Raw genomic sequence first — 71,897 nt, 5'->3', positions numbered from 1 at the left:
ACAATGGTAACAACCTAGTGTTTTTACAATGTTACTTTCGCCCCATTGCCCCCATTTAAAGAAAAAAAGTGAATAATGATCATCTAAAAGTCACAATCATTGCAAGATAATGAAGCATGAAATTCTGTTCTGAGACAAAATCCATCTCTAAGAAGTGCTTTGATGGCCATGAAATAACTATTTAAGTTAAAAGATAAAATGTAAGAACTATTTCTGCTAACAACATAGCGCTACAAAAACACTATCATCATTCGGTTTCTCTTGCGTGCCCACCATTGGAGACCCTCTGGGAGAGCTGGCAGCACTTCAATCCTTAGCCATCTGAGAAAGGCTGACACGCTGCTCAGAACCCAGGAAGAGGCTGGTTGGTTGTGCGCTGGAGTCTGGCCAGTGAGCGTGGAGGCTGGGCTGACGTCTCACGTGCACAGCCCTCTCCAGAGACCCATGGCAGGCTACAGGCTGGGTTTTAGGAGGTGGTTCCCCATAGCCACCCGCCATCCCTCCACCAAGGCCGCCTCACGCTGGTGGGCAGGACATCTCAAAATGGATGCTGCCCCACGAGCAGAGTCCCGTTCTGCTGGTGGAGAGGACGTGGGAGGCTCAGCCAGACCACCGCATTGCTCTCCCGTAGCCAGCTTGCTGAGCCAGAAACGTGGATGCTTCTGGAGGGTTAGTCTTTCCAGGATGACAGCCAGCGGGTAGGGACAGACCCACAGGCAGAGTAAAACATTTCCACAGTAAAGAGTAGTTTCATGTAGGAATACAGCCCTCACCCCTCACCCCTGGGACTCCCCTGCTGAGTGAAGCTGGAGGCGCCCGGCAGCGGTCACCAAATCTTACTCATCTTTGTGTCCCCATTGCAAGGAGCCAAGAACTTCCCGCAGGGGCAGCTCCACCAACCACTGTCGAGCCGGATGTGTAAGTCGACTTGTGCCCAGACGTACCTGGGAAGAGAAACTTCACGGTTTCTCAGCACAGCAGGGCTGCTGGGTGCAGGGTCTTCTGCACCGTGTCCTACTCTAGAACGTTCCGCGACTCTAGAATGTTCACGGTGCAGTTGTTTAATGGTATTCTGGACTCACTAGTATCATGTGCTTAAAAATGAGCCAAAGCCCCGATTGTGCCCAGATAATCGTTTGCTTTAAGTCCCACGGCCCCACTGCTATCAGGGGAGACGGGTTAGACTGGCTCTCGGGGCCTGGCCCGGCATGTTGTGTTTGATTAAGCCCTTACGTCTGCTCTTCCTTGGGAATTATGTGTCCCCTCCTGCCGCCATCGGATCCTCATGTGTCACTTTTCCCAGTGGCAGTCTGCCAGTCCCCAGCTCACCTCTCCTTTTGGGTCCTGATCACATGGAGCCTTTGCAGAGCGGCTCAGGGGGAGGGTTTGCACACTGGCTGCACGCGGCAGCCATGGTTTCCAGCCCCGCGGGTGGGAATGCTGACCTGATTTTTTCTTTTCAGGAGTAGCTGATTCCGATTAATCAGATAGCAGCTGGCACTTTATGCTGACTCTGGGAAGAGATGCATGTAGTCAGGTTTAAATTGGAGAGGGGGAAGAGAAAAGGGAAGAAAGGGAGAAAAGATAAGTGACAGAGGGAAAGGTTATTTTCATTATCGTTGTGTGTCCCGGGGAGGCGTGGATTGTGTGTTAAAATCTCTGACCGTGCTCGTGCTGGGTCCTGAAGATTTTCCTGGGACGTGTCCACAACTGAACGTGACATCCTCCACTGTGGGGGCAGCCTCTCCCTGGTGCTCCCGCCTGCAGTGTGGGCAGGACCTGGGGACTCCTCTCTAGCGCACAGGAGACAGCAATGGCTATGGGATGTCACTTCCAAGATAAGGTTACTGAGAGATTTTGGCCCCTCCTTGCTCACCATCTCGCTCTCTCCGACTCCCTCTGTGTCTCTTTCTCTCCGGGTTCTGTCTCTCACAATCAGCCGCCATGTCTAGAGGGCCCTCAGGCAGCTTATGGAGGTGCCACATGGTGAGGACGTGTGACGGTGATCTCGGAGATGCCCCTGTCCCGAGGCCCACCCCCAGACATGTGAGTGGGCCTACAAATGGGTTCTTCAGCCCAGATGGTTTAGGGGTGACCACAGGCTTTGCTGACAAAGTAACTGTCCACCAGGAAGTGCCCTGATCAAGGTGACTATGAAAATTGTGTGCGGATACCAGAAGCACAGGAACCGGAGCCGGTCACGTTTGTTGGGAGTCTCGCTGCTGGGACCCCTTGTCACGCATCTTAATAAGCCGTGAGCTCCCCAGGCTGCCCAGCAAGGGGTTCTGCTCTCCGCTCCAGCAGCACCCCTTGTCCAGGCCACGGCTCTGGTGTTCCCACTCCTGCTCACACCTGCCCATACAGCGCTGTAATCATTTTTGAGAAAATTATATAAACTGAATCATCTAGTATTTGACCTTTCAAGATTGGCACTTTTTAAAAATTTTTCGGCACAGTGCCCTTGCAACCCACCCAAGTTGTTGCAAGGATTCAATTGTGTGTGGGTTCTTGTCGCTGTGTGGGACTCTGGGATACGGGTGCCACAGTCACTTGGCCACTCATCTATCGAGGGACCCATCTCGCACCCAGGCACCTGGCAGTCGCCTCGGCTGGTGGACTCCATTCCTTGCCGTTTCGCTGACCTGCCCTGGGTCTCAGTCTCGGCTGCCGGACTGAGCGTGGCATCGCCAGTGACCCCCTGCAGCACTGAAGCGGTGTCCTCACTGTCTGCGGCCAGGGCTTCTACATGTGCAGATTGTAAATGGATGGTACCACATTTTTCTAGAAAGCAAACTGAGAGAAACAACAACAACACACAACACATTTTGTTTTCTAGATAAATGAGTATTTTAAAGAATTAAAATTCAATCAAAGCCGTGTGGTTCAAAGAGACATAATATGATGCAGTGTCCACTACGCGACCTGTGTTTTCCTGCCCTCAGTCCTGCATCCCCCACCCCATCAGCCCTCCCACCCCTGCCATGCAGTACCTGATGCATAGCAGCTACTCGATGCATATTTGTGACATGAAAATGTAAGTGTCCTACTCTATTAGAAGTAGTAGTGAAAACACCATCGCGTCAGCTGCCTAGACCAGAAGTATGAGGAGGCTGAGCCGATACAGGACGAATCACTCCACTAGAGTTTGTCCAGGCTGCTAATGTCAGGGTGGAGACCAGTGTGAGGACCTTCCCCTTGATCCCTCCACTGTAAGAAAGAGCTGAAAGCATCGGCGCTGCGAAGGGCGTGGCTGACTCGCCAGGAAGCATCCCTGCACTACGCTGTCTGGGATTTGGTCCCGTGCCCACATCTGGACCACCCAGCGTGTGATGCTCCACTGGTGACCCCCAGCCACCACCATGTGTGGAGTTTGGAGCCAGGCGGTGCAGGAAACCCCGTCAGCGCGGGTGAAGGGCCCTGGGAGTCGCTCCCAGCACTAACTTAGGTGCCTCCCAGAAGAGGGAGACGGGGGGTAGGGGTGGCCAGCACTGCGTGAGCCGACGGAATGGGAGACGAAGTAGCTCGGTCTCATTTCCGCTAAGCACTGTCACTCCTTTAGAAGATAACGGCCGTTTCATTCGGCCTCTTTCTGAACAGAATTAGCTGTGTCAGTGAGATGTGTCAAGGAGTCAATTAGTGTCGTACCTGGGTCAGCGAAGACACGCTCGTGTAACAGAAGAATTGATAAACAGCCAGCTCCGCACCCTGACTTAGAAATAAATTCTCAGAGCTGTCAAATCAGAGAACCCATTATTCTATGAAAACAGAACTCCCAGCAGACACAGTGGACACTAAGCCCATTTTATAAATACTGTTCTGTGTCGTGTGTGGATCCCTTAGCATTTCGGGGGGTGCGTGCTGCCTCGCGGCCCTGATCACGCACTGAACTGCCCAACTGCACACTAACTGCTCCACGAGCATCTTCTTCTGTCTTCTTGGATTTGCTTTTTTTCAGCTTTATTGAGATGCAGTTGTCAAAACTGTATATTTCAAGTGTGTAACGTGATGATTTCACATCCGTATACACTGTGAAATATTTACCACAATCAACTTAGTTACCACATCCATTGTCTCACATAGCTGACTCCTCTGTAATGAGAGCACTTCCGAGCTACTGTTAGCAGATTTCGAGTGTACGACACAGAATTGTTAACTACAGTCACCGCGCTGCACATTTGTTCCCAGAACTTACTCGTCTTATAACTTTGTTCCCTCCGACCAACCTCTTCCCATCTCGTCACCCCTGGCCCCTGGCAACTACCAATCTCCTGTGTTTCTATGACATTATCCACTAGAGCTAAGCTATAGAAACAACCCAAGTGTCCGTCAGTGGATGAATGGATAAAGAATATGCGGTATAGATATAATATTTACACACACACACACACACACACACACACAATATATATACGTGCACAATGCGGTATTACTCAGCCATAAAAAAGAAGGCAATCCTGCCATTTGCAACAGTTTAAGTGAAATAAGCCAGACAAAGACAAACACTGCATGATCTCACATGTGAAATTACAAAAAATATTCCATAATCATCAGTGACTCAGAAACATCCCCAAATCCGACACCAACGCAGGACAGTGAGGCTCTTTCACTTGGGTGGACAGCAGTGGTGAGCAAAGGGGCGGCCAGTGCCGTGCGTGGCCGCCGCTCACGACAGCCTGTGCCGTGGGCCTGGCAGAGCGAGAGGACCCTGCCAGAGACCCCATCTCTGTGCCACCCGCGTGCCCTTGCCTTGGCGGAGACTTTCTCCAGGGTGTAGAAACCCTGAGTTGGCACCAGGACCACATGGGTGGGAAGAAGCGCTGGGGGCCACTTCACTGCATGTTTTTAGATACTCAGTGTGATGGCTTCATGGCCCACATCCGCCCTGTGGGGTATGAACTCGCTTGACACAGGGACAAAGCATGCATTGTTCACACCAGAGAGGCCCCAATGGCAGGAAAACTGCCCTGACAAGGGATACAAACCAGAGGTCCCACATCGAGAGCGAAGGTCACTCCTTTTGTCCAAACCAGGTGTGTAAAAGCCTTCCAGGTAAACGAAACACATGGAAGCTTTCTGTGTGGCTGGATGCTATTATTGTGGCAAATTTGCCTAAGTATTGCCAAATTCTGAGAGTTATTCCCAGGGTTGGGGTGGATCATATGCTTCGGCTGTTCCTGTGTTCCATGCAGCCTTCATTTGGTGATTAAAAAATATGCTTCTTTTCTAAATGGTGTGAAATGGATAAAGAAGTGGTGTTCTGATTGAAACTGAATTTGGCTTAATTAAGATGAATCTCTGCGCAGCTCTGCAGCCCCCAGACAGTCAGAACCGCTTTCCCTGGTGACCTGCAGAGGCTCAGGCTACGTGGGAAGCCGGGGTGGAAGCTGCGCTCGGAGCCAGCAGCCCCTCAGGTGCTGTTCTTCATTAGCGTCGTGGATGGACTTCCTGGCACCTTGTGAAGTGGTTTGGGGGAACCTCTGTTACACGGCACCCCTGGGAAATGCTACTGTCCGCCTTTTGCCTTCTGGTTTGTTAATACTGCAGTGGCCAGAATAGCCCCCAAGCAAGGGCTGTGTGTGTGTGTGTGTGTGTGTGTGTGTGTGTGTGTGTAGGTGAGAGAGAGAGAGAGAGAGAGGCTATACTATGTATATGTCTGGTTACATATTTGTACAGTTTGTGTATCATAATCAGATATATGTTGCATAACAACAACTCACGTCAGTTGAGTGTTTACTTGGAACCAGGCATTGTTCTTAGAACTCTGGTATTCTATTATCGTCAGTAACAGCTTCATGCGTGAGGCATAATTATCACTCCCATTTGCGTGAGAGGAAGTGGAAGTAGAGTTTTGTCACCTTGCCTAATGTCTTGTAGCCCCAGGGTCTGCAGTCAGGTGTGTGTGTGTGTGTGTGTGTGTGTGTGTGTGTGTGTGTGCGCGCTGCTTATAGAAACATCGTGCACCTGTAGAAAAGCACAGGAGCCTTAAGTGCACAACTCAAACTGCACACAAGTGAGCACGTCTAGCCAGGAGAAAAGGGGGGCCCGGAATGACCCGTTGGGCCCCAGTCTCTACACTCGCTCACGTGGCCCCTTTCCTTACCCAGTTCACGGTCCCAGGACTGTCCTAGATACACATGCTGGGCGGCTGGCGCTGCAGACGTTTGTTTCTCACAGTTCCAGAAACTGCAAGTCTGCGATCAGGGTGCTGGTGAGGGCGCCCTCTGGGTGTGAAGGGGGCTGCCAGCTTGCTGTGTCACGTGGCGGAGGTGTGGTTCACCTGTCTGTGAAGGCGCACGCGGCCGGTGTCTGCCTGCTGTGCTCAGCATGGTGTGAGGCTCCGCGTGTGACAGCGGCTCCCCCAGCACCACACAGCACTGCTGGTGGAAGCTCTGCTCTTGACGGCCTGGGGTTGTTTCCAGGAACAGGGCTGCTATGAGGCCTCTGTTATCCACACTTTGGCAAATGCAGCCTGGCCTCTGTTGGGAATACACGCGGTGTGGACTCCTGTGTCATAGGTGAATGCTTTGGAAATCCTGCCAGGCGGCCTGCAGAGGGGCTGCACCAATGTCATGTCCAGTCCAGCCCACAGCAGCTGAGAATTTCAAAAGCCCCCGCCCCCCAGCAGTGCTCAGAATCCTTAGTCTTTTCCATTTCAGCTCTTGGATGGGTGTGGGGGGCATTGCATTGCTTAAATATGCATTTGCAGGATGACCGAGGAAGTCAAGCTCCTTCTCATAATATTTCCTGGCTGTTTGCATTCCCGTCAGGCACCCACCCAGGTTTTCCCACTGGGTGTCGCCTTTCGCTTTGGCCCAGTCCTGTTCCCCCTGTGCTCTGTTTACACGGTCTTTGATCACTCCATTGTTGTGAAGTGTTCTCCTGTATTCTGAGAGCTTGATGGTTTGCATTCACAGCTGAGTGCATACTCCACTGGAGATTTCTGTGTATCGTGTGAAGTAGGGGGACGGTACAGCTTCTCCCCCTGTGGATATCCTCCTGAGCTAGCTCATCCCCACCGCACTGTCACATGGGCCTTGTCATAAACTGGGTTTCTGTCTCAGTGTGGGTCTGTTTCCAGACAGCGACCACACTCTTCCCCACTGCAAACCTGCCTGTCTTACATCGTGTAGAGAGGGTCAGCTCGGGTTTAGCACCATGGACAGTGACTGCGGACCCGCCTTCCTCCTGCAGGGTCTCCAGGTCCCAGTGGCAGCAAGGCGCCCCCCACCCACCCCATGTGGGATAAGCTCCGCAGTGGGCGGTGCTGCCTGGGAGACTCACTCAGAGATGGAGCGTTCTCGGTGGCCTGGAGAGAGTTAAACTACAGCCAGGGCGAGCACGGTTCTAGCCCTGCTTGTCAGGGACTCGCTGCGCCTATTGGACTGTGTTTCTCCTCTGTAATCACGGTCTGCACAATGGCATTTGGATGGGTTACTCCGGCAGGCGATTCTGGAGCCCACATAGAGACATCTAAGATTTATAGAAGAATTGGACAGTCCTATCTGGCAACACTCTTCTCCAAACAGATTTGCCGTTTTATTTTATTTCTTTTAGTCATAGCACTGGGTCTGCATTTCCCCAAAGGTATTTTTGGGGACCCTAGTGACTCGAGATAGTATAAAGTTCTATATAAAGGAGAAGGGGACATTATAATCAAATAAGTTTGGGAAACACTGTCTTCAATTACACAGACTTTCATCTTTTTCTTGTTGGCTCCCTTGGGGCCATGCATGTGTCAGCCGTGTGTTGTGATCCCCGCAGGGTCATACGGTATGATGTTCCCACAGCCCAGGAGGGCCTGTGAACGCACTTGGGGAACGTTCCTTGCGCCGCTGACTGCCTGCCCAGTTCCCCAGCTGTCCCCTGAGGACGAGGGGGTCTTCCTGTGGCGTGGCATGCATGCTCTCACTCCACATGGGAAGCGCCTTAGTAAGTCCCTTAACCGAGGGTCACCAGGCGATGGTGTCATACTTTGATGGTGGAGAGGCCACTCAAGACTCTTCGTTTCTTTTGTACATGAAGTCTCTTTACAATTTGAGTCCCTAGGTTTGGGGTCTTTCTTAAGAGGCTGGGGGAACAAAATAAATCTATCTTCCCTACAATCTCTAAAAATAATCACTGGGCTCCCTAGTCTTTCCTCAGCCACCCTAATGATTTTGGGGAATTCCTAAACCAGCGTCAACCTAATCTTCTGCAAGACGCCAAGAGTTTTCTGATTTTCCTCTGCGATAGTTTCACCATTTACTTTTTTGCAAGCACATTCATTCATATACACGTTATACACACACAAACACATACACACAAGCACACACACACACAGTCTCCTCTAATATTTGTACTGTTCCATATTCAGCAGTGTAATCCCTTCTTAGAATATTCAGCAAATTATTCATCCTAAAAACCCTGCAGCTTTTTAAAAGATGTATTTTTTCCATGTGTCAGACAGAATTAATCAAGGGTTTAATGATTGTTCTGCAGGTGTTATTTCAGAAATAACCAGTGTCCCCCCACCCCCGAATCATTAAATGTACAGGGAGACTTCTGATTACAGAAGGAGCTGATGACTATTATTTCTAAAATAGAAGAGACGAAGGTGACAAAAATCAATGACGGGGCCAAATTTACCCAGTTTTGAATGTGTGAGTTTCTCACCCCACATGCTCTGCAAATACTCACTATATAGTGACGTATGATTATATATATACTTAGATATTTACAGCTGTCAGCCTGGTGATTCAGGGAGGAATCTGAAAGGACTGCGGCACAAAGGTTTATTCAGCAATATCATCGAGGAGCTAACAAGTGTGAGGCAGCAGGCTTGAGCCTGGGCTGCAAAGATGGATCTGACACATGACTCTGCCCAGTGGGGCTTCTGTTTTACAGAAGACACAGGCATTGAGCCTGCTCGTACCTGCATGCGTGTGTGATCTCAGGATTGAGGAGAGAAGCACATGAGAACAGGTATGGGAACCACATTCTGGGAAGAGGCCCCAAGGCGCAGGTGGGGGACGGGGGCCTGTTTCCCTGAATTTTTAAAGCACAGAGACTCCCCTAGGAATTTTGTCCCAAATAGAGAAAAATCATCTCCCCCTCACCTTTTTTTTTTAAATCTCGCTCTTTACCCGAAATCATGTGACATCATCTCATCTCCAGAATGTGCTGGAAAGCTCCCACGTTGGAGTTGTTAAAATTTGCACTGTCACACGTTGCAGCCAGGAGAGTAAGACGGGTTTACCTTTGTGGAATACTCCAGAAGTCTGTCTGTTCTCAGCAAACTCATGTGTCCCCCACCTCAGGGGCTCTCACCTGGGGTGGTTCTGCCCCCATCTCCTGCCCCAGGAGGTGACTGACGGTGTCTGGGGACATTTTGGGTGTCGTAACTAGAGGGTAGGTGGTCCTGGCATCGAGTGGGTAGAGACCGGGGTGCTACTGAACACCCCGCAGTGCCCAGGACGGCGGCAGTCCCCCCAGGACACAGACCTGTCAGGTGCGAGATGTCGGTAACCTGGCCTCGTCCTGTGTCCCTCCCGGGACCGCACGATCCATGGGTGACACGGGGTGGCAGCTGATCATGCCGGTGGCCAAGCGCTGTCCTGTAGCGGCTGGGCCGTGACTTCCTGTCCCTCATCTCACCTGCTGTGCACCTGGGAAGCTTCCCAAATCCCCTAAGCCTCAGTTTCCTCCTCTGGAAAGCAGCAATGGCTGTCTTACCACGGTGACCTGAAATGAACTCCTGGCACATAGTAAGTGCTCAGTAAACATTAGCTGTTATTAACTCTGGAGGAAGTTCACAGCTTCCAAAGTTACATCCTAATTTGTGTCATGTTCCCTTTGACAAGTCAAACAGAAGGAACACTTTCCCCCAAATTGGAGTTTAAGTGAGAATGTAGGTTTATTGGCCTTAGAAATAACCCTGGGATGGAACAAGCCTTGGGTTAGAGATTAAATATTTCTTCATCTTCCGCCTGAGATGGGTGACACGCCTCCCTGACACCTCTGCAGCCTGCACCCCACGTCTTAATGCTTGGCAAATCGGCCTTAGATACTTTCATGAGCATAGCTGTAAGATCACACCATTTGATTCGTGACGAGGCTCTCTGCTGTCACGCTCTGTCCTCAGAGCCCAGGTCCCCAGTGACTCCAGGTCCATATGACCAAAGCTCCTGCAGGCGCATGGGTTCCCCAGGGCCCTGAGGCCCCCACGACATTCCAGAATACGTTATCGTGTACCTGCCTTGTCCCCAGCCCATTCTGGACCCAGGACCCAACTGTGACCTAGACAGACCCAGTTCTCACCCTTGTGGAGCTTACAGTCCATCAGGGGGAGGGGAAAGCATTGATTTTGAGAAAAATCAGAAAAATACATGTAAACAGTACAACTGTGCAAAGTGCTACGGAGAAGGGCAGGGGCTAATGCAAGGACTAGGGGTGCGGTGCAGCCAGGTCAGGAGGGGGTTTGCCAGGAGAAGTGGAGGAGGGGTGGGAGGGGTCCGGCGTGTGGGCAGGACCAAGGAGGCGGCTGGAGGCGGGTACTGGGCAGACCGCCTCCCACAGTTGCAGCCTTAGGCTCCGGAGTCATTCCAACTCCCAAAGTCTCCTTCCTCACTTTGAAACAGACTTTCAGGTTTCTGGACCTGATGGGGAAGGAAGGGAGAGTGGTAGGAGGGAGGGGCGCAGGGAGGGAGGGCAGTGCAGTGGTTAGGGGCGGCCCCCCGCCAGGCTGATCACGGCTCTGCCACTTACCTGTGAGTGGACCTCTCTGTGCCTCGGTGTCCACCTCCGAGAAATGCAGACAACAGCGCCCGTCTCCTAGGACTGTTAGCATCTGAGCTAATATGTGTGTGTCCTTTGCGTCCACACCTGGTAGGTGCCCTTCACGTGCCAGCTGTCATTTTGCTGTGGGCACTGGCTGGAGAAGGAAAACGAATCTAGGATTTCTAAAGATTCACCCAGACAACCCCCGGGGGAAATCACGGGGAAATCACGGCTCTTTGTTACACTTCTTCTGCTTATTTTACGGTTTATTGCAGGCGGGGTGTTTTGACTTATGAATGGGGGAGGGGACACCATAATCTATTCAGTACTTAGAGTGTCGTAAATCCTAAGGAAGAGGGGACTGGAGAGAGGACGGGGCAGGGGTACATGCAGGCAGGACCTTCTTCTTGGGGAGAGGCAGCCGCTGGTCCCGCCCTCCCTGCCTCTGGTTCCTTTCTGCACGCCAGGCTTCAGCCCAGCTTGGCTGCACCAAGGGAACCATTCTGCCTCTGGCTCGCTCTGCCTGCACCCTCGGATTTGTCCGCAGGGGGCCCGGCCACCTGCACAGCAGGGCACCACTCTTGAACGCAGCTCCTGGCACACATCCAGTGCTCTGGGCACTCGATTCTGTTCCCTTGGCCCCACTTCTTTGCTAAGAAACAGAACTCCAGTCTGGACTCAGTTCTGTGTGGAAGAAACCCCTTCATCATGTGCTGTGAGCCATGGCTCCACTGCTTCTCTGGGCCGCGAATCCATCCAGCAAACATGCAGCAAACATGGGGGGGCAAACACTGGGGTGGAGAGCAAGGCAGCCCCAGCTCTGGCCTCTGGCACTGGTCAGCCAAACCCAAGCCATCAGGCAGATGAAACAGCTGCCATTGGCTTGAGTGCCTTGCCGCTCGTAGACGGCTGTTGGCAGGGACGGCAGGGACATTCGGGTGTCTCAGCGTCACCTGGACTCAGTCTCCTCCCTCTAACATGGATGCGATGCTGACTGCATCGTAGGGTCGTCGCGGGGTGAAGAGAAATCATTTCTATTATTTTGTTTACATCCTAACAGCTGACCCAGAGTCTTGCACAGAGTAAGTGCTCAAAAAAGGAGGGTTCTTCCTCCAGAAGGAGGATTTCAAGAGTGTATCCATTTCCTCTCGCTGTGGAACAAATTGCTAGAAGCCTCAGTGGCTGTTAAGAGCCAACACTTACTGTGTGACAGTTACTGTGGGGGAAGAATTTGGAAGTGGCCCCGCAGGTGGTTCCGGTTCAGGATCTCTGTACAGATTGAGGTCTGGGTCAGAATGGGGCTGCGTCACGTGACGGCCACTCCGGGGGGCTGTGGGCAGGGCCCGCGCTCCCCCACAGTGAGCCGCCCCACCGGGCTGCTTCAGTGTTCTTGCAGTACGGCAGCTGGCAGCTTTCCAGAGAGGGGAGGAAGCGGGGAGGGGCCGGGACAGAGTAAGGAGGCAGCCGTGAAGCTGCTTATGGCCCGGTCTGGGGCATCACGCACGGTCCCTTCTGCCACGTTCTACCATGTTCTATTGTTAAAAGCAAGCCACGGAGTACACCCCATGCTCAAGGGCACAGGAGTTAGCCTCCCCCTTTTACAGTGAGGGTCACCCAAGAAGAGCTTGTGGACACCACACAGGGAACAGGACTGAACGCGAGCAGACGCCTGGTAGGTGGATCCCTGTGTCTCGGTCACCCATGCCCTCCGGACTCCGAGCTCTCACAGAATCAGCACTAAATCCTCTCATCTTCCCAGGTGCGCGCTATGGACATTGAGTCCCCTCCCTCCACCAAAGTCAGCCCCAGCGGACCTGAGCTGGGAGCTCTCCCTCCACTGACCGTTTACCTTGTGGGCCGTGCCATCTGCCGGCCGGCCTGCACACACAGCACTCACCACGGAGCTTAGCGGCTGGAATTTAGACAGCGTGCCCGGGACTTCCTCCCGGAATTAGTGTGTGTGCGTGAGCCTTTCCAGAGGGGAGCAGGAGGCTTTCTCCACCGAGGAAGAGGTCAGCCCCCAAAGCAGCTTGAATTGTGCTGGTCTGTATAGCCCAGGCACACACCATCTCCTGGGTCCCACCAGGGAACAGCATTCCTGGAGCCTGCGGTAGGAACTCCCGGGCCCTCCGCCTCCCACACAAACACACGCATGTCAGAAAACTGACAGCCCACGGCCTGTACTCTCCAAACAGAGGCATGCTTTCCCCTGATGACCTGGGACACTGGCGTGTCTGGCGGGTGGGACAGGGCCGCTGCTGGACCGGTGTGTCATCCTAGCTGCATCCACCCCGACCCCTGCGTTAAACTGTGAGCTTGGAGATGGAAGGAGCGTGTCTCTTCTCCTGTCAGCGGCACCTCCCTCACGAATGGCTGCCAGCCGAGTTTCCCTGTGCTTCCTGGAGCTGGACTGTAAGGAGCCCATTCTGGGCAATAGTTTGCTGCCATATGCTGGTCTTGCCCAAAATAGAACGGAGTATTAGCTAAATGGCTATCAGTTTGTCATGTGCAAAATAAGCCAGATAAACCAGCAGGCGGGTCAACACAGAATCCAGAGGATGAATGCGATTCTGCCCGCTGCCCCTTTCTGACTCCATGGAAACCTCGCCTCCCCTCCTTTCTCCTCCTTCCTCCCCTGCTGCCCTCCTCCCTCTTTCTTCCTCCCTCCTCTCCTCCACCCTCCTCCCCTGCTCCCTCCTCCCTTAGGATTCACCACCCCTGAGGCCAGGACTCCGAGGTTCATGGCGCTCTCTTGGGCTGCTCAATTAACTAACTATGTCCACGGGAAGAGGGTGACATAGTTAATAAGCAGACACCCTTTGGACCCCAAGGGCACCATGGAGGCAGGAACAAGGTGCTTCCCTAACTCACCCCTGCAGTCTGTTCTCAGTACAGACAGCTCAGACCAGGTCACTGCTCAGAAACCCTCCACGCACTGTCCGTTGCACTCAGAGCAAAACCAAGTTATCCCTCCAGCCTGCAAGGTGCCACACTGTCACCCGCCACACCTCTCTTCCTCTGTCCGTCCTCTGCCTTCCTGCCTCGAGACCTTCCCTCACCCCTGCCCAGACACACGTGCCTTGGCTCAGTTGCTGGGACACAAAGTTGCAGGGTTTCTTGGCTCAGGGCCTTTGCACTTGCTGTTCTCTCCTGGGATACTTTTCTCAGATGGTTCTTTTCTCTCTAGTTCTGGTCCCACCTCAACAGTCACCCCTCAAGGAAGCCTCCCTATGTACTGTGTTGGAGTGGCCCTCCACACGCCGTCACTCTCTGAGCCTGTTAACCTTTTGCTGTATCTGTCCTTGCAGACATCCACCCTTTATCGCTTTTGTGTGTGTCAACTACTAGACTGCCATGCAGGGGGATGGTCCCGTTTGCTTCTTCACCTGTGGGTCCTCTGCATCCAATGAGGGCCTGGCAGTGAGCTGCTGCTGGCCAGTAGCTGAGGTGTGAGGGAGGGGAACCCGGGCCTTTCTCAGTCCGAATCCCGGTGTTTCCCTCTACCGCGCTCTGCCTGCCAGGATCTTATACCTACCGCCCTTCATTCCTTCTGAAGAGGTGGGGCCTGCGCAAGAAGCCCTCGCCTACCCTAGAGCTCTGTTGTCACTCTATAAAGGCCATTGCACAGACGATCGCAGTCCCCAGAGTAAGAGCTGGTGCTCCCTGCACATTGGTAGCACGCACGAGTGGGTGAATCAATGAATGAATGAAGTTTAACCAGAGCGGCTAACCCCAGCTGAGGGAATCGGGGCACCTGCCCAGAAGGATGGATTTGAGCGCTTTCCCACGGAAGAACCCAGGTCAGCCTGCACGCGGGCACCGGTGCTCGTGGTGGTAGTGGGGTCTGCCTCCAGCTTCCGCCCCGCTCCATTTCCAGTAGACACGGTGTCATGCGGGGTATCAGGCGGGGTCTCTGGTCCTGCTCCCCACACAAGAACGCAGGATATGGTGAGGCCAAAAAGGAACACCCAGGGAGCCATAGGTAGGGAAGTCATACCACTATGATCTCACTGGAGGCTGGGTTTACACGACGTGCGACCTGCTGTCCGCTTTGCTGCCAACCGACCGACTCTCCTCCACTCTCCTCCACTCTCCTTCAGTCTCCTCCTCTCTCCTCCTCTCTCCCCGACTTCCCTCCATAGCCGCAGCAGTTATATTAGTGGCCAATGGCTCACTGGTTACAGCTGACGGCCAACCAGCCACAGCTGATGGCCATTTGATCACAGTCGATGGACATTTACTACCTGAGCCAGCACCTTTCTATGTGAGGCCGAGAGCCTGGAAACTGCTTTTTGGGGCTTTGTCCCCACACACGGTTTCTCCCTCTTGAACCCCACCCACCCCTGCTCTGGCTGTGCTTTTCCTTAGTCTCCTTTCTTTTCCTTTCATGCATTCTCCAGTGGGTTTCCCATGGCCTCTTCTCTTTCTTCTCCGCTGCTTCCTCCTGAAACTTTTATAGCATTTCTCAGGGAGAGACGTTGTTCTCCTCTGGAAATTGAACTCTATTGAGTAAAGTGGACAAGAAAGCTTAAGATCAAGAAGTCCCGTGAAGAACGAGAGTAATCTCTGAAGACATTAAGGGAATGGTGGAGGCTGCGATGGAGGAAGGTGACCATTTAGGAAGGTGGAAATGGGTCCTGTGAGCCCCAGGGGAGAAGGTGCTGTCCCCATTCCTGAGGATGTGTTTATTATGTGCTGTGATTGGGTGCCTATGTCGAGACCTGTGCTGATGAAAAGAAATTGTGTGTGTGGAAATGGATGGATGCGTGTGTACACACACACACACACACACACACACAGACACACACACACCGTATTATTAGATGCATCAATCTGGTGCTTTCTAATTGTAGGTTTTGGCTACTGTTGCTTTCATTGTAAAGGTATCTGCACAATTAGACCCAGAAATTCTACTTCTAGTCACCTATCTAAAGACATACTCACGTATGTGTGCAAAAGTGGATATTTTACCATACTTCCTGCAGCATGCTTTGTAATAGCCGTCTGCATGTGCATTGACAGGAGACTGGGCAACAAAATGCAGCTCGAATGAAGTGAATAAACAGGAATAAGTAAGTTCAGGGAAATAATGGAAATGCCACCAAGACCTGTTGTTTTGGGAAACAAACAAGGGACATTGGTATTTTTAAAAAGACGCAGGAGGCGTGCACAATCTGTGTGTGTCTGCATCCCTTTGTTGTTCAAACTCTCACTGTGTCTCATTTTCATAATGACATTAGTATTTCCCATTTTATTCAGGAATCTAAAATTGCGTCTGCAGTGCCGAGCAGGTGAGAGTGGGTGGGTCTGTCGGGAAAACAGTGCCCTCCTTCTCGGAGCTGAAGCCGAAGCCCTTCCTGTCGGTGGTAGTTTTTGTGAGTAGGAGCTCTGCAGGGTTTGGAAGAGAAATGGACTGAACTCTTGCTGGCTGCTGCATGTTTTGAGGGAAGTCACTCTCCTTTGGGGAGCCCTCTCTCCATGCCACACCCCAAGCTCTAAGTTCCAAACTCATTCAGCCTCCCCATGTCCGTGGCTCTTCCAGATTTTTCTGGAATATGCTTTGCTGCCCCCAGGTCCTTCTGTCTGCCACTTATTTGTTTAATGTATGTTTTTGAGCACTTCCCATGAAGCAAATACTGGGCTGTAAATGTAATGTGAGCAAACTCAGACCCTGCTGTGTCCCCCTGGAGCCCACAGTCCAGTACGGGACATGGCTTTTAACCACAGGACTTCACGTATAGTGTCAGTGGGTAAATGTGTTGAGCTCTGCAAGTAGGTGTTCATAGCACACGCCCAAAGGGGGCTATGAAAACAAGTCCCCGGGGCTCTGAGGGGCACTGCCTGCACGGTTGTGCAGTCCATGCACTGACCAAGGGCTCCCTGGTAGGATACAATGAGAGGGGGCTGAAATCTAGTGCACACTTCACTGACCAATCCCTGTGCCCTAGTGTAGGGCTGTGTCCACCTGCTGGGCCAGCACTGTCCCTCCCCCAGGCCATAAGCCTTCAGGGCTGTTTGCCCAGGGGCAGCATCTTTTCTAATTGTTTTCTGAGAAGCGGAACCACATGTTCATGCTCCCACTATTGCCTATGAGTTCGAAGTGTCCCAGGATATGACCTCGTCATGGATATCAGGGAGGGCTTCCTGGAGGAAGTGATGCATATGCTTTGACGGGTGAGTAAGAGTCGATTAGGTATGGAGGGAAAGGACGATTTCTCAAGCTGAGAGCTAATAAAGGCCCAGGGTAGGAAACATGGTCAGTGAAGCTAGTGAAATGGGTGGGGATACCAAACCCTTTTTTAAAAGCACCCTCTGTGGTTTGTGGTACCCCAGGAGGAAAAAGAGAAGAATCTCTTGTTTATCCTCGGTTAAGTAGCCACAGATGCTGACAACCCCTGGTGCAAAAGGCTCAGACGGGTCTCACGGCGGTGGGATGCACGGGGGGCCTGTGAGTTCGGCGGGAGGGGGGCTCCCATTCCACAAGGGGGACCTTGGGCAAGGAAACCTTGGTGGCAGTGCTGCAAGGAACACTCAGGCCATCAACCAGTGACTTTTCCAGGGTCTGACAAATCCTTAGTCAGATGAATGTTTTCAGAACGCTTCTGCCCCGTCTGTGGCTCGGCGTACCTTTTTATTTTCCTAATTGTGTCTTACAAAAGCAAATGAGCTTAACTTTGATGAGGTTCAGTATATCTTTTTTTTTCTTTTAAAAATAAGCTTTTTATTTTGAGATACATGTAGGTCCATATGCAGTTGTAAGCAATAAATGGAAAACCCCATGTGTTCTTTATTGAGTTTCCAGTAATGATAACCTTTTGCAAAAACTACCATTCGATCTCACAGCCAAGGTACTGATATTGATACAACCAGGTGACGAGCAACTTCCATCATCACAAGGGGCCCTCGTGTTGCCCGTGTACAGGTTCACCCTCTTCCCTCCTGTTCCCACCACCCCCTCCACTCTAGAAACCACACATTTGGTCTGTAGTTCTATCATTTTGTTACCTCACGAATGCTGTGTGAATGAATCATATGGTGCGGAACCTTTGGGGACGGACTCTTCTCGCTCCGCCTGTGTCCCTTGAGAGTAACCCAATAGTTGCAAACATCAGTAGTCTGCTCCTTTTTTATTTCTGAGTAGTGCTCTATGGTATGTGTCCGCCAGGGTTATTTTCACAGTTCACCACTGGATGACATTTAGGTAGTTTCCAGTTCGTGACTACTGCAAGTAGAGCTGCTGTGGATTTCATGTACACGTTTCTACATGAACATAAGTTTCCATTTCTCTGAGATAATTGTCCAAAAGTATTAACTGCTGGAACTGATAATTCCATTATCAATTTAAAAAGAATCTTTCGAATTACTTTCTAGAGTAAGGCTACCATTTTACATTCCCACCAGCAATGTGGGAGCAATTCAGTTTCTCCAAATCCTTACCAGCATTTGATGTAATCACTACGTTTGCAATTTTGGCCACATTGATCGGTGGTTAGTGAGATCTCAGTGTGGTTGTAATTTCTATTTCCTGTTTCACCAAACCCCGTTTGTTCCTTGTGCTGGTCCCCACCTGGATCAGAGGACCCAGGCGACCAAGCTTGGATCACGGGCTGAACCCTTGTGTTGGGGTAACTGGCACATTGATTGACTGTCAAGACTGTCACAACAGTGTGCATGGTGCCACGTGGGAGGTGACAGGCTGTCCCCAAAGGAGAAGAAATGGCTGCTCAGCAGGTGAAATGCATTTGCAAATATTGTGGCTAGAAGATGGGACAATTAGAAGACTCCCTCTCCCCTGTCTCTACCAGGCCCTGGAGAAAATATGGACACTGTACATCTCAGTTTAAACTTAGAGCAAAGTTGTTGGTTTTCACATCTCATTTTCAGTGCATGTGTCGGCAAAGAGTTGTTCAGAATTAGGAACAATGGTAATATTCATCACATTCCTGCTTTTTGTGGCTCTACCTGGTGACTGGCTTCATACACCTTGGGTGAACCTGAAGCCTTGATTAACTTTTAAAACATCCGATGCGGTGTTAGGCACACAGCATTACCTATGCTTAGAAAAGGTGCATTTGCATATCGACAGGCCCCGTGGTGATGTCCCCTATGTGTTATAAGGTGTATCTGACGTGTTTACCACTGAATGCTAGCCCGTCCTATTACGTGGCTCTGCTGCAAAGTGCCGTAGACCTTTAACTTGGGAGTCTTTCATATGCTGCGTAATTTGAACTGTAACAGGACAATTATTTTTATGCAATTTGCAAATATTTTGTTAAAATTATATTTGTGACATTCTAACATCACCACATGTGAAGGTCATTAAAGCAATTTTCCTAAAAAGCACATTTTCATATTAATAAAGATCCCCAGTATGTACAGCGTGCCATGTTAGCCTCTGGCTCTTAGAATAACATTTGGCCTTCGGTTTATTTAGTTTTCCATTTCAATTGCGGTGGCATTACTGAACTAAACCATAAATAGTGGTAGAAGGCTGTCGTGGAAGCCCAGCGCTTTCGGTCGCCGGCGCTCTAACTGGGATTCTGCCCTCAGCCTCTGTGTCCACTCTGGCCTCTCCCCTGCCCCGTCCACAAGAGGACAGAAAATAGGTACACGTTTTTGGTTTTTAATCTTTATTATGAAGTCAAAGAAAGCCTACAGTGCTTTTGTGCGATGAGTTCCTGTGTAGAAAGGGCGTTTTCCTCCACTTGGTCGTCTCGAGGACGGGAGCCGCTTTCCCTTCACTGCTGTAGCCGAGCATGGCAGGCAGCACCTGACACACGGCACACAGTCACTGAAATGTTCCAAACGCTTCGACAACCGCTCCCCAGCCCTTACCTCGAAAGCCTGGAATGGAATGGGACTCTTGCAATGGGCCTCAGAATATGTCAGCCTCGTTTTGTCTACAGCGAAATAACGGGCACGCTGCCGAAGACGTGGGTCGGTGTGTTACGTCCAAGGCTGCACACTGAGTTACCGGAGCGGAGAGGAAGTCAGTCTAGTTCTGGTGATTCCGGATCGGCTGTATGTCAAGTGCTCACGTCTATTACGTACTGCGTACATCCACAGATATATTTTGGTTTTGTCGTTCAGTCAACCCACCCAGATAAGCATATGGCAATCCAAATTATCCAAAGATCACTGCAAATGACTATTTGCTTTGTGAGAAGCTCCTTTAAGAGAGCTGTCCCCTAATCTTGTCCCCATAGATGTGACAAAGGAAGGCTCCGAGATGCCTTCCCAGCACATGAGAAACTCCAACTAGAAGTGCTCGGCGAGCTGGGCCAGACTGCAGAGCAGAGAGGGCCTCAGGCACCACTGTCCTCTCCCTGGGCTGGCTGTGAAGTGCTCTCTTGTGTAGCAACAGATTCCTGGGACATAGTGGGTGACAGGAGTGAGCATTTCCACCGAAAACCAAATACACAAAAGCCAGCAGACAAGGCAGCCACTCAGAGCGGCAGCGTCTGGCCCTGGGCTTTTCTTCTTCGGGAGGGTTTTCATTGCTGATTCACGTCCCTTCGTGGGAATTGAGCTGTCCCGCTTTCCTCCGTCCTGGTAGATGGTATGTTTCTAGACACTTATCCATTTCCTTTAGATTATGCAGTTTGTTGTGTAATTGTCACTACTAGTCTCTTAGAATCTTCTGGGTTTCTGTGCTTCCAGTTGTAGTGTCTCCTCTTTCATTTATAATTTTATTTATTTGAGACCCCTCTCTTTATTCTTGGTTAGTCTAACTGAAGGTTTGTTCATTTTGTTTATCTTTTCAAAAAACCGACTTTTACTTTTGTCTTTTGTCTTTCTAGCCTCTATTTCACTTATTGCTGCTCTAATCTTACTATTTCCTGCTTCATGGGTGAATTCCACCAAACATTTAAAGAATTAATGCCAATCCTTTTCAAACTCTTCCCAAAAAACTGAAGAGGAGGGAACACTTCCAAATTCATTTTATGAGACCCGCACGCCCCTCATACAAAGCCAGATAAGAAAACTGCTACACGAAAAAGAAAATTACAGGCCGATACCCCTGAGCCAAATAGATGCAAAAGTCCTCTTGTGACTCAATGGGAGCTGAATGACTCCCAAGGCTTGTTCCAAAGGGCTAATGTCGCTTTCCTGGAGCTCTCCGAGGTGACTCACTCTTGGAACCGAGCTGCCGTCACATCCCAGGGCTGGGCGGAGCTCATGTATGTTCCAGCAGAGTCTTTGACAAGGTTTCGGTCGAGGACGAGTGTCCATTGTGACGTGGAAGTGAGGGAGTTTCACTCCGTCCCAGCCACGGTGTGACTGCAGCCACCTGACATCCGCCCCGCTGGCTCCAAACAAACCCCAGAACTGTGACAGATAGAAATAGTAGTAAGTGACAGATGTCATTCTCCACCACTGAGTGAGGGTTGGGTTTCCTGCATACAGCCAGCGGTTTTGTATGGTGGGCCAGGCCTGGGACACGTCAGAGCATCATGTGACAGCCTGCAAAGTATGCCCCTCTGCCCCTCGGCAGTTATCGTGCCGCTCAGAGAGGAACCGGAAATCCAGACTTGTGACACTGGCACGGCTTGGACAAGACGCCTGTGGGCTGGCTTCCCCCCACAGACTGTCTGCACGCACCCCCTGGGAGACGCATCCGTCAGCCCGCTTGGTACTCCATGCCACCCAGTCCCAGAAGCAGAGACACGCTGTCTTGCCCAAATCTGCTTTCCTCTTGGCACTCACTGCTTGTCTTCCTATCTGGTGACTTCAGAACAGAACATTTCCAGCCCCCAGCTGTTGGCAGAGCTGTGAGGTGGAGCCGGCCTGACCTTCTCTGAGCGTGGTGAAGACGGAGCGGGTCTCATTTTCAGGAATTACTCCTTGCTGACCAGAAAGCCCACACAAAGACCATAAGTGCTAAATACTGATAATGCTAGAAGGCTTGCAGGGGCTGCTGCCCACTGCAAAGGCAATGCTCATTTATTCATTCTGTTTAATGCCGGTCAGTGACCTCAAGGGGCCTTTGAAATCCAAAGTATGTGCCTGCACAGCAGCGGCTTCCAGACAAGTTTCCATAGCCGGGGCTTGTCGTGATAACGCAGGCTCTGAAATGAAGGGCTTTTTACCTCCACTCTGTTTTCAGGGGAGCACCAGACAGTTAAACATTCTGGGAATCTGTTGAAGAGTATTTTTGATTCAGGCCGTAAAGTCTGGGTGAGCACTTTCCTAGGAGTCCTGGTGTCAGGAGCGGGATTTCAGAACCCCTGGCAGAGACGGCCATGTCTACATCCCCTCAGCTTGCCTGAACGTCACACGGGCTTCTGCATGACGAGCACCTCTGTTTTTTAGAGTCTTTACTTTACACAGCTTCTAACTGTATGTAAATGCTTTCTTTACCCCACTGAGATGGAAATCTTCAAAAGGGTCTTGCCAGCTTCACAACCCAGGAATATCTTTCTCAAGGACCTGAAAGCCGTCCCTTTGAAATGTAGTCCTCAAGGAAGACGGTGCCCTGTCTCCCAGCTTCTGTGAGAGAGCAGGAACTAGGTTTAACGGGGCCTAGTCACATTCCTGTAAACAGGAATAGCTCAGTGTCCAGGGGGGCGCGTCCCATGGATCAGCACCCCGTTCTCCCCTTTGCTTTTCACCAGCTCTCCCTGCGCTGATGTCCCTCCCACCTGCTGTGTCACTTGGGCTGAGCTCAGAGGAGCTCTGGCTTCTCCCCCACGTCAATAGCCTTGAATAAACTCTTCCCTGCCTGTTCGACTTTGGACCATGTTTGTCTTGAAATGCAGCGCTTTTATGTTGCAGGTATGTATATGTTCTTTGGTCATATGTTTCTGTGTCTTATGTTTGAACTCCACTGTAAGAGAACCCCTTGCTGCTTGCAAGGAATTACGGTGCAGGGTTTAGAGGGATCACCCGGTGGTGGGCGTGGGTTGTTCTGGGTGTAAAGGACACCGCAAGTTCCTTTATGGGTGAGTGAAATGCGGGCTATTCTTCCCCAAGAACAACTTCACGTGCCTTTTGTGGGGTGTTCTCTGCAGGAGTTGGGGTTAACAGAATATGACCAAGGGGATCCATGGCTCAGAACCTGGGGCCTCCTAAAGCGTCATCTCTAATTGAGACTCCCCTGCTCTGGACACCTCATGCCCGAAACACACTTGAGTTTGACAAGTTCTTCCTGATTGTCCCGGTGAAGGAGGAGACATTGGGCGCCCTAGACCCAGTCCCTCCATGGCTCGGGCTCACGCGGCGTGTGTGCTCTGCTCAGCCTGCCTTCGCGTCTGACTCCTCTCTCGTCTATTATTAGCCCTGCTTCTGGCCAGCAGCCACGTCTCCTGCCACCGTTCTCCTGCCCACCCCCATGGGCGGGCACTGAGTAAGTGCTGCGTGCACATTTGTGTCGAGTGCACTGCGAAGGTTCTAACTTATGCCACGTGTCCCTTATGCTGGTAACACCTGTACCTGCTTAAGACCCAGTGGGTTTGGCAGAGAAAGTTTCTCTGCAGCACATCGGCTGTAAGGTCTCTTCCTTCTTCCTCATGTCTTTCCCTGAGTGTGTTGAGTCACACAAACACTCACCCTGGGCACCTGTCAGGTGCCATGTGCTGTGCCAGACGCTGGGATAGAAATGGTTGTTTAAAAGAAGGCTATCCCACTCTCTGAGCTCAGAGATTTCCTTCGTCGATGCATTTTGTCAACCTAAGAATTCCTTTTCTTAGTGGAGAAACATGATTTGATCCTTTCCAAGTCAATTAACACGAGCAACTCAGGCACACAACTACTGTGCCCAGTTTTTATGTGTGGGGTGGCAGGAGAATAAATACGTATTATCTTATGGATCCTAATTAGGCGTGAGGCGTTTGGCAGTCTTCGTGTGTGTGTTTTCCTGTTTAATCCACACAACAGCTCTGAGTTAGAAGAATCTTTATGGGTGTTTGACTGATGGGTGCTGAAGCTTGCAGCAAATACGCATCTGAAGTAATGTCACACAGTCGGGGACCGGGGTGGGAGCTGGGTCTGTCTGATGAGAGCAGTGACACAAGTCCGGTGAGAAGAGCAAGACCCACAGATTCTGGGGCCAGTGCTCTTTGTTCCAGGCCACTTCATCTCTTATTTCACTTTGAAGAAAGAAGAGCTAATGGAATATTATTCAGCCGTAAAATAAAAAGTACCGATGCATGCTATACCACGATGCCGAGTGCAAGAAACCAGACACAAAAGGTCACATAGTGTATGATTTCACTGACCAAAAATATCAAGAGTGGGCCAGTCCCTGGAGACAGAAAGGCCCATGGTCGCCAGGGGCGGAGGAAGAGTGAATGGGACTGACTGCTTAGTGGGTCCACGGTTTCCTTTTGGGGGTGACGTGTGTTGGAACTAGACAGAGGTGGTAGTTAGTTGCACAACGCTGCAAAGTTACTAGATGCCACTGGATCGTACACTTTAAATGGTTAGTTTTATGTTATGTGCCTTGTACCTCAGTAAAAAAAAAGGTGCATTTAGGAAGCAGGTCCCCCACCGGCTTGCCATACCAGGAGGAATGGAGGCCGCTTCTTGCCCTGCCCGGGGCTGGGCCCTTTTCTCATGACCTGATTCTGTCCTGTGCGGTTTCAACCGGCTGAGTGTTAGCCATTCGTCCACGGAGGTGGGGCCCTCAGAAGCGAGTGCGAGGGATCACAGCTGGTGTTCTGACCCCCAGAACCACGGGCCGTTGAGCGCGCCGTCTCTGGAGGCCGGTGAACCTGGCCTGGCTCCTGCGGAGACCTCCCCAGTTGTGCGACCCCTTCCAGCCCTTCCAAGCCTCAGCTTCCTCCTCTGTGATGCGGCTACTGTGTTTGCCTCCGAGGGAAGTGGTGGGGCTTAAGGGCAAACGGTCCCATGCCTGCCTCATCCACGCGAGCAGCTGGGCGGTTACAGCGACATTGCTGGTAAAGATGAGGGGGTGGTGTGCTATGTACCCCCAGAGCAAGTGGGGTGCTACGTAGGGCAGAGTGAATAAGCAAGGGGTCTTGATGGGCCTTCCCGACGGCCCCACCCATGAGGACCCTCTGGCTGCCTGGAGCCTCGTGGCCTCTAGAGCAGATGATGGGCCCCTGTGGCAGCTCTGAGTGTGCAGTTGATTCCAACAGACCACATCCATGGCGACAGAAACCCAGGAGTTGGCGCTCACACTCAGTCCTTGGGGAAGCACGCCCAGCCCACGGGCACTGAGGTTCACGGTGGCCTTGTGACAGGGACACACAGAGCGGCTGTGGGGACCCAGGCAGTGACAGCCCCTCCCTGAAGGACAAAAGTGAGCTGCCTTGACCTGGGGAACAAAGCCTCCTCCTCCGAGGGCAGCGTGTTTGTCTGCAACCTGGTGTTCGCGCTCAGCATTGCTGGAGCGTCCGTAGGACCAAGGGCTGCTGCAGAATAGAGGCCCGCAGCTCTTACGGGCTCCTTGACATTGGAGGGACTGTCTGCTATTGTTTCTCTGCCACGAGGATACCGAGCACAAGCTCTTGAGGATGTTTTCTCTATCCTTGTGCTTGGAGGGGAGGAAAATGTCCTTCTCTCTCGTATGTAAACATCAAGAGGCTGATTCACGAAGAAACAGCCTCCCCACAATCCTCTGCAGGACGACTGGCAGGATTGCTTTGCTGGCTCGCGGACAGCTGCGGGAAGCTTTGTCATGAGCAATTGGAAGCCGGAAGAGAATGTCACTCCCAGGCTCCCTGGCTTTATCCCGCTAAGCACACTGAGTTCCCAGAAGCCTCCTCTTCACTTGAGAAGCCCAGCCTGGCACCGTGGCCTGTAGAGACAAAGGGGGTGCCAGTCAGGGCCAGATGCTGGCCTGGCTGCTGATGCTCACCTTGGATCCTGGCTGGTCCAGTGTCTGCGCGTGCAGCTCAAATCCATCTTTACATTGGAGCTAGCCTCCCGTGTGACCAAGGCGGCCTGAGGGGAGCTTTGGGTTCCCTGCTAATGTGTTTCTCGGTCCAGGTGCTGGTTCTATGAATATACTCACTTTGAGAAACTTCACCAGGCAATGCCATATATGTTTGTAATTTCACTAACTCAGAGTCTTGGGAGGAACCGCGTTGCTGTGTTACCCCTGTCTCTGTATACGGAACGATGGGTTACATGCCCACAGGGCATGGCCCCGCACTCGTGAGGCCGTGGAGAAAGGTTGCTCTTGGGCGTCAAAGGCCTTTGGGGTGCTGGAGCGTAGCCCGGGTGAAGATGGGTGAGCTCGTGGAGACTGCTGCAGGCAGAGGGTTGGATGTAGCACAGCTCAGACCCAAGTGATATGAAGTATTAGGAAAGCGAGCAAAGCCGTGAAAGTCTGCATTTTATTGCTGCGGGTCGGGGACTCCAGGAGGCTCTTAGAAACCCTCGGCAGCATACTTGGGCCCGCGTCGTCTGATTCCAGTCCCACGTCTTCTCAGGGTCTCCACCTGGCCTGCCTCAGGCCCCCCCACCCTGCCCCTCCCTTCATGGTCAGACTTTCTAACCATTTTTTGCGCGCCTGTGACTGGGCCCTTTGCTTGAGCTCTCAGCTCAGTTCCCTGGTCTCGGTTTCCTGAACCTGTCATTCTCCGCTCCCTGCTCACCGCACTGACTCAGTTTCCCTCAGCTTTTCTGGTCTCACCAGTTTCCTAGTATGGGCCTGCTGGTCCTCCTGGGTGGTACCGGAACCTACCAGGCCTGGTCCTTGCCAGTCCTGCCCTCTCTTGCTGCCCAACTGGCAGTGACAAACTTTACAGAACTTTTCCCTTTTGAGAAGCCAGCCTGTAGAAACTACACCCTTCTTTTCTCGCTCCACTTTCAATGAAACCAGAGGACAGATGGTCATCATCCCCCACGGTGAGAAAAAAAAAAAAAATCTCACCAACAATTAAAATTGAAATGACCAGCATGTAAAAATATCTTCTCATCAGAATTCCAAAATATAAACTAAATAGCAACATTTCTTAGTTGCAGCTCAGTGGTAGAGTTCTCTCCTTTTCAGAGCAGGCTGAATAGCATCATAAAACTGCAAAACTTTCAGTTAAAAGAAGGTAAATGATTTCTTTTATGTTTTTTTCACCAAGGGTGTGACGGCTAATTTACATGACCCCTGTCTTTCTCTGTGGCGGGGCCTTTTGTGCTGTTGTCTTCAGAAGTCTCCACGGGACCCCAGACGCTCTGAGCTCACTGCTGCTTTCGCGTTGGCAGACGAAGGTGGCCCTCATTATGTTTGTGCGGGAAGCATCCCGCTGGACGAGGCTTTAGGAAGCTCTCTGATGAGGAGCAGTGGCTTCCAGAGAGCGTGAACACACGCGCTCCAGTTTCGGAAACAAGCGCACACGGAAGATCACCTTTTATTGGAGAACACACATTAACTTCTCCTCTTTTTAAAAACGTAACCAGGAAACAGTGACCTTTTCAGTCCCTTCGTGAGCTGTGGTTTTAGGAGAGCATAATAAATACCACTAGATACTGTAGAACAGAAAACATAAGGATTCAACAAATTAAACTTTGCAACACACACCAAAGACACCCAGACCGGACCTATGCACACAGCCACTGCTATTGTATTTTTTTCTTTTCCATCAAGAACTTGACATTCAAAATATTCAAGACATATGACTGCCCTTTCAGACTTCACATTTTGATTTATTTCCCCACGATGCCGTGTTTATTTAGCCTTGTATTAATGTCATGCTCCAGAAATGGGTTTCCATGAAAATAAAATCTCTTACTTGACTCTTGCTATCAAAATGCAGCATGAATCCTATTAAAAGAATGAAATGTTAGGTTAGGTTGGATGTGGTAATAGCTCTTTATATGTAGAATTTTAGCAGCTAAAATCTATTCTGGTGTGACTTGCCATCTACCATTTTGTTTATGAGCACGGATGAGTCGAATTATCATGAGCTAGAAATTAAGTTTAAAATGTAAGGAAACAGTAGAATAAAGAGGAGAGCAGGCTTATATATATATATATATATTGGGGAAATGCTCAAATTTTGATGGTTTGAAGAAAAGCCAGTTTTCCAAGATAGAATTTATCCTTATTCCTGCTCACATGGGTACACCCATGTCTATGTTGAGTGTTCCTTTGTGAGTCAACCCCCACCCCAACTAGACTATTTTTAAGCCAAATATTGTTATTTACTTTTAAATTCTCTTGTCTGCTTTTGTTTCTGCACCCATGTCCTCAGGTTTCCAGACTCCATGAAGAGGATGAAGAACATTGCAGCCTGAGTGCACCTCACGGCCAAGAGGCCTCTGGGTCATCCAGCCAACCGAGGAGAAAGGCAAGTGTGTCCCCAAGGGGCAGGGCACGACGTGTCCCCGTGGCTGATACTCAGAGTTCATTTAGCTCAAAATATCAAGGAAAGTTAACCATTTACTATTGCATGGGCAAGAACTGTCTGTCGTGTTGGCCGATAATGACCGTGGAAATGATGCTTGTGAAGCAGAGAATGCCAGTCTTGCATCTCGACTTTCTTATCCTTAATGAGCATGAAGTGATATTTTTAGTCCACGGTCCTGCACACCCAGGACGTTACGGCATACAATTATCTCACTGTCAAAAAGGATGCTTCTGCTGAAAACGAAGTCGACTTCTCTGAATATTTAGCCCTTCTTTTAATTGATCCCTTTTTAGATTTAACTTAAGCACATTCCTCATTTTTAGGATGTTTAGAAGTTGAGATACTACAGACAAGTGTTTATTGGGGTCTAACGTGAAGAGAGTGACACATGTGGCTCTCCTCAGAGATGGGCTCCACATGGTGAGGGGCCAGGGCCCAAAATGCCCAGATCAGGGTTCAGCTCTCTGGGAAGAACAGGTCAGAGAAGGGTCCCAGGCTGAAGGACCTTGGGGGTCAGGCAAGCTTAGGAGGCTTAACGTAGGCAGTTTCCCAAGGCCGAGACCTCTCCCTGCCTTCCTTTCGTCCCTCTTCCAATTAATCTGTTAACATATTTAGCTCTGAAGCGTCTCTGGTCAACACCCTCTTCCAGCCACCACATCCCTTACCCTGCTGGTCGGCTCCCCTTCCTCCAAACTCGCTCTCTGCTCGTTCTCCAGGTGGCAGGCAGAGTTCCGAAACCCCTCCTGCCTTTCCCCATCTCGAACCTTCAGGACGACGCACCATCTTTAGAGTGAGCCCAAACTTGACAACCTGACGCCCAGGACCCTTCCCAGCCTGGCCTCCCCTCCCTCTGGCGGTGTCTCTCGCTTCACTCTGTCACACGTCCTGGCACTCAGGCCGTGACCTGGCGTTTTAGCTCCTTCAGAGCCTGATGCTCCTTTTCTCTGTCTGTTTCTGTCTCTGTTTATCTTTCTCTATCTTGTCTCTCCAGCTCTGTTTCTCTGTGTCGGTCCCCTGGTTTCTCTTTCTCCTTCTGGCTTTGCGCATGCTGTGTCCTCTGCCCAGAGTTCTGTTCTCGCCCTCCTTGCCTGCCTACTTCCTGTTCATCCACTAGATCTTAGATTAATATCACTTCCCCTGGGAAGACTTCCCTGACCCTCTTTGAGAGGGACCATCAGTATAGTTCTCGTATGTTCTTCTGCTTATTTAGCTCTCTCCCTTGTGAAACTATGTGCTAGAAGTCTGTAAATTATGGACTTTGAGCCAAATCCTGCCCATTGCCTACTTCTGCAAAAAAGCCATACAGGCACACAGCCACCCCATTCTTTTTTGTCTTGTCTGTGGCTGCTTTGCACACGTGGCACAGAGGCAGAGCTGAGTAGTTGTCACAGAGGCACATGGCTCACAAATCCTAAAATATTTCCGACTGGCCACTAACAGAGTACGTTTGCTGATCCTGCTCTAAGCGATTAGGTCCGAGGCCCTGGCACTAGTCCATCATCAGAACCTGGGATAGCATCTAATAGAGGCATTTGCTGGATGAATGGATGGATGGATGGATGGATGGATGGATGGATGGATGTTGAGTGCACAGGCAGACATGCGTGGCACTGGAAGAAGGTACTGGAGATACTGGTTACCTTTGCAGAAGGTTTGAGATGTAAACTGCGCTGAGCACACCAGTTCTCACGCCGCCCCTACCCGTCATCCTGGATTGACTGTTCACTACACGCCACGTGCAGTGCTTGTAGAGTCACCTGGTTTCTCTGATGTAGGCCTCTCAGCAACCCACCATGGCAGGTCCTGCTGTCGTATTCATTCTACAGAGAAGTACACAGAGGCTGTGAAAGTCTCCCTGACTTGGTCATGATCCCACAACTAAGATGTTGTCCACTGGGAGACCACTTCTTTAACCTGCACGCCTCCAAATGTACTAGTTCATTGGCCTGTTTGGGAATGGTGTCTTGTGTTCCATTTTGTTTTGATGGAAAGTATATATTCTTTTTGACCAAGTGGTTAGGTGTCCAGGTGAATGGTTGTTCTGGTAGGAAGCCAGGCTTCTGGACTGAAGTTGAATTACTCATAAATTCCATTGTAACCACAGGTATAAGATATGTTTTCAAAATAGTTATATTTTTAACCAAAAAAAATGTAAGCTCAAGAATTTGATTGTTAAGAAAGAATTTGCTAAAATCAGGAACTGCATGGGACAGACTGGTAAAAATTACCATGTCCAAACAATTTTAATGACCAGATAACTACCACAAACATTAGCAGCAGAGCTGAGAGGCTCTACTCTGTGCCAGGACCTCATGGTGGCGGTGGGTTCCAGGTGGCTGGGACATGTGAGCTTCATACTGGGTTATGAATAGCACAGGTATTTCAGCATTGTGTCTGGGGTACTCAGTAGGATAAATATTATACTCATAGTGAGATGTGGTATGGAGTCATGTTTGAGTGTGATTTTGGCCTTCTTATAACTACTGACCTCTCAAAGTTGGAATTGCATTTTTATTCACTTACATCCAGTACTTGGTATTATAAGCGATTTGTATTTTTGGCCTGTTCTTTTGCTTAATGGTTACTGAACCTAAAACAGATCCAAAGACAGAAGGGGACTTGAACACACAATGAAAAGTCAGAGAAAACTTATATTTTTAAACATTGATGAAGTGGTCAGGAAAAGCAATATGCATGAATTGGGAAGCAGCTTGTTTGAGTGAATGAAGAAATTGTCTGTCCAAATGGCAAAATTATATGTGCTTAGTGTCATGGCCAAGTTAGAAGTGACTGAAATAAACATTTGTGGTAAAATCTTCAATGTGTGTCTTGATATGGTTCTCTTAAGAGTTTAACAATTTGAATCCTTAATCAAAAATATACAAACAAACAAACAAAAAGCCCAGGACCACATGGCTCTACTTGTGTATTGTAACAAATATTTAAAGAAGAACCACGTAAATCCTTCTCAAACTCTTCCAAAAATAGGAGAGAAATGAGCATTTTCTAACTTATTCTGTGAGGCCAGGGTTACCCTGATACCAAAGTCATCATCAAAAACAAAAAGAAAAGGAAAATACAGGCCAATGTCTTATGAATAAAGACACCAAAATCCTCAACAAAACACTCGCAAATCAAAGCCAGTAACATACTGAAAGGAGTATGCACCATGACCAAACAAGATTCATTCCAGGAATGCAAGGATAGTTCGATGGGCCAAAATCAGTCAGTGTAACACACAATATTAATAGAATGAAGGGAAAAAACATGATTAACTCAACAGATGCAGGAAAAAAATTTTTTTATGAAACTCAGCACCCTTTTAAGGTAAAACAAAACTAAACACTAAACAGACTAGATATAAAGGGAACTTCCTCAACATGATAAGTAGCATTTATGAAAAATTCATAATTAATCATGTCACATTTAATGATGGAAGATTGAAAGTTCACCCTGAGATTAAGAACAAAACAAGAATATTCAGTTTCACCATATTTTTAGCATTGTTCTAGTCAGAGCAATTAGGCAAGAAAAAGAGATAAAAAGACATCCAAATTGTAAAGGGAAAAGTGAAACTATATTCCTAGATGATGTAATCAGTGATGTTTCTATCACTAGCAGTGAACTGTCTGAAAAAGAAATTAAGAAAACAATTCCATTTACAACAGTATCAAAAACAATAAAATACTTTGGAAAAAAAAAATTGACCAAGGAGGTGCAATACATATATATTGAAAACTACAAAATATCGCTGCAAAAAATTAAAGAAGGCGTAAGTATAGAGATAGGTCCCCTGTGTTCCTGGGACGGGCGACAGTATTGTCAGGATGGCGACATGCCCCAAACAATCCACAGATCCATTTCAATCCTGTCAAAATCTCAGTGGCTCTTTGTGAAAATAGAAAAGCTGAACCTATAATTCATAAGAAAATTCAAGAAACATAGAATAGCCAACTCTATCTCAAAATGGTAGAATAAAGTTGAGGATTTCCACTGTCTTCTTTCCGCAGTCGTTGTAATGCTGCAGTAATGAAAACACTGTGACACTGATGATTAGACGTGTAGATCGATGGAATAGAACTGAGCATACGGAGGAAAAGCATACCTCTATCTGTGGTCAGTTTATTTTTAGTGAGAGTTCTAAGATCATTCAATGGGGGAAAGAATAGTCTTTTCAACAAGACAACGGGATATCACAAGCAAGAAAATGAAGTGTGCCCCTTACCTCACACCATATGCAAATACTAACTCAAAATGGTTCAGAGAACTAAATCTAAGAGATAAAACATTGCTGAAAGAAAGTAAACAAGAGCTACAGAAATAGAAAGACGTTCTGTGTTTATGGTTTAGAAGACTATTGTTAAGAGAGATTTTTTAACTCTTTGAAAACAATGGGTGTATTTTCATAACCTTGGATTTGGAAATAAATTTCTTAGATGTGACACCAAAAGCATGAGAAACAAAAAGCATAAAATAGATCAAATTTTCTGCACCAAACAGCGCTATTCAGAATGAAAATATTAGCCAAAAAAATGTGGAAAATTTACAAATCACATATATGCTACAGGTCTCGTATCCAGAATATACAAAGAACACTTACAACTCAACCACAAGAAGACTTAAAGACCAATTAAAAAATGGGAAAGAGCTCGAATAAACATTTTTCCAGAGAAAATATACAAATGGGCAGAAAGCACATGAAAAGGTGCCCAACATCAGGAGTCATTTGGAAAATGCATCAAAAGCGCAGGAGAGAAAACACCTCACACCCACGCGGGCCGGGAGTGAATACTTCACATGCTCGGGTTTCCTCGGGGGTGATGGAGCAGTGACCTCTAGCAGCGATGGTCGTACAACCATGTGAAGGGACTTCATGCCACTGTATCGCACATTTTAAAGTGGTTCCAATGATAAATTTGATGTTTTGTGTATTTTACCACAATAAAAAAGCTTAGCTGTTACTGCCAGTTTCTCTTAGCAACAAGATTGAATTTTATTATGCCGCTTGGCCATTTTATAATATTTTAAGTGCCTATTTTTTTCTGATTAGAAAAGCAATATTTGTTTCCTATTAAAGGTTTCAGACACACAAAAGTACTAAGGGAAAAACAAAACTTACCTGTGTTCCTAGTACCAACATGTAGCCAGAGTGAATTTTTTAATGTCAACCCTTCCAGCCCTTGTTATCGTGTGCATATGGGTGTGTGCACACAATCGTAGTTGTTATTTTAGTTTTTTTTAAAAATTGTTACTCTGCAGTATATACTGTGGGTTTAACGATAACCCACGGGGCATTCAGGTGGCCGTAGCTGCTTTTCCTCATACCGTGGGCATTTTCCTATTGTCATTCCATGTCCCCACATCACGTTAAATGACTGGACAGAATCCTGCCTTGCAGTTGCAACATAATTTATTTAGCCAATTTCTGTTGTTGGATGGATCCTGACATTTCAGTGTTGGAATACACTACAGACGTGATCACTTCCAACTTATTTCTTTCCCAAGCTTGATAGCTGCATGGCACACAAAACCCATTCAACATTTTGAAAACAGAGTTCATTTTTCACTTTCCAGCTGGACTGGGGTGCTGCATGAGCTTTGGATTCAGCATTCAGGAACCTTAAAGATGGAAACAGTGGAGGGGTACCGGAGCAGGGAACGAGCCAGGTGTAGGCTAGTGCACAAAGCATCAAAATTCTCTCCGAAATGGTTTTGTTTTCCTGAAAAATAGATATGGCAGACCACAAAATAGGTTCCACTGAATGTTTTGATGGCAGTTCCATCATGCAAAAGGTGGGATGCCGTGGGAGAGAAGCGAATAGGTAGAGAGCGGCTGCAGCGTCTCCATGTCCTACATTCAGGAGTGACCCGCCACTCACAGAATGGAGCAATCCCTTCCCCTGTCACTGGCACGTGCTGTCCTCAGCTTCCCTTTGTGTTTCTGAGGACCTGGGAGCGGGCATGACAGCTTGTTCTTCACTTTCTCATTGCAATTGCGGGTCAGCGTCAGAGAAACGGGTGTTTGAATGATGTCTTTACGTCCAGATGACTCACATCAGGGGAAGAATACATATGTTCATTTCTCAAGGTCTGTAAGAAACACAGTGCGTGGTTTTGGATGTTGGAAAAACTAGTGAAGCAGATGTGTGGGTTTCCTAAGGCATCCGCTCATGATAAGCAAGGCTTTCCATCGGGCCGTTAACCTTTGCTTTCAGGAGACCATGGCCCTGGGGGTTGACTTCTCACGGACTCCCTCTACCGCCTTACAGGCACACGTCAGAGAACTAATGTGAAGCTTGTCTGTTAAGTCCAGGTTAGATTGGTTTTAAGAAACATCATTCCTTGACTTTTTTTCTTTTCTTTTGTGTTGAATGAATTTTTCTTACTGAGTTCTAAGAAATTTTACATATCAGGCACCCATTCTTTTCCTGCTATAAATGTTGCAAGTTTTTTCCCATGTCTTTCACTTGCCATTAAACTATGTTCTTGGTGTGCGGACATTTTAAAATTTTGTGCAATCAGACACGTGTTGCTTTCCTTCGTGGTTTCTGCCCTTTCTGGTGTAATCAGCAAGGCCTCTCCTCCCAGCGTTAGGATCAGAGGTTAGTATTTCTTTGTGGTTTCTTCCTAGGCTTACACAGAGCCCCTTTTATTTAGCTCTCTCATCCTTCCCAAATTCCATCTGTGTGTGTGGTGTGAGGCAGGGCTCTGAAGAATCCTATTTCCTGACCACCAGCTCTGTAACCTTCTGTTCTCCACTAGCAGGCGGGTCCTCAGAATGATTTTCTCTTTGGAAATTAAACACAAAGCTAGCCTGGTAGCTGACAGTGGCGAACCTTCATTTCACATGGATTTCTCAGGTCTTTCCCTTAATCCAGGCCAACAGAAAACCTGGATGTGTGTTTCTTTTTTTGTTTTTTTTCCCCTTTCTTCCGCCTTCCACCCCCACTCCGGTTCAAGCCATTGTTTCTCAGTCTAGTTATAGGGCACAGCTCCCTGGCCCATGCTGGTATTATGAGCCTTGTGCTCCCCATGGCTGAGGCCGTCGATCGTCGGTTGGCCGCTCACAGCAGCTAACGGCAGCTCTCGCTGGCTGCAGGCCACTCGCGCTGGTCACTGGCCGCTCCTGGCAGCACACAGTAGCCCACGGCAGTACACAGCAGCCTGCGGTAGCCCATGGCAGCCCAGCTCCAGGGAGAGCCGTAGTTCACAATCTTAGCTGTAGAGGGTGCAGCTCACTGGCCCATGTGGGAATCGAACCAGTGACCTGGGCGTTAGGAGCATGGCGCTCCAACCACCTGAGCCACCGGGCCAGCCCTGGACACGTGTTTCAATGGCCCCTCGGGCTCCTTTCTAAGACAGGACGTTGTAAGGTCACTCACAGGTGTATACAAGGCCTTCTAGTGGCTTGTGCTGGTTACAGAAGGATTTCTTGTTGCCCAGTATGTCTTAACAAATGTGATACTTTTCAGAGTGAATAGAGACATGTATGCCGTAAGGTCAACACCCCTAATGCAGATTATTCTCTTAAGAAAGGCTTCTTCCACGTGACTGGCCCAGGGTGGGGGGAGTTGTACGTGGTCAGTGGGGAGCCAGAGAACCCTGGGCAGGCAAGGCCTCGCGGGGTGGAACTCAGAAACACCACAGAGCTCCGGCTTTGCAGAGAGGTGTGTGATGTAGAATCTCAGATCCTGGCCCCACCCTTCCTCTCTGTTGACAATTTCCTTGATGAGGGATAGATTTTCCTTTGCCAACCAAAGGCTCAAGTTCAAACTTGCATCTGTGCACTGGGCCACCATGTCCCCTCTTTCTCTACCAAACCACAGACAATAGGCAAATAACATCTTATAACATGTCAGAGGCAGGATACATGAGTCAAAAGGAAGAAGAAAAGGCTCTGGGTGATGCAATCCAGAGATGACTGGGTTATTCCGACAGAACTACACGTCACTGGGGCTTCAACTCAGCCTCTTCCTTGCCCTTGAATCTCTGCCACCAGCATATCTTGACCTCTGGGTGGAGGCGTCACCCCCCACAGAAATGCTGTCGTTGTGGAAAGAGGCTTTCTTCCCATCACAGTGGCGTGGGCAGTCAGTGAAGGACTGGAGGTGACTCCACAAGGGCAGGCTGGCCCATCAGCCCCACGTCCCATGTTGAATCGAACAAACAAGGAGGTCAGAGGATGCTGTGTAGGCTGCCTGCTGTGTCTTCATTGATCTCTCATGCCACTGACAATGTGTAATGAACATGTTCCATGAAGCTCTGTGCCTGGAAAGCACATGGACCTTCTTGGAAACTTTTATGAGCTGTCTCCTTCTATTGGGTTTTCTAGGAACCTGGTGAAATACAGGGGAAGCTGAATTTTTATCAGACCCAATCCTCCTGCCTTATTCTTCCTACCCTCTTGACATGTGCTCCCGTTTAACTTCATTGTGAGCATGAGGCATATGCTGGCCACAGTGGTACATGATGGAAAACGAGAGAGAACGAGACAGAGTGAGCCTCAAATACCTGTCTCAGAGTCTCTCCTTTATTCCTTCTTTATCAGCGGGCGGCCAGATGGAAAACACCACACACAGTTGGGCCAGGAAGCTCTGTGACTGTCCAGGGTCCTGAATTACGGCTTTTGCCAAGTGAGAGATTGGACCACACTCAGGTCTGGGGGGTGGAGGTGGAATTTCCGGATTCCAGAGGGCTCTTCTCTTGCAAAAGGAAAAGATCATGTCTTCTGGCAAAGCTACAGACAACTTCTGGGAATCGGGCTTGGTGTTTTATAGTTTCAGGCACCTGAATGGCCACTTGGTTATCGTTACACCCAGCGCTGGATCTTTGCTTTTTCCAAATTAAGAACCTCCCATGCATCCAAATGTATAATTAGGTATAACGGAAAACTTCACCTGCTTACTGCATTATGGTCACCACAAAGAAAGTTGGAGAAAAGAGGGCTTAGGCTGTCTGGGGACACACGCAGGCTTCCACTTGGCACCTCCACCCTGGTAGTCGGGCACGTCGCCATGTAGGAGCAGATGGGCCCGGGTCTGGAGCAGCCAAGAGACTGTGCTTGTGCATCCAGAGTGTTTGTGGACGAGCGAGTCTCTAATTCGCAGTGTCAAATGGTTTTGCCTTCCACAGCCTCAGCCCCCTTGGTGAAGGCGGGGCTCTCTCGCTCGGCTTCAGAGTTTCCAAAGTGGGGCCTCTGGCCAGGAAGCCCACTCTGAGAGCCGAGTGGATATTCTATAAGGCGTGTGGACAGCTGGCCGCGTGGGAGGCCTGTCTGTTGACCCTTTGGCTGAGCTTGCCGGATGTGGCTCTGGGAGACGGCGACATTTCCCCTGGAGCCTAAGTGACGAGAGCTGCCCCTTGCCTGGGCTGCAGCCAAACTACACTGTTGAGGAGACCCAGGGCACAAACTGACATCAGGGGCGAGGGCGTCCGTGCCAAGGGCATTGGCAGCAGCCGCTAACACCCGCCCAGCAGGCCGCATGCTCCAGCGGCTGGCACTGGCACCGACCCTGTCAATCCTGAAAGCAGCCCTGGGAGGCCTTTGCTGTGTCCTCCTGCCTGTTTGCCGCATGACACTGAGGGTCAGAGAGGCCGGGCCACTTGCCCTGAGTCACACGGAAGCAAGGGAGGCAGGACCGTAACAAGGCTGTCTGAGCGCAGACCTAGCTTGTGAATAAAGATGATACGTATTACATTCTTTTAAAAAAAATAGGTAAAGACAGGGAGTAAACAGAAAGGCCCCTTGTGCCCCCACTCTCAGTTTCCACTCTTCCCTCCCCTTCCCTCCCCCCAGGAGCCCTGACCTCAGGGCCGCCAGACAGACAGCATTTACTTTACCAACTGCTGTATCTTGACCTGCTGCACAGCCCTGGGAAGCGGTTTTCTTTTATTCCCTATAACTGCTTTTGGTTAAAAGCCCCAGAAGATGAAGCTTATCGTGATCCATTTCTTCCCCAAATATCTAGTTTCTTCTCCCCTGGGGTCCGGCTCACACCTCCGCTTCTTCCCACTCAGCGTTGGTCTTCAGACTGGAAATCTACCCGCGCCCTGTAATTTCCCAGCTGACAGGCCTAGTGGTAAGCAAGGTGGCTGAATAGACACCGTGTGCATATTGGAAATGACAGCCACTTCTGTACAGACGGGACTGAAATCTGCCTTCTCCTGCACCTTGAGCCTCACTGGTGGTTTGTTGTTTTCACAATAACAAGTTAGATAGAAAACAGGAGCCTGTGAGTGTGTGTGTGTGTGCAGCTTCCTGGTTGTTCAGATACAAAATGTGAAAGTTTTCCATTTATGGCTGTAAAGTCCTTTTTTACTTATCTAGCATTCTTTTCCTTGACTCCCCACTTACAGCCTGCAGGTGCAGGAAAACCCCAACCTGGTCCCTACTCAGCAGGGTATTCTTTGTGAAAAGGGTGCAGACATTTCCTTCCCAAAGGTTACGTGCTTATTTGCATGTTATTTGCATGTACTTAGCATATTGATTGCTCATTTCCAGTCAAAATGCTGAACCCCCAACCTCCAGGGCTGCCCTCTTGTTCTGTTCCCACCTCTCAAGTGTGGACAACAGGTGGAGTTTTTCTACCTCAAACCAACATAATATTTGGGGGTTCCACCAGGAGGTGGGGTGCTCCTACAGGGTGATGGTGAGAACCAAGGACTAAAGGGACCTTCTGTTTTGTTGTAGAAGATACAGTAATTAGTTTCCGGAAAGCCCGTTTTCAGTCAGCACAGGCTGCCATGATAAAATACCGTGGATACACTGGGCGGCTCAACGTTCAGGAGGCTGGAGATCCAACATCAGGGCCGGTTTCGGGTGAGACGCCCTCTCCTGGCCTGCAGGTGGCCACCTTCTGCCTCTGTTCTCACGCAGCCTTTCTGTGTGCGGTCCTGGGGTGTCTTCCTCTTCTTACAAGGACTCCAGTCTTACTGGATCAGGGCTCCCCCCATGACCCCATTTAACCAATTTAGTCATCTCTTTAAAGCCTCTGTCCTCAAATCCGATGACACCGGGGATCAGGGCTCCACCCTACGGACTTTGGTTTGTGGGGATGTAGTTCAGCCCACGACCCTGTGTTACTCTACTTTATAATTTAAGGGCCGGCTGCACAAACGCACGCAGATGTCAGTGTGCTTCTCTGCTTCCTCTAGCAGAGGAAGGAGTATGTACTCAGAAGGTTCAGGTCCCAGGGCAGAGGGGACATACCCCGAGACCCTGTCTTAAGTCCTCAGGTTTCCTTCCATCGCCCTCAAGTTCACGCCTGCCCATGTCTGCTGGCGAAGGCCTTCGCCAGCCTCCCAGGTCGTGTGTGTGTCAGGCTACAGACCTGCTCACAGGTCACCCAGATGTGGGGGCTTCCTTCCTGTGTTAATTTTTGTATGTAGCTGCTCCAGCCTTCCTCGGGGGTCCCCCGTTTGCTGTATAATAAGTGGGGGGATACTTTTGGCCAGCCAGCTTAGCTTAGTCTCAAGAAATAATCGCAGTTGTCAGTTTTGGACAATGATGTTCTGTCTCCCTGTGAAGATTCAGGCTTGTGGTTGGTCCCCTTCGTCGCTCTCCACATGAGAGGCTGGGTGCAGAGGTGCGGGTTGCTGCATGCTTGTGGCCGGGGACGGAGGGAGCCTGGGGTCTGCAGTGATGCCCCGTCACCCTGCTGTCTGAGGATGCCTTGCCTTCCTCGGGATGTATCTGTCTCAGGTGCTTTCCCTGCCGGTGGCCCAGTGGCTGCCTCCAGTGGCTCCCACAGCCCCGTGAAATGCTAGTTTCCTCCTCAGAGTCTCTCACGCATCTGAGACCGAGTGTCTTGTTCTAAATCTTACAGGAGTGGGTTGATGCTTTAGGGACAGGGGACCTCCGTGTCCTCCTTGACTAAGTGATGATTTGTTTGGTAGCATTTGGGAAAAGGGGGGGCTAATGAGCCTCACTGGAGAAGTGAAAATCCTCGATTCAAAGCGGACAACATTTAAAGCTCCCCTGGACTCCCCGGCGCCTTTGCACTCACAGCCTTTTGAAATAGCTCAGCTGACTTGAACCAGAGATTAAACGCTGAATTTCAAGTGCTGTTCGCTCCTTATTTGAGATTGGGAAGGCCCATCCTTCGCCTGTTCACTCAAGGTGTCTGCTCTCAGAATGGGACACACACGGCTTCGGGGGCGAGGGGGGCCTCTGGGTGGCGAGCTCCTGTCTTCTCTCCGGGGCGTGAGAGGGAAACAGTAAGCACAGCCAGACTGGGGCACAGGCCGGAGTCTGCAGCAGCTCACTGCAAATTTAGCAGGAAGGCAGCAATCGCACGATGATCAAAAATGAAAACGAGAGAGAAGCGGGGCTGCGAGGGCAAGAGCCGCCCAGGAGTTTGTTCCCCTTTCCCTGGTGATCGGTAGTCATTTAGCACTTGGTCCTCATCCCGGTGACTGTGGGATTCCCGCCTTATCTGATTCCCTTTGTAATGCAGCCGGCCCTGGGTTTGCTCTCCTCTTCTGGGCTTGTGAGCAAATATATATAATTTGGATGTAATACAGCCAGGAGGGCGATTTCTCCAGATGGCAATTTAAGCAACAGATCAAGAGACAGATTAAGCACCTCATTCCCTCCAATCCTAGGAGATCTGCGGGGGGCTGGGGTCCTGCCTCCAGCCTGGGTCCAGGGGAAACTCAGCCAACACAGGGCCTCTGATTGGCTGCTGGAATCCCAGCCTGCTTCATTTGCATGGTAATTACCCCATTAGTTAATGCCGTTCTTCAGCTGAGTGAGCCTGTGGGGCAAAAAATAGTCGGTGGAATCTCAAGGCTGTAATAAAGGATTCTGCTCCTTGAGAAGCTTCTGATGGGTGTTTGTCCACAGAATTTACCGCAGTTTGTGAATCAGGATGACAGCAGCACGAATCTAATGCAATCAGTAGAGCTTCTCTACGGCTGGTCTCAGGACAACTGAAGGTGGACTGACACAGGAAACCAAGCCGGGGTCTCTGTCTTCCCACCCCAGGTCTCAGGAGGGGTGCTTTGCGGTGGGAGTGCTTGCTCAGCTGGAGGCCACAGCTGGACATGGGGTCAGTGCGGTCCCGCCAGCGGGATTCCAAGGCCATCTGGTGTGCGTGTTCCTCGGGAAACGGACCCTTATTTGTTCACCAGATTCTTTACAGGAGGGGCCACTGGTCTCCAAGTCTGAGGTGACATAAAAAGTTCAAAACATGATCCAGGGGTGGTGTAAAGACCACAGGAGGAGAAATGTCACCAGACCTAGGTCTTGGAGAGGCAAACCCATCATGTGTGAGCGGAAGGGGACAATGAGTCACATGTGACAGGCTTGCTGGACACACTAGAAGAGTGATAAGAGCACGGCCCCAGAGCCAGTGCTGTATCTGAATCCTGATTCTGCCACCTGCTGTGTGAGCTTAGGCAAGTTTCTCAACCTCTCTGTGCCTCAGCTTCCTTATCTGCAAAATGGGAATGGAATAGCATGCACCTCACAGGGAGGCTTTGAACATTGAGGCAGTAGACATGGAGTTTCGCACAGACTCTGGCACCCCATGACGGCAGCTGTGGCTGCCTGCTGCTTTCTGCTACTGCGAAAACGATGGTTGCCGTTTTCATCCGAGATCCTGTATGCTGCACGTTTCTCATCGTTTCTGCATTAGTTAATGGACAATGGAGCATTTGGCAAAGAGCTTGGCACAAAGTGAGCAGAGTAGATATTCAAGGGATGTTAACTCAGGTCCATTTCTCTTTCCATCCAGCACTGTCTCCCAGTGAAAGACGCATTGTTGGTGCCTGGAGGAGCCCAGATTTCAAATCTGATGAAGGCTGCAGTTCTATAAATTCCCTCCCTCTTTTGTGCTGATGGCAACGACTTTTATGTGTATTTTCATTGTCTTTCTCTTGAGAGATAAATTTTGTGGCCTGCCACTGAATCTGCTTCCCCAAATGTAGCTTGGAGATTTTATTTGAGATAAACTATCAAGTGAATAAAGATAGATACTATATTTTAATCTGGGAACATTCCATTTGGAACCTTTTTTTTTTTTTAAGTCAACATTAGTGGTGCCATCATTCAAAGGATATGGACGTTTGGGAGAAATTTACGTTTCTCTGTGACTGTGAACCTTTGCCAGCCCCGGGTAATATTGTCTTTCTCTCTGAAAATGACAGTGGCTACAGATGTAACACATGGTCCCGGATTGCAGTCCCCAAACCGGAAAGCATTTCCACGTGTTTCCAGGCCCCCGTGGGCGGCTGTGGTGCTGACTCCCTCCTGTGGGTGTGTCTCTGTCCTACACAGGCTGAGCACTGACCTGAGACAGGTACAGGAGGTCCAATGGTTTACGTTTTGGGGTTGAACTTCACAGGGATGAGGAAACTCAGGCTCACTCACCTGAGAGCCTTCAGATCTTGTCCCGTTTTGGAAACAGCAGAGAGGACGGTGAGGCTGGTGCCTGGACCTGAGGGTGGCTGGCTGCAGCTGCGTGAAATGGTGGTTAGCTTGGGTTGTTTCCCAAATTGAAACCGACTCGCCTTTACTCACAACAAGAATGATGCAAAAAATCAAGCGTGTTATTTCTGGTCCAGAGATCCTGGTGCGTCTCTTTGGTAAGCGTGATTCCGCAGGATCACATCGTCCCCGTGGGGTGGGCCCCTATCCCAGTGCTCTGAGAATGCAGCACGCTGCCCGGTCAGCGAGCCTGTATCCCCACACGGACTGTGGGCACCGGTTGATTTTAACACTAAACAGCGCTCTTCTTACACGTTGGTGTGATGTCTAATCCATCTGTCCACCCACAGCCTGAAGTGGGAACAGCTCCTGCAGACTTGGAAAGCAACCCGCAGTGCACCTGAAAGGATGCTTTTCCAGAAAGTGAAGAAATGCATGGCATCAGTGTCTCGGGCCTTTCGGTTGGCTTCCAGCTCTCCATGGTAACGGTGGGGATGGTGGACTGAGGCCAGAGAGGACAGGACCACAGCAGACACAGTTATGTTGATGGAAACTTTGCAGCGCTCTCTTCATCCGGCCCCGCCCAGTGGCCAGTCTTGCTGAGATGTGCTCCAACCTACATTGTTTTCTATGAAGGCGTGTCATCCCCCCAAAGGGCTGAAACCGACAAAGGATTCCAACTTGCTGGAATTCAATCTGTAAAATGGATGAATTTGCACCTTGTTAGAACAGAAGCAAACTGCAGTTCACACAGCAGGGGGGTGAAGAGCAGAGGGACTAACAGAAGCAAGAAAGCCTTGGACTGAAAATAGATTTTGAAAGCGTGGAGTTGCATTCATAGATATGGCAGTAAAGAAAACGCGGATTCTGGAAACAGGTATTGCTTAACTTTATTCCCAACTGGGGCCTGTTAAGGAATAAATACAACTTGGCTTTGACCTTGAAGGCACTTGTGATTGACAGGGAGCAGGTGTGCAAAGAAGTAAAGGTAAGGGAGCTGCCGGTCACGTTGTGAGGTGAGGGCCTCGAGGGTGGCAGAAGCAGGAAGGAGGCCCGGCAGTGGCCCCGAGAGAAGCATGGAGGGCACCCCTGGCGGGGAGGGTGGCAGTGTGGAATGCCACCTGGCCCTGAGCAGGGCGCCCAGGGAATCGGCTGCTGGCACCGTGATGAGCCCCCACCGCTCTCAGACACTGGCTCGGGGGCAGTGGGTCTGTGGGACATTCTGCAGGTCACATGCCAGGGACGCCAATAAAGAGAGGTAGCTCCTTTCTGTAAACAGGCGGCCAGGTTCCTGATGGTTTTGCTTCCAGATGAGTGTCACGGAAGGGCCTCAGCTTTGCCGGGTACAGAATTAGGCCACAAAGTGTGACCGTTTGAAGTCACCTGTGTGACCCAGGGAAGGTTCTCTCTTCTGGGTGCCTCAGTGGCCCTTGTTTTCCCTCAGAGAGGTTCCTGAACTTTTTGTCAATAATCCTCTGAAATAAAGCAGCGAATCCCTGTGAGAATAGTTCTGGCAAAGGAAAGCCTGAAGCCCGGCCCCATCTTGTTGCCTCCTGTACCCAAATCAGGGCTCCTCAGACCTCTAAGTTGAGTTAGGAAGCAGAGGAAGGTCTGGTCATTAAAAGTGAGACGTCAGTTGGTTTGTTTGGTGAGGAGTTTTGAGCGTCTCGGTGGTTCTGTGTAGCACTTAATTGTTACTGTTCTCAATATTGTGACTGAAAATCATGGCCAGAACTGGGCTGTCTCTTTGATGTGTGCTGGGATGCTGGAGTTGCTTTTGCCAAGGCTGAAAATCCTGGGCGTCTTTAGATGTTGTATTTCTCTTGGAAAAAGCCTCTTATGGGGCCAGTACAAAGAGAATATTTTATGCTTGTGTGAGAGGACGCCAAAAAATATATAAGAACAACAACCACCACCAAAAATCCACCGTCACACTTACCCCTTAAGTTTACTGACAGCCTGTCAGCATGTGATCAAACATTGATATTCACTTTGTGGGCTTAATTTAAAATGACTCCGTCGAAGGAAGCAGGCATGTGCTTTGAGCCGCCTACAGCCCAAACCCAGACTTGACACTGAGCGCGCAGAGCCTGGTGGGCACGGCTGACCCTGCCCTGCACCTACACCACTCTTTCCCAGCACGGCCTCCATCCTATGCTGCCCTTCGGCCTGGAGATCCATGTGGCCTGGGCAACTGGCCACACCTGTAAGTCCCAGCGGTGGGCCAGGTGTGGGGTGCAGGTTGGACACCTGCCGGCGTGCCCGGGGATTCTGGAGTGTCGGCACAAGAGCTGCATGCCCTCTTCCTTGGGATGGCAGCGTGTGTTGGGGGCTTGGAGACGCTGCCGCCATCTTGCTGGAGGAGAAGACCAGCCTGGGGACAGTGGGGACAGCCAGCGTCGCAGATGAGGTCCACTCTGAAGCGTGCCCTCCTGCTGCACTCCCAGGAGGGTGAGCCAGATACCCCTCTTTGTGTCTCAGCCACTCTTAGCTGGGGGCTCCATTTAGAGCCAAGAGAACCACAGAAGTCGAGAGCTTTAGGGACGGTTTTTATCATTCACATTGGAGCTGGGATCTAAGTAATTCATAGGAGCAGGGTCAGCTGCTCTTGGCTTCTGAGGTCCTCAGATGGCATCTTTTCCCAAAGGAAGCATCTCGTGCTGCTGGAACAGGCCCCAGGCACACCTGGCCGTCCTCCCGCCCTGCCCAGGAGAACGGCCTCTGACCCTGCAGCCCCCTCTTGTCTCCACCCCCAGCCTGGAGGCCCCGCAGAGACGTCAGCAGAGAGCGCCAACCACAGAGACAAAGGGTCCACGGCTTCGCCTTCTCCTCATGGTTTCAGGGCCAGCCTCGTGGTCATCACGACGGCAGCCGCAGTGGAACAACCACGTGCCTGTAGGGTGCCAGACGCCTGCCCACCGTGCTCTCCTCAGACAACCCTGGAACGTGGGCACCTTGAACCCCTGCTGTGTGAATGCGGCTCCGAAGCCTCCAGTGGCAGAGGCAGGCCCGGCCTCGGGGTGCTCGCCGCACGCCCCACGCGATGTCCTGTCACCGCAGCTGCCCTGCTCCTGTCAGACTCCTGAACCCAGCCTGGCTGTGTGTGGGTGCCATGCTGAGGGCCGGAGGTCAGCCCATCGGTGCGGCTGCCGCGGCCAGATGCAGCCCGGTCTGGGGAGGTGGGGCAGCGCGAAGGCTTCTCTGAGCTCCATAGCTTCAGTGTCATGAGCAGCTGTAAACTCCATTTATGGGGATGTTGGCCCCAGTCAGCAGGGTCACGGCACCCAGGAAGCACCTGCTTGGGGGCACACCTGGTCTGATGACAGGAATGGCAACCAGCCCTTCCTCTCTGTGAGGTTTTGTCGTGTCCCTCAGACTGTAAGTCCTCGCCCTCTGGCGTCTACTTAGTCCAGAGGAGATGTTGTCATCTCCATGTTACAAGTGAAGGCACTTAAGACCAGAGAGGTTAAGGAGCTGTCCAGGGTCACAGAACTTGAATCTTGAAGGTTCAAGATTTGAACCCAGATCTGCCAGGCCACCTGGACACTCACCTGCTCCTGCACCCAAAGTCCTTTCATAATTTGCTCGTGCAGCAAAAGAACCTTAAGGACCCACTTTACCTGGCAGGTTAGGACCACCGATGCCCAAAGGTGTCTCCATGCCTCCGCCTCTCCCCCACCCCCGCCATCCTCTGCTTGTGACGAGATGCCATGCTGCCCTGGACAAAGTTTGTTATTCTCCCCAGAAAAATAGTGACCTTAGAGCACAGGGCAGCCAACCACCTGCGCTAGGAAGATGGGGGAAAGAGAACTTCCGCGCGGGGGTGCAAACACGGAGGCGGTCACTGCTCTGCCATCATCCCAATGTTCTCGTCACAACAAGTTAGTAAAAGGCACTTAAATTCTGGTCGTTTCCAATGACGGCCGCTTACAAAGAAACCAAATGTGACTGTTGCTCCGCAAAAGAACACAGGGGACTCCTCCTCCCGTCACCGTAAGCTTAACCCTGACCTCGCCTGCGTTAATTATGCAGAGCAGCCAGCTAACTCCACTGCGACACGCAGGCACTCATTACCTGTAATTCCTATCTTACAACTTTTTCGTTTGTTCTGTCCCAGAATTCATTCTGAAGAAATTCAACGGAATAAGTGATCATTCTCCCCGACCACTTGGCTGCTGCTTTGAATACATAATGTGGCTACATATGTGTATTATTTATGAAAAATTGATTGCCGTAAATCTCAGTATTTCTTTCATGCTCTGAGAATGTGGTCTTAATACTTCCTGTGAAACCCACAGCCGGCCCGGCGTACGTGACAACATGTTGAGGAGACAAATGGATTTATTGGTTCGGGCAGCATGTCCTCGGTGAGGCTATTAGGTAGTTCCTATGCAAAAGCTGCTCTTGTCCGGTCTCAGGAGCCCGGCTGGTTTGGGGCATGATGACCGCATTAGCCTCCAGTGTACCCCTGGCAACAGGGAGGATGGTAGAAGCCAGAATTGGATGGTAACCAAATACCGGCCTGCGTTTCGCTAAGGACCTTCGTGAGAAAGGAGCACGTGTCCCATGGGGGAGACCCAGGGCACAGCCCTGGAAACAGAGACATTCCTGGCAGAACCCATAGGAATGGAGGCAAAGGAGAGGACAAGAGGGTGACAACAAAGCCGGTTGCTGGGGCTGCTATGGCTAAATCTGATAGGGAGCCCGGGGACGCCTTGTGAAATCCCCCAGAACCCCCAGCGGCAAGAGCTTGGGCCACACTCTCCAACGACCCTGTGTTGCTGGGGAGACGGGCTCCCAGGCCCTTCGTGGTCAGCATGTGTGGCCTGCCCAGCTGGTGGGGCGGGGTTCAGGACGGCCTGCACGGGACTCGCGAGCATGGGGGGCAGGTGGCACTTCTTGTTTCCAGCTCTCGCCCCACGTCTCTCCCTGGACACCTGCAGCCTGGAGTCCAGCTGGAGTGGCCGTGTGGAGCGTGTCTGTAACCCTTGTTCCATGTCTTTGAGTTCACGATGAAAAGCATCCACATGCAGGGGTGGGAGTCACAGCGAGGACAGTGGTTTGGGGACGTGGAGCTCTAGTGTCACGGTGAACGTTACGACCTGATTCAGTTGTTGGGCCAACAAGTGCCTTCTGAAGTGCAATGCTGACATCACGGTCTGGGGGAGGGGCGGATCCAGGAGGTAAAAGGACCGGACAGAAGTGGGAGGTGCAGCCAGTGCATGGAACAGGGCGTGGGGCACGCCGGGTGTCGGTCACTCAGCTGGAGCTCCTGCTCCTGGAGGGGATCGGGGGGGCCTGGGGTGCTGGGGGCTCCAGCCCAGGGACATGGTGGTCCCTGTGCTCATGGCGGGAAGAGCAATGACTCCGGCTGCCTCCAGCCCAGCAGCTTCCGCTCCGTCACCAGGAGCCCTGAGATTCCAGGATCTCTGGCCCAGCCCTGGGCCCTGATGTGGAATCTGCGTTTTCACAAGATCCCCAGGTGCTTCCTGCGCACATTAAATTCTGAGAGATGCTGATCCCAGCTGTGCATTGGGGAGTCACTTGGTCCTTCTCTGGGTCTCAGGGGACCAAGTGGATTGGTATTGATAAGGTCTCAGCATTTCCTGGGGGTGACTCTGCACAGTCTCATGTCAGTCTCCAAAGGACGGGGCTCGGCAGGGAGCAACCCGTCCTCACTGCAGCTCAGGAACCCAAAGGGGACACCCCAGGGTCCCTGCACTGGCAGCCTCTAGCCTACAGCCCACCCTCTCAGGCCAGACTGACTGTGAAGCCCAGCCAGCCATCCAAAGACCCACTCCAGGCAAAGGAACAGCCTGATCATGACTGATTTGGATGATCTAGAAAGATTTCTAGACAAGAGAAAATAAATATTTTGTTTCATTTGGGGCCAAACTGAAGGAGATGGTGAAAGACACGAAGTAATGAAGCTGGACCCAAACTCTTGTTTCGGTTTGTTTTTTCCACTGAATGTTTTTCGTGAGGCCTCACATACTCCTTAAAGGTCGAATACCACTGTTGTTCGTTTCCTCATCAGTTAGCTCATCAAGTATTGTGCGTTTGCTTAAGGTCACAAGTGTTCGCTGCTGATGAAAATACAAACCTGTTCTTGATTTCTAAGGGGAAGATGTGATTCGAATACACTCTTGGAGAAACGCTTTTGCATTCCCGGCAGGCTTGTTCTGCAGGTTTGAATTTGGGGAGGTGGTGTTACCTCAGATGAAGGATCTTGGGTCCAGTCTCTGACCACTGTGTGCAAGGATGCATGTCACCAGAACGCGTCTGGGTGGGTCAGTGGTGAGAGCAGGGACCTCTGTCTGCATCCCCGCCAAGAAAGCCACCGCGTCCTGCAAAGGGACCAGCAAGCCTGTTTCTTCCTGTGCAGGGGGATCGTGAACCCCCGCCAGCACGGGGGTGAGGCTTAGGATGGTGGAAAGCGTCTGACACACACCTTCTCAGACCGCCTCTGACAAAACAGTCCATTAGGAGAAAAAGACTCTGCTAACTCCTAGGAATTGTGGGCTGAATAGAAGCAGGCCTCGCAGAGAGGATATGGGCGATGCCAGTGTGACAGGCCTGACTTTTCCTTGTTTTGCGAGCTTTTTTAGTGAGAAAAGAGAAATTTCCTCATAATTTGAGAAAATAGTTTTGTAAGTCGTACAGCTGTCTTCCTGTCTATAAAAAAAGGAGTCGTCACAATAAGCAGACATGTGGACTGATTTCCTAGCAGGGGCTCTGGGAGGTCAGGCACAGGACCCGGCTCCGGTGACGGTGGGAGCAGCAGGCAGGGAAGCAGGCTGGAAATCGGGTCTGAGCATATCTTGCCCGTGACAGAGGAGGACTGAACTGAGAAGCCGCAGTGCCCTTTGGTGTCTATTCTTATGGAAACGGTGGGGTGCCCACTTCTGGGTGAACCGTTTCCATTAGGAGGTACCACCGGCCGGGCCTTGGACTTGTGAAGTCAGGGGACTGCCTGCTGCAGCAGGAGCTCTTTTCAGCTTCCTGCATGTGAGGGCCGCCTGGCACCAGGCAGTGACCCCTCGACGGCCCCCGGCTGGGAGGCTCAGGACGGTGAGCGGGGCTGTCAGCACATCACATACTAAGGCAGCACGTGCGCATCAGCGAAGTCTGACCTTGGCCAAGAACCAAGGTCGCCGTCCTGGGAAGGAGGTGGGGGAGCGTATAGATTAGAAGAAGAGGGCGAGTTCCGTAAAGCGGCACGTCTCTGCACCAGCTCTGTCGTCTGTCACAGCGTCTCCCTGGGCCTGCCTCCCACGGGACCCCAACTTCTCCTCCTTCTCCTCCCCCTTCTCCCCTCCCTCATCCCTCATTTACTTGTGGTCCAGTCTCACTGACCACTGCCAGGTCCTGGAGCGTTGTCGCGGCTCTTTCCCTCGGAGAGACTCAGGCGGGAATGCTGTCCTCCGCTCTCACCTGCCCACCTCCCTCCCCCACCTTCAGCTCTTGGCTTAAATCTCACTCTCAGGCTCTCTCAAGTAGCCTTCCCTTGTGATTCTCTGTCAACATACCTGTGATTTCCTTCAAAGCACTAATTGTCAAGAGCGTGAAGATGTCACGTATCTGTCCTTTTGCACTGGCTGTTGGTCCAGATGGCTGAGGCAGGGTCTGATGGGTCTTCACCAGGCGTCCGGTCCCCACACGGGGCAGGTACCAGCGAGCTGCTCACTCCATGGTGCTGGATGGGCGGAGAGAAAACTGTCAGAGGGGGCACCCACCTCCTCGTAGGCATGGGAACCTGAGAAGTCAAAGTCAAAGGCACTGTTGACAAGGGAAGTCTGACCTTATGGAGCTTCTGGGGCTGGAATATCCAGGTCCCGACGTGGTGCTGGTTGCATGGGTGCCAGCCAGCTGAGCGCTGAGACATGTACACTTTCCTGCAGGCTGTTATGCTGTGACAGAAAGTCAAAATCAATTACTGGCACCCACTTCCTGTGCCAGACACTGGGGTGGGTGTGGAGATGGACAGAAAACGAGCCAGCCCCATCAGGGACTCGGGAAGGAGAGCCTAGGGGACCAGATTAGACATCGGGGTGGCTGTTGCACAGAGGGGTCACTCAGGGGAGTTCCGAGGTCAGAAGAGGGTGCCTGCCCCACTCTGGGTATAGGAAGGGTTCCTGGAACTGGGATTCAGCCCAGAGTCTTAAAGATGGTGGAGCTGGGAAGGAAGGGGACTGCGTGGGGAGGCTTCCCTCCAGTGGCTTCCGGTGAGTTGTGTCCAGTTGCCTAGCTTAATGTCACGTGAGAAAAAAACGACCCTCTGTGATATGCAGGGTCAGATGGTGGCCGAGGGGACTTAGCCCAGCACTGACCTGTGAGACACGCAGAGGCCCTGCCACCCTCCCCGCTCCAGGAGCTGAGAAGTGAGTGTCAAGGGGGACACAGGACGGAGATGCGGCCCTGCTGTTGGGTGGCTGTGAGTAACGGTTCCTTCCCAGCCAGCCTGTCTGCATCTGAACCCTACTTACTCTCTCTGGGCCTCACTCAGCTTCCCTACCTGCGAAATGGGCATTTGCAGGGGCGGTTGTGAGCATTGAATGTGCTAACAGGTGGCATGTAATAAGAGCTCGATCAACACTGGCCATCATTACCAAGGGGACAAGTGAAAAGCACCAAGAGTGGCTGCCCTGATGCCAAGCCAGGAGCCAGGAAAAGAGGATGAGCAGAGGGACAGTCATGCTGCAGGCTGCACCCAGGGGCGGGGAGTCCTGTGGGTGAGTCAGGCAGGGGCTTCATGGGGAGGGTCCTCCCAGCTGGACAGGGTTCCCGGAGTGAGCACAGGGCGGGGGCTGGGTCTTAGGTTATTAGGGGATAGTGAAGACACCCTGAGAGCTGGATCAGAGAGTCTTCCTCAAGGAGTAAAGAGACAAGGGCTGAAACACGAGTGGCCGGCCAGCCCAGGAGCAGCCTCAGTGCATCTAGAGACAGGAGGTGTCGGGGTGTCAGGACAGAGGCAGGCTTGGGAAGTATTCCTCTGGCAGCATGGGGTGGGGACTCCCTCCAGTGACTGTGGGTGGGGACTCTTTGGTGGCTCCTGGTCTCTTGTCTCCACCACATCTCCCAGACCAGATTGCCTGTGAAGCCAGGGCCACCTGTCACCAAGTCAGGAAGGCCAAGGGTCTGCTCTGTATTTCACGCTCTGGGACGATGCGTCTGCTCCCTGCCCTTTTCACGAGGGGTCCCATCATTCAAGAGGACACACGATCCATGATGGTTCCCGATCCCTTGGTTTCTGGGTTTATTTGTTCTTGTTGTTGATGTTGGCCTTTTCTGTGATAATGGGATTTTGTTATTAAAATCATTGTAGGTAAGACTGCTTTTTTGAGTTTTTTTCTTTCATGTAGTGTCTCTGTGTTTTATAATGTGAGTGTGACCCCAGAGTGTCCCGCATCAAATGTGTTTGATGGCCCCCCAAAGATGGTCTCGGCTTTTCATTCTCATGCATCATAAATGTATTGAGGGGACCAAAGATTTTCTACCCCAAAAATATGCCTTTTGGAACATTGACTTTCAGCTGATTATTAAGAAACGAGAAACTCAGAAACAGCCTCCAACCCTCCCCCCTTCCTGCCTGAAAGAATTCAGGTAGAAACATCTGCTCAACGGAAGTCAGCCTCACCTTAACCTCTTAATAGGAACTAAACGTGACAGGCTGGGAAAAGTCTTAGAAATCCCTTTGTTAGACGGCCCTCTGTGTCCCCGTTGTTTCTGGGCAGCCCAGCGAGAATTTGATAACCAGTCTGTGTACCTGTGAACTGCCTGCTTCCCCTGTGAAGGCCCAGGACCCTGCCCCCTCCTTCTTTGTCCAAAATGGCATATAAACGTCAACTCAGCTCACTCAGCTTCCCTACCTGCGAATGCACCTTCCGTCTCGTTCCTTACGCTTCTTTGGGTCTCATGTTTTATGACACCCCCGAAAGTACATCCATATTAGATTTTGGACATTCTCCCCCGTTGATCTGCCTCTGTTACTGTGATTAGAAGCCCAGCTAGGAGAACATAGAAGGCGGGAGGAAAAGTATGTTTTGTGCCCCAGAATATCATGCACACGTGATATCACAGTCTTCACCTTAACCCCAGACGTTTGTTTAGACTGCATACTGTTCTCCAGATGCTCTCCCACGGCCTGATTGAAACCACTGTGAAGATCAGCTCACAGTCTGCTCTGCTCTCACTACACAGACACACACTTCGTGATTCCTCTGGGTCTGGAGGGTCAGGGACATGTTGCGATTCATCAGGTATCAACACTGCCTTCAGCGGGCTTCTTAGAAGTCTGACAGGCGCCTTCCTTCCCCGCACGCTGCAGCCAATGCTGATGGTCACCCGGGTCTGCAGACGTCGGCTTCCTTTGGAAATCGCAGGCCGTAATGACTGGTCAACATATTGACGGCAACATATGGACTGCCCCCGAAAGCCCCAGAGTCATCTCACGCGAAAGGTGAGCCTGGAGCAGGGTATAATGACTACTTCTCCGAGGTCATTAGTTACTTTCCTTCAATTACAACTGGAAAATGCACAGAGCAGAGCATCCGGCTCAGTTAACACCCTGTGAGGTGCATTTTCAGAGCAATAATTACTCCCCAAAGCGAGAAGGCTGATGTAGGGGCCTATTGAGTGGTCGGGTCTGCTGTGGGTGTTTCTCTGAAAATCAAGAAGGGGTCATTCTCACCCTGGGGGAGCTGACTTCAGCTCCACCTGGGCACGGCCTTGGAGGGCCTCCCAGATGCCAGGCAACACCCCCGCCGCCGACTGCTCCGCCTGTCAGGACCCTGGCGGCCAGATCCCATCAGCAGCTGACTCCTGCCTCTGAACGTGCCCGACAAACAGCTCATTATCCAAACAGATGTTTCTGTTTGTTTGAGATTGCTATTCCAGAGGGAATCTGGCATTCTCGTTTACAAAATAAAGACTGTCCTTCAGTTTGTGCAAGATGTTAGCCCCCCACCCTTCCCCAAATACTCAGGTCCTTGGTGGAGAGGCTGATTGTGCAGGGGAAGGGGTTAGGGTGGAAAGCCATCATTCTGCAATCACCGACCGTTTCTGTAAGGGACCTCTGGGCCTCCATCTTCATCTCTTGCTTATGTGGAATCCTGGGTCGCTTCCTCCTAGAAGATGCCCCACCCCCTTCCAGCCCTCCCCTGCAGGCTGCTCTTGCACACAACTCTGGCTCACAGCCCAGAGGACGGAAGGCCCCTCCGTCCACAAGCTAATTTCTGTCCTATTGTTGCTACTTATTTTGTTGACTCCCACACTGAGTATTTTCTCCCTCTGATTATATAAATAATTCATGTTCATTATTTTAAAAATGGAACAACACATAAAAATAAAAGGAAGAAAGTAAACATCTCCTGAGTCCCCATCATCTTAATCTAAGCCTTGCCAAACTTTGGGTGACTATATTTTTTCATGCAAACCTTTAAACATGCAATACACACGTGCTACTTCTGTTTACTTCCCTCATTTTTATTGACGGGTGGATTGAACAGTGTATTCATTTAGGAATCCTGCCAAGTCCACTAGCAACAGATAAGATTCTTTTTTAAAAAAAAATGATTGCGTACTAATTTTTGTGTGGAGATACCATAATTTAGCAATCTTTGCCCCAACAAGGGACATGCACTTTGTTTCCAGTCCTTTCTGATTTGTGCCACGTAACAGCACTGCGAGGTATGTTTGTATTTATGTATCCGTAGGCACCAGATCATTCTTTAAATTCCCAGAGAATACTGTTTCCTATGCACTGACGAGAAAGGCGAATGGTTCTTCCCAGAGCGTATTTCACGATGGATATGCCATGGGGGTGGGGGTGGGGGGTAACAAAGGCAATTTGCATTTCCATTGCCATCTTGTTCTGCAGAACAGTCTGTCCCCTTGCACTGAGGACACTTGAGTTTCTGGATCCTCTGCTCAGATGTGCAGGGCTTTCAGCTATCATCTCCTTTACATTTGCTTCCCCCTCAAGGTTGAGGGTGCCTCCAGCTGTTTGCTGGGAGCCCAGGAGTGGGTAGCTGTGGCTCCAGAGCCCGTTTACCTCTGCTGGCAGCCCTGCCCGCATCCACACCAAGCTTCCTTACTCTCCAGCAGTGAGCCTTCCCGGAGGAAGCAGTGTTCCCATTCCCAGGCGTTTGCATATTCAGCAGATGGAGGGGTGCTGAGTGCCTGCTGCGTTCTCCAGAGCAGAGCTGCAGTTGAGGTGGGATCAGAGAGCAGATTTCAGTTGGCTAGAACAGCACGTGCAAGTCTCCATTCTTAGAAAGACTCTCAAGAGGAGGCTTCTGAGTCCAGGCGCAGGCAGGACAGCCGGGCTCTTTGGATATGGGAGGGAGGTAAAATCCAGACATGGTCTTAACGCAGGCATTGCAGGTCCCAGGTACCTCCCGGCCGGAAGGAATCCATCGACTACGCATCAGAAGACAGGACCCAGAGGAATTAGAAGTGCGTCTGTGTAGATTTTGTACTTGGATCTGGGTAGAATCAAGACAGCCCAGTAGGCAGGGGACCCAATTCTAAGCAAGGATTTCGAGAAATGCCAAGGGCAGATTATGTTCAGGCAAATGGAGACATCCTCACAGGTTCTGCTTACCTCTGACTCAGCAGTGATCCCGCCGGAGAGCAGCACCTGCAAGGGGCCAGGAAGCTCCACCTGGGCGTCGCCAAGCTCGTCTGTCCATTCACGCAAGGGCCACGGGCAACTTCAAGTTTGGGCAGGAAATGCTGAAAATGACAAAGTTTTGGCAGGAATGTTGTTTTCTACTTTAAGATGCTTGAAAGACATTTTCACACTAAACTCCCATGCAGCTTTCCCGTGGATGATATATAACTCCATTTACTGCTGTAATCTGGGTAACAAAATGAATACTCCATCATTGTACTATGAATAGTAAATTAACCCAGATAAAAGTGTTCTACATCCAATCAAAGCCATTAAGTAACTAAGAGACTAAGATTGGTGAGGACATTTTGGAGGCAATTATAATTAATGAATACATTAGCTTCACGAGGGCGGACGGTTTCGGAGGCTTTCTGGTCTCTCCAAATAAAATTAGGGGAGGTGGAAAGAAAGCTGAAATCATTTTGTAAAAAGGACAGATTTATTGATTGACACAGGGCCATTTAGAAGGAAAATGAGCGCTTAGGGGACACTTGGGCACATTCCACACCAGCAGGATCATTAACAGAATGAAAAAGTCTCCACCTTCACCACCTTTTACGGTCAGGCTAGATCAGGCCAAAGGAGCTCTCGCTTGCTTCTGTAGGCTTTGTCCCCTTTTCACTGTTCTTTAAGAAATACCATTTATTGTATTAAATGTAAAATCAATGCATACTAATGGCGGGCAATATGGAAAACACGTAGCAAAAAATGCAAAATAAATCCCATCTGTAATCCTATCACCCAGAGATAGCCATTATTCACGTTTTGGGGTAACTCGTTTTTTGTTTTTCCTATGCATATATATTATATGTTTGGGGCTAGTTGTAGATTATTCTGTTTACTTAAGAATAATGGCTTTAATGTTTTGGTGAAAATAGTACAAGTTATTATCTAACAGTCAAGCCGTACGGAAACCTTCAAACAAAGGTTGAAAACCACGGCCCAGCTTCTCACCCCCAGAGGTTGCTCATCCCCTGCAGCATCTCTGTCCAGAGCATCTCTGTGCTGATAAGAGAGAAACACATCAATTCTCTTCCACAAAAGAGAGCCGGTTCGAGAGGCTTGCTATTTTAATGCAAAAAAGTGCTCTATTTGTTAAGTTAATATAAGAAAATAAGCACAAATGAAGCTGAAGGGAGTGCTGGAAAGTCTCCCGAGGCCATGTTGGTCCCAGGAGACGGAGACGTTGTCCCACGTTAGCCATTTCTTCTTCTCTTTTGTGACAGCAGTGGGGCTTCTTTAGAGCAAGGCTTGTGGCAGCACATCTATCCTTTCCTCACTTCCAGAAGATTCCCTCAGCCTGAAGGCTCAACCCCAACACCTGACACTGAGAAGACTTCCGCCCGTTCAGGCCAAGATGCCCAAGGGACATTCTTAGCCATCAGCCCACACCTGCAGATCCAAGGGAAAGAGACGCACACACACACCACAAAAAACACAGCTTCCGAGAGCTCACCAGTGACGCCTGTGAATTATGTGGGTCAAGTATATTAAAAACAAACCTGAGCACAAACATTCCATTCAAGGGGACAGTCCAATCTCTCAGCCTGTTTTTGCCGTGTGGGTTCCAGTGTGGGCTCATTGACTCATTTTTCAGGAGGAGCCAAAGACCTACCTTTCTAAGTGAAATCTCCTCATTCACGTATGTGGACAGTAAATGAACAAATGAAATGCACTACAGCAAACAAAGCAGCCAGATTTCTTCCGCTGCTGTAGACACAGTTTAGTGCAATTCAGGACTCCGGTTCAATTGGGATATCAAATGAGCAATGGGTAATTTTTAGTGAAATGATTTCTTACGCACTCGTTGGAGTATATTTATTTGAAAATGTGCATTGTTTGTGGTTCAGGTTCAGCTGGGTGTCTTCAGTTTTCTCATTGGTGGGTCCCTCTGATCTTTACCTCGTGCTCTCAAGACACCCATGGGCCTCCTCTGTCTCCCTGGTTCTGTCCAGATTTCAGAGTTTTGGGCAGCTAAGTGTCATGTTTGTGTGTCGGTCCCTTTCCTTTTTCATTGACAATTAGCTATTGCTTCCTTGCTATTGTTTCTTATTTTCTATTTTAGTGGCTTTTGACGAAGTCGTGGGGTAAAGTAACATTTTCTTACATCCTTGATGGGCAGTCTCTCTAGTCTGCTTTTTTCATTTAACATTATGTGAATTTCCTCACCATTGAATACAAGTATTTTTAAAATACATTTTTCTTGGCTGCCTGCAGGCCCCCTATGAATTCTACAAACCCGTATTGGGTGAAGTTCAGTTATATTTAATGCTGTGTACAAATATTTGAGCTAGAAACATTGTTTAACTGAAGAAATACTCTGACATCCTGTTTAATCAGTACAGGGGTGAGGAGAAAAGGGGAAAGACAGGCCAACGGAAGGTCGTCTTTGGCTGTTCCTGGGAACCTCTCAGTTTGGCAGCTCGTCACTGAGTTCCAGTCCTCTCTGCAGAATTTCAATGGGTTCCACCATCTTTACCTTAAACATACCGGTGGAAGATTTCTTTTTTCCCCTCAGATCACCTGGGAATCCCTTCGTATTATTAACTGTTTCTCTGGAGGCTTCCGATGAGCTTGGCAATTACTCATTTTATCTCGCGGCAAATCCTACCAACCAGATTTGGTGTGATTAACAGAAGTGCTTCTTCAGGCTATTTCTTTTTTCTGGTGGGGATGATTCTCATGTAATTAAGCCACATTGTGAAGAAACAACTTGATACATTGGCTTATTTTGGGTTTGACAATGTGATTAAAAGTACTCGGCTTTCCCCAACAATTTGCTGCGTTTGGTATCCACTGGAACGTAAAGACACCTAAGAGAGAAGACAGTGCTTTCCCACCAGGGGAGGCCAGTTCTGCAGCTTCCTATCCGCATAACCCATGTGGGGAGGCTGGCATAGCACTGGCTCCCTCAGATTGTAGGGTCACCATTGAGCCCACATGCCCCTTCCCAAGATAGCCCAGTTCCACAGACAAGGTGGACACTCTTTGCACGGAATGAAGCACTGTGGTGACTCCATTCCGTTACCTGTGTTACCTTTGCACTTTTAGACAAAGAACTGTAGCATAGTTCCCCATGTTTGTTTTCATTTTTATAGCTGTTGTTTTTCATTTTGTTCCTGGCTTAGACTTTTTGACTTTTCTGAACTGGAGAATCCAGTTATGTAGACAACATGAAGCTGTTTGTGTAGCCTTTTGCACAGCCTTAGGTTTGCACAGCCTTAGGTTTGCACAGCCAGTGTTTCTCTTCTTCACAGAGAGCGTCAGAGTGGCCTGTTAGTCTTTACCGAGCACCGGAGTGTCCGCTGGACAGAACTCCTGCGTCGAGCCGCTCATGTTCGCTGGGCAGAGCATAGGATTTTTCTTTGCATCAGCAGTGAGTCCCATATCCAGTCATTTCTGGTTAGGATAGTGAGAAAGAAAGAAAAGCAAGGAAGGAAGGAAAGAAGGAAAAGAGGAAGAGAAAGGGGAGAGAGACAGACTGAGGCAGCACCGCTCGCTGGTCGCCTGCAGTTACATGCGCAGGACACTGAGGTGTGACTGACGAGTGGGTGGGGGGGGTGGTAACCTCACTTAAACTTCAGAGTTTCATTCCAAAGAGAAGTCAGGTATGTGGTGGCTCTAAAATGCTCGTCTGTCCAGTTACCATTTGCAGCTTAGTTCCCTCCCGGTCTGGAGGCATCAAGACAAAAGGCAGCTGCATTTCTGAGGGGCCTCTTGGGCAGAAATCCACAAGAAAGAGAACAAGCAGAGCCGTCGTAGTCCCTTCTCTCCCACAGGTCACCAGCCCGAGGCCAACAACACTCTGACCCTGGAGTCTTTACAGCTGCAAGGACCACAGCTTGGTTTTCAGATCTGATGGTGTCAGCATGGCTGTTGTCAGAAGCTTGCTTTGGCTTGTGAACAAGACAAGCTTGGGATTGAATCAGAGAGAGAGGAGGACGATGGAATGCGAAGTTACCATTTTTACAACCACACTTCAGAAACAGTAGCTGGTTTTTTTGCGTTTTTGTTTTTTTTTGTTTTTTGTTTTTTGTTTTTTTGCCAGTGTGTGTTTCCTATTATTTTCACCAACCTCTCGTTTCCAAACCACTTGCAGTGTGCTGTCTACTCACATAATTACAGGACTCACTGTTGGAAAATGGAAGCTTGTTTCAGCTCCCACAGATATCTAGCCCATGAAATTTGAAATTGTTTTTCCTTTTCTTATTCTTTCCTTTCTTTGTTGAGTCAAATGATGCTATGTTTTCAGTGACAGCCGACACCAGGTACAAAATTACACACACACACACACACACACACACACACACAGTAGTCCCCCTTTATCTGTGGTTTTGCTTTCCATGGTTTCAGTTACCTATGATCAACCACAGTCCAAAATATTAGACAGAAAATTCCAAAAATAAACAACTATAAGTTTTAAGTTGCAGGGTGTTCTGAGCAGTGTGATGAAACTCACGCTGTCTGCTCCATCCTGCCCGGACCTCACTCACCCCTTTTCCAGCATCCCCACGCTGGACACACTCCTGCCTGTTAGTCACTTAGTGGCCGTTATCAGATCGACGGTCGAGGTATGACCGTGCTTGTGTTCAAGTCACCCTTGTTTCACTTAATAACGGCCCCAAGTTGCAAGAGTACTTTGAACTTTATCGTAGGTATTGTGTACGTACAGGAGAAAACAGAGTGTATCTAGGGTTTGGTACCATCTGCACTTTCAGGCATCCACTGTGGGTCTTAGAACACATCCTCTGTGGACTACTGTAATTTTTTTAAAAATGCAAACAAGATATTTCCTTTATAAAAATAATGTTTCTATCTTGGTCCGCTTACAAGGGAAGTCCCTTCATCTCAAGACATTTGTGTCTTTAGCGCAAGCATGTCCTTCCCTTTGGCTACGTGGGCCTTTAAATCTACCTGGGTCACGTCAGCTTGACATCTCTGGTCGGGAGAATTACCAGGCAGTGGGAAAACTTCAAATTAGAATGCAAATGTGAACTGGTCAACTTTGAGGAAACTTATCAGATCTTTATTAAGTTGAAAATGGGAAAAAGAGCCATTTATGTCTGAATGATGCCATTTTTTATTACCAAGCGTATGTGATTCGGGTGGTTCTCTGCACAGTTACCATCGAACAGTGTGCGGGGCCATTTCTGCTGACAGCTCTCAAATTCTTCCTCAGTGTGTCTGAGATTGATTCCCCCATCCTCTATTAAAAACAAACAAGCATCTATTGAAAAGCATCCCATAGAAAAGAAGGCAATTGATTCCTGCGTCTGACTCACTGTACTTCGATTTGTGTGAGGGACGTTTATGAACTGTCGGGTTTCACACAGAAAAACCGCACCGAGCATGCGGTCTCCCTGGTTCCTGGTGGCAGCCTTCCGAGGCCCCGGCTCCACGGCTCTCTCCTCCATTTATCCTCCTGCATCTAACTAGCTGGGGGCCTTGAAGTCACAGAAAACCCGGAGTCTGGAAGGGTGACTGCACCCTGCCCCCAGCATATGGCTCAGCGTTTACCTGTAAGCTTCCTAATGCCCGTTTTATGAGTGGCTTAAACCACGTTCAAACAGAGGTCAGGAAATTATTGGGGCTTTATTTACTCCCTCTCCTCTCAGGGTGGCTGACGGGTACACACCTTCTGATGAAGGCGCTAAAGAAATACCGGCCAGTATAGTAGGCCGTCAGGAAACGTGCATGGACTCGATGACGAGAAGAGAGAGGTGTCATGTTCAGATGTGGCTCATGAAATCTGGGGGCCTAACAATGTGCACACAGATCGGGATGTCGCCTTAGAAAGCGAATTGGGGACACAGAGCAGAATGTCAGCAGCATCGAGCCCCGTGAGATCAATCCATCAATAACGGTCTTGTACGCACAGCGTTTCCCTGGGTTTCCTTTGCCTCACGTGCATTGCTCTGTGGGCTGTGATTAACTCTGAGTCATTTTCTTTACCCTCCTGCATCGATCCACCCAACACATGTTTCCTGAGCACCTGCTATGCGCCACTGTTTATGCCCAGAGCAGTGATAGAGGAAGACTGACCCGTGGCCACAGGGGGCATCTGTCTGTGTCAGCTCGGGGGTCAGCAGACAGGGGCCCACAGGCCAAATCCAATCCCCGGCCAGCTTTTGTACAACCTACAAGCTACGAGGGTTTTCACATGATTTAATAGTTGGAAAGAAATCAAAGGACGATTCCTATTTGGTGATGTGTGAGAATGACATGAAGTTCAAGTTTCAGTCTCCATCAGTGAAGATTCACTTACATATCGTGCATGGCCGCTTTCCAGCGGCAGAGCTGAGCAATTACACCGGATGGCCCCCACGCCCGAGTATGCACTCTCTGACTCTTTACAGAACATACTTTGCCGACCCCAGTTTTGGTGGATGAAGAAAACAAGGCAAAGTAACATTCCTTAGGTGCCTGACTCCAAACCTATGCTGACATCGTTGTTCTCTAATCCGTGAAGACCTGAGTGGTCACATGGCTTTTACTTAAGGAGGCCAAGCAACAAAGGACCTGGGTTGTTGGGGAGGTTGCCACAGTACGTGGGGAAGCACCTTTCCAGATTGTGTGTACTTTGCCTGGAAACGGAATTCTGTCGAAACTCCCACGGGGCAGTGTTTCAGGGTGGACGGTGGTGTGAGTGGAGACTGCAAAAACCAAGGTTAGGGCTGTTACACGGCCACGGGAGACGAGACAATAACACAGAAGAGAATCAATAATGCAGACGAAAGCCCCGCCTGCCCTCCCTCCAAGTCTCTTCATCGTTTAACTTTTAAACAGTGACTCTTGCCTGACATGAAAGATCACCGTGGTGGCACAACCATTTTTTCACGTTTATTTCCTACCTGTTCATTAAAGAATTTAAGGCAGTTTTCAACCAAAAGATATGCATGTTCTCAAGTTGTTAAACTCCCCCAATTCCAATATTCCACCTATTTAGGTTGTCTTTAACCTTAACCGAGCCGTTTCGTGTGAAGCGATCTTTCTGTAACTCACAGCACAATGATTCTTAGCGGACGGTCCATCCTTGGACAGGCACTGCAGCAGCACTCTCGGGCTGAGGTCAGCACCCACAGCCCTTCCTGTCTTTGCCAAGCCCGGGCTGACGGAGACCCACGGGCTGGGTGCAGTGAGGGCCTTGTCTTCCCTGGGGGGTGCTGCCAGGGTCCCCTGATAAGGACTTTGCCTGAAAGGTCGCAAAGGTCTTATTTTGCTCTCCCTCCCAATTACAACCACCCGTTATTTAGGCTCCAGTTAACCTTTGTCTTGCTAACACCGATTATTATCCCATTTGTGTCATCGCTAATTGTTCTTTGTGTGCCAAAATTACTGAATTATGACGCTGAGACTTGATCGTTTGGATTTCAGGGCCGATGAGCCCCGGGCAGCCACATTTGCCATGCTGATGGTCGTCTATGCCGCTCGGTGGGGCTGTGTGCTTTGGTCATTAAGTCTGCTGGAGCCGGGCAGCCTGGGGTCGGAGTCCGGGCAGGACTGGGGGCCAGGACGTCTCTGCAGACCGTGTTGATTTGGTTCATTTCCTTTGGGGATCTGCGCTGGCAGGTACTCTTCCCGACGTCAGGTTAGAATTATTGCAATGTGGGCCTGGGTTCAGGGGCCCGAGTTCAAACCCATCAGCACCTGGAATAAGTACTTCAACCTTTGTAAGCTTCCGTTGCCTCATCTGATAGCCAAGATGGCCACAGCCCCAAATCCATGGTGAACGTAGAAGTCGGGGGGCCTTACCAGGGGAGCCCTCGGGTGCTGCTGTGGTTGTCACCAGAATCTTTACTGTCGGAGTCATTCTCACAGGAACATCCTGAGATTCCAGATCTCCATATTTTGTCACTTCTCCCCCTTAACCCTCAGTTCAGTGTCTTTACCTGGTCAGGCGTCACCCTAGGGCCCGTCTCTCGGTCTTTACTCTCAGGCTGGTCTTTGTCTCGCTGCCTGAGTAACTCTGATCTCTGAGCATGTGGGACGCAGGCGGTGATGCAAACCTCCCAGGGAGACGTATCTCTCTGCCTGGTCATCCAGGTGCAGACAGACACCTGGCCGTTACCTTCTCAGCACTCTGGCTCCAGCCACTACTCTTGGGGATTCTGCTGCCAGTCGCATTGTCCTGCCTTTATGGGAAATTTGTCTTTTTTCTCTAGTTGCTTTTAATGAAGCTAGGTATGGCTTTCTTTTTAAGATATATCCTGTGCGGTACCTACTTTTATGTCTCAGCCATAAGAGAAAGTAATGCAATGTTTTTAAATATTGCTCACTACCCATTATGTCCGTTCTTTCCACCAGGATTCCTGTTAAATGTGTGTTGGACCAATTTGTTCTGTTTTCCATGAATCCTAACCCATTTTCTATCTCCCTTTCTCTCTCTGCTGCTTTCTGGGTAATTTTATTTTATCCATCACCAGTCCATCGAGGCTTTCAGCTGTTCATCTGCCCTTTCACTCATTCATTGCTGGAGGTCTTCCTTGACACGACTGCAGTTTTGTGTGGCCCTTTGTCCAATGCGGCCATTGCGCTTTCACCACAACTTACTCTGTTCTCATGGCTTCGCTTCTTTCTTTGGTGTGTAGGTCACTTTGAACGCACTCCATTCGTAATACAATTTTTCTGTTGTTTGCAGTGCTTGGGGTTGTGCTCTCACTGCCTGCCCCTTGCGTGTTTCTTAGTTTGAACCATGAATCTCTATGCAGTGGGGTGTAGCTGTGGGAAACTCCTGTGTGTCTCTGCCAGGTGCCTGGAGCTACGGCCGGATTTGGACCGACTTTTGAGTCAGATTGTTGGCTTGGCGGTTTAGGGATCGTCTGCGGGCTGGACTGTAAAGTCCAGAACAGTGTGAGATTCAGGCCTTTTGTTCCTCTCTCCCAAGTGGGGCCTGGCAGAGACAAGCTGCGTGGTGCTGTGGGTGGGTGACCGTGTGTCACCCTTCCAGGAAGGCCATGGCTCGTTGCCGGCCCTAGTTCTCTACAGGTGTCAGTCCCACCTGCCCTCTGCTCTGTCCTGGGGCATCAGCCTCTACATCAGTGTCTCAGAGGGGTTCCCTAGAAACTCAGTGCCTCATACCTTAAACAAGACCAGCAAATCAGAAACATGGGAGTGGCCTGGGCTCCCGCCAGATGTGTCTCCGGAAGCGCTGCAGGTGATGCTGACGGACCTGGAGAGCGACTGATGTGCACACACCTGTCCGGCTCAGGGCAGCTCAGCTCACCGGGCTGCCTCCTTGGTTTGAAGCTTTTCTTTCTTTCTCTCATCTCCACATTCTTCCTCCTTTCCAGAGCTCTGGGCTCTGCCTGTAACATTATGTTCATTCGTTTCATCAGCATTTTTAAACAGTAACAGCAGAAGCGTGTGTGGTCATCTCTCCTGCTCTGTTGCCGGAAGCAGACGTCTATGATTACAGGTTATTCCTGAGTTTGCTGACTGCTGTCCGGGCCTGGACTGTCAGCCTGTGAGGGCAGGAAGGGCCTTGCTGCCCCTGAATCGCCAGCCGCTGTCCAGTGAGTAGAGCGGGGACGCCACTTGGCAGCTCTCTCAGGATGGAAGGAGACGGGAGTGGAGACGCAGAGCTCCCACTGCTTCTGGGCGAGAATGTTCTGTGGCGTCAGACTGCTCAGGGTCACACAGCTCCCTGTGCTCCTGCAGGGCCCCCCACCCCCCGCCCTGAAGCGGAAGTACTGCTGTGCCTTTTCTGCCCACGTCCCTGAGACCGAAAGGCCCTGAGCCTCTATCGCCTTCTTTCCTTTCTGGTCCAACTACGCGGCCTTGAGCAATTCCTTCTCCCTTTGAAAGTGCTCTTGTCACACTGGTCATTGCTGTAGCCTGGGGGTGAAAGGCTCTGAAGTCAGCCTGCCCCCTGTCATTCATTTCTGCGCTTGGCCCCTCACTTGGCGTGTGGCCCTCGTCTCTCCACCTCTATGTCCCCACCTGCACTGTGGGAATCATAACAGCATTGCCTCATGCTGGGCCGTGAGGACCAAAGTTGCCCTAGGAAGCATGGGCACAGCGTATGGCACCTAATACCCAGAAAGCCTCGCCGTTCTTTTTATTTCCTCTGTCTTTCTTTGATCCCCAAGCAGCCTGCAAAGTTTGTGTCTTCCCAAGCACTCACCATATTGCCTGGCACAAAAAATGTGTGAGGAAGGAAGGAAGAGAGGGAAGGAGGGAGGAAGGAAGGAGGGAGGGGAGGAAGAAAAGAAAGAAAGAAGAAAGGAAGGAGGGAGGGAAGGAAGGGGGAGGAGAAAAGAGGGGCGCTATGCAGATAGCAGAAGGTACAGTGGTCACCCAGCTCTGGACCACTGAGCTCCGTGACATGAGGTCCAGTCTGCACTTAGCAGTGACATCGTATTTAAATACTACTGCATAATTTTCAAGGCGGTCTCCTAGCAATCATTTCACTAAACTGAAAAAAGAAAGCTATAGAAGCATCTATGACATGAGCATGTTTTCTTTGTTCAAACCAGCGACATCACCCGAAAGAATTCCGTTCCCCTAGACTGTCTCAGACTGCCTGGTCCCCACTCCACCTCTGCTCCTGCCTCACTGGTGTCCTTCAGACCTTGCTCTCCGTGGTCACAAAATGGACATGAACTTGTACAAGGGTGGAGTCTCCGTGTGTGTTAAGCGCGGATGTGATTATGCTCCACGTAGAGATCTGAGCTCAGCAACGTGTCCCAGAAATCCCTCCCTGCACGTTGGCGTGAGCACTGGGACCTCTTGGTAATCTCTGCGTCGTAGCCCAGAGTGTGGACGTTCGGTCACACGTACAGGTGAACTCCAGGTCAATCCATTCGGTTGTGCAGTGTATTTGTGTTATAAACAATGGTGCAAAGAACATCCTGGAAACTGAAGAGCATTCTTTGAAGGACGGAACCCTAGTCAGGCTCTCCTGAGCTCTCCCGTCCACAAGGCCCACCCACATGCTCCTGGGAGAGTCCGGTTTTAGCGAGAATCCTGTTAAGTCAGTTTAGGGAGAATCCCCACCCTTGGTGTTGGATCAGACTCTCGTCCCCACTGTCACCCCAGGTGATGTCTGGTCACCCTGGACTGCCTTCACCAAGAACCCGCCAGCTCCATTTAGCTAGAGTCTCCCCAGACTTGATGTCCCCTCTTAGTGATTTTCCATCCACGATGCCCAGCGCCCCCATCTTGCTCCTCAGTTATAAATCCCCACGTTCGGATCGTATTGAGAATTGCACCCAATTCTGTAGAGTAGCCCTCCCTTACCCGCAGTGTCTCTTTCTGCAGTCCAAAAGCATTAAATGGAAAATTCCAGAAATAGACAATCTGTACGTGTTAAGTCATTCTGCGCAGCGTGATGAAATCTCACGCCACCCACCCGGGACGTGAGTCACCCCTTCATCCAGCGTCTCCACGCTGGACACACCCCTTGCGTTGGCCGTCCTGGTCACCAGGTGGCCTGTGGTGGCACTGCGGTGCTCATGTTCAAGTGGCCCTCTTTTTACGACACGATTGACCCTCAATGCCAGAGCCGTGGTGCGGGGAACTCGGACATGCCAAGGAGAAGCCGTCAAGTAATTCCTTTAAGTGACAAGGTGAGCGCAGAGTACAGGGCAATAAGCTATTTTGAGACAGAGAGAGACCACATCCACGTAACTTTTACTACAGTTTGTTGTTATAAGTGCTAATTTTCTTATTAGTTATTGTTGTTAATCTCTCACTGTGCCTAACTTATAAATCAAGCCTTATCTTAGGTCCATATGTGTAGGAAATAACATAGTAAACATATAGGAGTTGGTACTCTCCGCGGTTTCAGGCATCGCTGGGGGTCTCGGAATATGTCCCCATGGATAGGGGGGGGCTGCTGTTGTACTGGAGTCTGTCTTCGCTTTCTGCAATCGTTTCTGCGTAAAATCTCTCTTTATTGCTTTAGCTCTGTCCAGCTCTGGTTCTCTTTACACACACACACACACACACACACACACACATATATGTAACATTATGAGTTATACGTGAAATACGTTGTACACGTATATACATTATGTACAATATACCTACATTCTGCACCATATTACGTAAGTCGTACATCACACACATGCTTTCCCTGTATCTAGGACAGATCCCATGTTTAATGCTTCTGTAAATGCATCCAGTCTTCAAAGCGGCCCATGAACACCGCACGCTACTGTCCCTTCCTGGGCATTTCACACAGATTCAGATCCAGCAAACCTCCTGGGCGCGTACTGCAAACCGCATTGTAGGCTGGTGGCCTCTACCTCGGCGGCCCTGTTCAGGATAGATCTCAGAACACAGCTGCTCCCGCACGATAAGGCCCTGCCCCTGGGGAATGGAGGCCGCGTTTCCATTTCTGTGCGTGCGCACCTGGCCCTCTGATCCGGGACTCACTCACTCTTCCTTTCTCACTGCGCTCGTGCAAGTCCTGCAATGAGGCTCTTTCTCTCCGTTCACGTTAGCTGTGATTTATTCCCAGTTCCCTTCCAGCTTTGTTTCATTTTCTGAAAATAGATTAAAAACATTATAATCTACATATGTATTGTATTTGCTTCAAGTTTTTCAACCTAATTACCAAACTGGCTTAAGGCAAAACTCCTCCTCCACTCAAGCGATGGAATTTATTTGCTATCACACTGAAGGGTGGGATCTGTTTTTAGAAGCAACCGGAGATACAACATGTGCGTGCACGCATACACACACACACACACACACAGTGTGAGCACCTGCAGGCGCGTAGCACACACACACACCTTCCTCGGTGAATGCTGTAACAGGAGCAGGACGGCATCGATTGCTGCACTGCGTTCAAAAACCGCCTGGGTAGCTAATCTATAAGCGACTAGAGACTTCTGAGCTCTTCTCACTGCAGCCCCTGTCTCCTCCCCCGATTCTGTCACCCCTCCTGCTCTGTGGTCATGCTAGATGCTACGGGGAGGTCTCTGTAACTACGCAATTGCTGAGAGAAAACAGCAAAATGTCGTTGCATTTAACGCCCATGGATTAATTTAAAACATGAGAAATGCTGTGAATTCATTAGTGGGAAAAAAAAAGAAAAACAATATAATCATGAATTACTAACAGTAACTTTTACTCCCATTGTGCTTTCTTTGCGCTTTGTGTGTGTGTGTGTGTGTGTGTGTGTGTGTGAGGTGTGTGTCTGGAAAACCATGGTTTAAAAAGAAAGTCAAAGAGAACAAAAGGCATAAAGAGCTCCGTCTCTCTGTGGTCCAGGCCAGGGGCTCCGCCACTCGATCCAGAACAAACCGTCATTACCGGCTCAGTGTTGTTAACATACGTGGAGAATTCTCTCTCGTGTTTAACGACCGTAGGGGCACACAGGCTCACTCTTGCAACTTGCTTTTTATGGTTAATCCATCTCTGGAGATTGTTGTACACTGGCCCACATAAAGCCACCTGGTTTCTTCACAGCCATATGATACTGTATAGATGTGGTTTCATTTATTTAAACAGAACCACATTAAATCGTATGTGTTGTTGGCTACAGTTAACAATACTGTAAAAAAAACCCCAAACAACAGTTTATATGTGTATCTTTATTTCATATACATGTATCTACAGGGTAAATTCTACCAAGTGGAATTCTAGGCCACAAGATATGTGCATTTTTAAAGTAAGATTTTTATTGCAGTGTCACAATCATACAGAAAACATATAAGTCAGAAGTGTGCAGATCAGTGGTTTTTCACAGTCAGCACACACGTGACTGTCACCAGATCGAAGGAAGACTGTAACTAAAACCAGAGACACCTCGTGGCCCTGTACCCACAAGTACCCACGTCTGTCTTCTGTCACCGTGGGTTAGTTTTACTTGTTGGTGATCTTTGTGTAATGGAAGCACACAGTAGGTGCTCTTCTGTGTAGTATGTTTGTGACATACAACTGTGTTATTATGTGTGTCACGAGAATTTGTACATTCTCTTGTAATACCTTAAACATAAATAGTAGCACAGTTTATTCGTTCTACTGTTGGTGGATATGCCACTGTTGGTGAATATTTGGGCTGCTTCCATCTCTTTCGTCTGTTACAAATAGCACTGCTGTGAACACTCTGGACATATTTCTAGTGCACAGACGTGTGCATTTCTGCGCTGAGCACATCCCGGAGTGGTGAATTGTTGGGTCATGGGTTATCTGCGTGTTCAGGAGCTGCAGACACTTCCAAAGAGATTTTCAAAGTGGTTTATCACATTGCATCTCCCACTCGCAGGACGTGAGGGTTCAAGTTCGCGCCCTCAGCAGTACTGGGCATTTTCTGTAGTTTTCATTCCAGCCGTTCTGGTTGAGTGCGCAGTCGTGTCACGTTTTGGGTTGAATTTGCATTGCCGTGACGATTAACGTGGCTGATTAACCTTTCATAAGTGTGATGGCTTCGATTCTCCCTGGTAAAAATAAAGACTGTTGAGTCTTTCATTTTTCGTCCTGCTGGGACATCCATCTTTTCCTTCCTGCTTTGCTGGAGCTCCGGTTGTGTACCGGATCAAAGTCCTGTGTCGGATGCCTGTATGGCACATCCCTCCCCTTCGTGGCGCTCTCGTCACCTCTTCACGTGCCTGTTGTCGAGTTTTCAGGTAACTAATCAATGACACTTCCCTGTATGGTGAGAGCCCCCTGTGTCCTGCTTACCAATACCTGCCTTTCCCTCTGCTTTCTCCTGAGATGTCGCGTTTCTGCAGCAGCCCTGCAGCCCGGCTGCTTCAGGTGTATGTTCCTGGTACCTCGTAGAGGTGCAGGTGCATCGCTGCTCCCACACGGACGTTTGAATGATCCTGTGCCCTCTGTCGGACACGCTGTCCTTTCCTCTCTGCTCTGCTGTCACCTTTGTGACTCCAGTGAGTACGTCTGAGCATGCCCTCCCCTCGGGACCCAGAGGACACCAGGTGGTTACTCTTCATCCTCAGCTGAGTCTAAACTATGTGATTTTTCTCTTCTTAGCCCTAGAGATTGCTGAACCCAACCCTGCATTTTCTACCCTCCTGGCTTGTTAGCTCACTGCCCTGCACAATTTAAGGTCAAAACTACAGAGAATTGGGTTCGGCTGTTGATCCCCCCCACTTTTCCAAAGGCTCTCGGCGCCTCGTCTCCTGGCAGCCCCACACCTCAGTTCCCTGCGATGGTAGGAAGGTGTGCTGGCCTGTCTGGTGCCTATGGGTCTGCCGCCCAGCTCCAGCCCCACTCTGCTCCCCTCCACACACCAGGGGGCCGGAAGTGCGTGGGGCTCCCTCGCCAACACGCTCCCCCACCCCCACCCGGGGTCTTGGCTCCACTGGCTACAGTGCCAACTCTTGATGCCCTCAGGCAGTTGCTCCTTGGGTGGTTTACAGCATTTTTCTTTCTTGTTCTCGGCAGCATTGTTGTCTGCTGTAAGCTAGTCCACTGTAGTCCAAGCAGGAACCCAGGTGTGCGGGTTATAAATGTTGATACACCTAACAGGTAGCCCGCTTTATACCATGTATGCACCTCTACTAAAACTGTAAGAAGCTGATATCTAAATGGAAATACACGTTGATCTCAAGGTGGGGAACTGGTACGTTTCCAGCTCCGCCTTTCGGGTCCCTTTGTCACATTTCATCTACCATCATCCACAGGGTGTACACCTGCAACCCATGTCAGAGACGCAAACGAGCCTTTGCTGGTTTAATAGAAGCTGGCCACATAAAGACAGGCAACCTGACCATCTTTGCATTTCAGATATGCTGCAAACCGTGTTAAAAACATTCACCTCTGCTCTCCTTTGAAGCAGGATTCCTGGCTGGAGCTGGGAATTTTGATCGAAAGGCAGAAGTCCTGGGGCAGCTTGGCAAGGCCTGGCCCTGGGGGGAAGCCGCTTGAGCTGGTTCAGGTCAGGCAGGAAAGCTCTCTGTTCCAGTGTGTGTGTGCATACATGTGTACATGTGCGTGTGTATGCATGTGTGTACACATGCATGTCATGTGTGCGTGTGTGTGAATGTGTGTGCATACATGCGTGTGTGTGCACGTAAGTGTGTGCATGCATGTGTGTGCATGTGTGCACATGTACATATCGTGTGTGTGCGTGTGTGTGGTGGGGGCGAGGGTTTAAGCCATTGAAATCAGTGGCCTCTGTCACTGCATCAGTAAGCAGCCTCCCAGTAGGTTCAGCAGGTGGCGGGGAGCTTGGGTCAGGGTGGGCCCTGGGTGGGTGCTTGGTGCCCGCCCCAGCCTCCCACACCATCACCAACACGGCTGTGCCTACTGCCAACCCTGCTGGCTCAGGGCTGCAAACCAGGGCAGCCTCATGGTCTCAGCACAGAGGAGGTGCGAGAGACTAGACAGAAGCCTCTAGAGTTGGAGAGAGATTATCTGTGATCAAGCAGAAATGACAAAGTCTCCAAGGCAACACATTATCACACAGCTGGAGCCCCCACTCCTATCTTTCTCGACGGATATGTTCTCCTGCCTTCCCTTCCTGCAGCATCTTCCTCCCAACCGTGGGAAATTGTTCCGCTTGACACAGAGCGACGCTCGGAAGTGCGGCTCCGAATTCTCATGCAGTTCTGTGTGTGGAGAATTTGACTGGCAGCGGGGACCGGCCTGGGGGCCGATCTGCACAGGGGTCAGTCCGCACCGGAATGATGTAGGTGTTCTCAACCCTGGTGGCTCATTACAACCAGCTAAGGAGGATTTCTCCCCTGTCTTCTCTTTTTCTTTCTTTTTTTAATAAGGAGATTCCGGTTTACTTAGTTGAAATAGGGCCAGGCTTAAA

The sequence above is a fragment of the Rhinolophus ferrumequinum genome, chromosome 23 (assembly GCF_004115265.2).
Source record: "Rhinolophus ferrumequinum isolate MPI-CBG mRhiFer1 chromosome 23, mRhiFer1_v1.p, whole genome shotgun sequence".
In the NCBI taxonomy this organism is placed as follows: Eukaryota; Metazoa; Chordata; class Mammalia; order Chiroptera; family Rhinolophidae; genus Rhinolophus; species Rhinolophus ferrumequinum.
Note: the sequence above shows the minus strand (reverse complement) of the source record.